Source organism: Cyclopterus lumpus, chromosome 14, assembly GCF_009769545.1.
Source record: "Cyclopterus lumpus isolate fCycLum1 chromosome 14, fCycLum1.pri, whole genome shotgun sequence".
Classification (NCBI taxonomy): domain Eukaryota; kingdom Metazoa; phylum Chordata; class Actinopteri; order Perciformes; family Cyclopteridae; genus Cyclopterus; species Cyclopterus lumpus.
This window is the reverse complement of record NC_046979.1, coordinates 15,410,078-15,480,313: the sequence shown is the minus strand read 5'-3', so window position 1 is coordinate 15,480,313 and position 70,236 is coordinate 15,410,078. Positions and strand designations below refer to the sequence as shown.

General features: G+C 41.7%; 6 protein-coding genes and 1 long non-coding RNA gene across 12 annotated transcripts in view; 3 read left to right on the top strand and 4 right to left on the bottom strand.

Moving 5' to 3' along the window:
* LOC117743160 (dnaJ homolog subfamily B member 13-like) overlaps nt 1-420 on the bottom strand; it is a 2,604-nt gene extending 2,184 nt beyond the window's left edge. Inside the window, exons 1-2 of one of the 2 annotated variants that reach the window (XR_004611076.1) lie at nt 223-329; nt 25-128 (exon numbers count right to left, since the gene is read on the bottom strand). The gene's annotated coding sequence lies outside the window, so the exon portion shown is untranslated. Of the gene's footprint in view, nt 1-24; nt 129-222 lie in introns of both variants that reach the window. The other variant, XM_034550964.1, reaches the window with a different exon arrangement.
* Nucleotides 421-879: 459 nt separating this feature from the next.
* LOC117742449 (ras-related protein Rab-6A-like) lies at nt 880-8,233 on the bottom strand. 4 transcript variants are annotated; one of them, XR_004611037.1, is made up of 9 exons: nt 7,710-8,233; nt 6,085-6,143; nt 5,911-5,964; nt 5,151-5,256; nt 4,739-4,850; nt 4,234-4,327; nt 3,713-3,806; nt 2,823-2,889; nt 2,324-2,373 (listed from the first exon to the last, which is right to left on the bottom strand). XR_004611037.1 is itself a non-coding variant. In XM_034549821.1 (8 exons), the coding sequence occupies exons 1-8, from the start codon at nt 7,777-7,779 to the stop codon at nt 2,309-2,311; spliced, it is 627 nt and encodes a 208-aa protein (XP_034405712.1). In that variant the 5' UTR covers nt 7,780-8,231; the 3' UTR covers nt 880-2,308. The 4 variants fall into 4 exon arrangements, 2 of the variants coding, with proteins under 2 accessions (XP_034405712.1, XP_034405711.1); XM_034549821.1 differs by lacking the exon at nt 3,713-3,806 and having other exon boundaries at nt 880-2,373; nt 7,710-8,231; XM_034549820.1 differs by lacking the exon at nt 4,234-4,327 and having other exon boundaries at nt 880-2,373; nt 7,710-8,231.
* A 3,954-nt stretch (nt 8,234-12,187) lies between these two features.
* On the top strand, nt 12,188-26,806 carry LOC117742808 (gap junction delta-2 protein-like). The gene is made up of 2 exons (XM_034550446.1): nt 12,188-12,590; nt 25,942-26,806. The coding sequence occupies exons 1-2, from the start codon at nt 12,520-12,522 to the stop codon at nt 26,804-26,806; spliced, it is 936 nt and encodes a 311-aa protein (XP_034406337.1). The 5' UTR covers nt 12,188-12,519.
* Nucleotides 26,807-36,509: 9,703 nt separating this feature from the next.
* LOC117742547 lies at nt 36,510-40,220 on the bottom strand. Its single transcript, XR_004611047.1, has 2 exons — nt 40,119-40,220; nt 36,510-37,234 (listed from the first exon to the last, which is right to left on the bottom strand). It is a non-coding gene; the product is annotated as an uncharacterized LOC117742547 (long non-coding RNA).
* LOC117742546 (transgelin-like) lies at nt 37,733-42,232 on the top strand. The gene is made up of 5 exons (XM_034550035.1): nt 37,733-37,943; nt 40,814-41,000; nt 41,090-41,261; nt 41,441-41,543; nt 41,617-42,232. The coding sequence occupies exons 2-5, from the start codon at nt 40,821-40,823 to the stop codon at nt 41,765-41,767; spliced, it is 606 nt and encodes a 201-aa protein (XP_034405926.1). The 5' UTR covers nt 37,733-37,943; nt 40,814-40,820; the 3' UTR covers nt 41,768-42,232.
* Nucleotides 42,233-49,129: 6,897 nt separating this feature from the next.
* pafah1b2 (platelet-activating factor acetylhydrolase 1b, catalytic subunit 2) lies at nt 49,130-54,638 on the bottom strand. The gene is made up of 6 exons (XM_034550183.1): nt 54,208-54,638; nt 53,691-53,772; nt 53,077-53,166; nt 52,690-52,806; nt 52,116-52,238; nt 49,130-51,480 (listed from the first exon to the last, which is right to left on the bottom strand). The coding sequence occupies exons 2-6, from the start codon at nt 53,769-53,771 to the stop codon at nt 51,202-51,204; spliced, it is 690 nt and encodes a 229-aa protein (XP_034406074.1). The 5' UTR covers nt 53,772; nt 54,208-54,638; the 3' UTR covers nt 49,130-51,201.
* Nucleotides 54,639-58,776: 4,138 nt separating this feature from the next.
* On the top strand, nt 58,777-65,815 carry mpzl2b (myelin protein zero-like 2b). Of its 2 annotated transcripts, none has more exons than XM_034550182.1 (5): nt 58,777-59,014; nt 62,173-62,342; nt 62,988-63,162; nt 63,497-63,665; nt 64,503-65,815. In XM_034550182.1, the coding sequence occupies exons 1-5, from the start codon at nt 58,954-58,956 to the stop codon at nt 64,717-64,719; spliced, it is 792 nt and encodes a 263-aa protein (XP_034406073.1). In that variant the 5' UTR covers nt 58,777-58,953; the 3' UTR covers nt 64,720-65,815. The 2 variants fall into 2 exon arrangements, with proteins under 2 accessions (XP_034406073.1, XP_034406072.1); XM_034550181.1 differs by having other exon boundaries at nt 62,952-63,162.
* The last annotated feature ends 4,421 nt before the right edge of the window (nt 65,816-70,236 follow it).

Here is a 70,236-nt window from a genome sequence, read left to right as displayed (position 1 = left end):
CCCTCCCTGTTGGAGGCTACTCACGGTCGCTCAACACGTCGTAGGCTTCACCCAGTTGACAGAATGTCTCGGTGCTTCCGGTTTCTCTGTTGCTGCTCGGATGAAACTTCAATGCAAGACGTCGATATCTAGTTTTGTAAAAGAGGAAAACTGGCAATAAACACAAACGCTTTAAGTGAACCTAACCTATTTTATATCGGTGGTTATTTTTCTAAAACGTACGCCTTTTTTATATCTGCGTCTGTGGCGTTTCTGTTTATTTCCAGCGCCTGGTAGTAATCGCCGACCATGATGGAGGTAAGTGCTCAAAACTAACTTCACAAATCAAAGCAAAGCTCAATGTGTCGCTACGCGACGTCGGTCTTAAGATAGCGAGGCTCGACAAGCAGAGCCGCAGGTGTTTAGCTTGGTTTCCAGGGTAACAGCCTGGGATGCTCTCGCGGGACATGCATTCATCGCTGGAACGCGATTGGTCATATTCTTGCAACTCTCGCGAGATTAGGGATCCAGACCCTTTGACTAAAAACCAAAAAATATATTTGATTTCTGTATTCAAGTTATACAAATACAATGAAGTTCTGGTTGAGCGTCTTGCTGGGTGTTGTTGGGCCGCAGCAGATGAGTAAATACTGCTCAGCCTCTCAGTCACGTTTAAACTTTGTCTTCACACCAGCGTGAACGCTGCTGTACAAAACGTGTTGGATTTATTGATTGCTGTCCCACTACATACATACAAAGTGAACCTTTACTTTCAATTGATAGGCTGAAGATTTAAAGATCAACATCCCTGAAATACTCTGAGTATTTAACCTTTGATTTATAATTTAGATTTTAAAAGATGTAAAGCTTAAAGGTCAATAAGACATTGACGAATTCAAGCAGAAGTGACAAGTGTATTTTTATTTGTTCATTTAAAATCATTCCAGACAGAAACGTTAGGGGCTGCTATGCTATACAAATCAGACTCTCCTCCATATAAGTTCACACAGAAATTGCACTGTATCATCAGTAAAATTGCCCTTTAGAGGTGGTTGAGGGAACACAAGAGGCTCTCTACTCCTTCTGCTAAAGGTGTTCCAGATGAATTCATATTATATTAGCGATTCAGGACTTGCACCCAAAAGTGTAGATATTAACAGCCATAAAACAAAAAATATTAATCCAATTGAAATAAATATTACAAGTCATTGTGGATTAAATACGCATGTAGAATAATCACTAACAAAAGATCAATAGCAACAAATTAACAAACAAAAGAAATAAAAGCCATTAAAGTGTTCATCAAGCATATCAAACTTAACTATATAAACCCAAAGCCGAGGAAGTCCTCTACAATTGAACTCCAACAGCCATATATCTCCATATGTAATGTTTACAGTGGGTTTTATGATTATGACTTAATATATGAGAACATCCTTCTCAATCACTATCTTCAAAGAAATAGTTTTAATCTATGATATCTGTAGTCTTTAGAAAAAAAAAATAATGGAAGAATCTATTCAAATAAAAAAGGTAATAGAAAATGGAAGCCACGGTAAAAATAACCCATCTCAAGCGACAAGTGTGGGAAGAGAGGAAGGACGGTAATGTGGTAGTGATAGTGTTGCTCTTGTAGTAGGTGTCATGTGTTTGTGCTGGTCGGAGACCATGCGGTGATGTGTGACTGTATTCACTTGTCATATCTTGCTGGTGCATGTTGGGAGAACTGTGACTGCTGGTACAGGTACAACAAAGCACACTGCATTTAAAAGAAGCTCCGGCATTGTGGGTGGACAGGCTACGTGTCAACGTGAGCTCCAATTGATTCACCTCAATACAACGTTGCAACCTTGTCTACTAATTATTCCAGACAGTTCAAAGAAAAGAACATATTCATGAATGAATCCTGCAACAGCAGAAAATATGTTTACTGACAAATGCGCACAACTCCCACATTGTGCGCATTAAGCTTAAAGCAATATTTATTTATTTTCTTTCAAGAATATTCTCACATAATTTGATGTCTTAACCAGATTTATTTTCCAGTTTGGTTCAAAGAGTCATCTTTAGACAAACTATAGCACTATGACTTCCGAAATGACAACAGCTGTGAATACAGTTGTATCGTTTGTGTGTTACAGTGCAAATATTCATTGAGAGTGATTTATGACTTCTAGAGAGCGCTTTCAGAGCAAAGTATAACGGCTGTAGTGTCTGAGCTCTTTCAGGCTGGGGAACAGAAATGGGTGCAGTGAAAGGTACAGAAAAAAAAAAACTGGGTTTGATAAAAAGCCAGGAGAGAAATATCAAACAATGACATAAACTGGCATTAGCAAGAACAGCTTGACTCGTTGACAGGTAGCTCTGGTGGCTTCTCCAGTTGTATGGTGATCACTGAAGGTTTAAGAGTTAAGGAACAGAACGGGAAAATGCTCTTAAAACGTGAGAGGTTGTTAGAACTAACCACAACTGCTTTATTGGACGGACAGACGGACGGATAGACACACACACGTTATCAAAACCAAGGTCGTACGGTAGATTAACACTTATCTTAAATCTGAATCGAACTGCTGTGAATCCAAACTAACTGCATTCCAGAGAAGGCGAGGACTTTTCTAAGATTTTACCCACAGTAAAATAGTTAGTGAGCTGGAGCACATTATGTGCCTGGACTAGTCAAATAAATCTAAAAGGACACGTGTTCAACAGCAGCGGCGAGCAGTCCCACTGCTGCAGTAGATTTGACCCCTGGCAGCGACTAACCATATGACACGACGTAAAAGAGCGACGAGACCCCCGACTCCAGTCTGTCATGACGCTGTGTACATGTACACAAAGGATACTGTCCTCTCTACTCTTGTCCTGTGTGGTATCCATGCCAGGGAGGGCTGCTGCGACACGCCGGAAAAGCTGGAGGGAAAGAGAACCAGATGTAGTGTGTCAGAGAAGGAAATATACTCAAAGCATGACAAAAGCACAGGAAGAAATCAAGATAGCATTCTGTGTACATTCCCATGACATGATTTAGCATACGGTTCGTTTGAAGCTCGCAGAGAGGAAGACAGCCACCGGAGCTTTCTCCAAATTTGATTTGAATTTAGCAGCATGTTTATGATCCACTGCACAGCAGAAGTGTCTTAAAAAGAGGGTGAAACTGTGCCTCACTGAGACCTTCCACTGAGGACTTTAAGTGCTTGATGGATTCAAATGATTTCTTAAAGGGACAGTGTTGAATGCATGATGATGCTCAACATGCCGCACTAAGAAGCATAACATGGGACCAGACTTTATACACATGCAACAAAAACTGCTAATGTGTTAATAATCCGTGTAGCAGCGTAGGTCGTTTTCACATTGGCCGCATCGTAGCAGGGTAATAAACACAGGTGTAATTTATCAAATTAATTATTTACCCATTCTTTTTAGCGCCAGCATGCACGATAGGCCCAATTGAATGGAACAGGGCCATAATAAAGATGATCTATTACACTGTGTTGACTCTACAAAGACCTGCCACATGTGAAAGGGGTCCATTGGTTTTCAAACCCTGACCCACCTCGAGGGCTATATGATCAAAGGTTGGCAATACAAATCATTGCTTCTAGCACATCAAACATAGGAAGCCAAAGTTTAAAGCACATCTTTAAGCATGCATGCCTGTGTGAAATGGAAGCCAATCAGAAGAGCGCATGAGCACTATGAACACACACACACAAAGTGGCACACGCTCTACCTGTTTGACATTGTAGCCTGTCTTTGCACTTGTTTCAATAAACAGAACATTCATCTCTTTCGCTCTCTGTTCTCCCTCCTCTGTGGTTATCTGTCTGTGATGAGTCACGAGTCATCGCGCACAACACACAAACACCAACAGGGACACGCACACATCCGCCACAGACATCAACAAAGACAGGGGTAAAGAAAATACAGAGTGTGATTACATTGAAGTGGACCAACAAGCTGTGCCCCTTCCCGATGCTACTGCCATCTGAGCTCGAGACCAAAAGTCGTCCAGTAAAACTTCCGGCTGTTCAATGTCCCACAACAGGGACAGAAGGCTTTATTTATGTCGGAAAGGAAATGGATATTTTAGAAGATCTAAATTATTCTAAGATGACTCTATAAGATCTTCATAAAAAAAAGCAACTCTCCAAACCTTTGACCTCTGATTGTGGCAGCGACCTTTGGAGGTGGAGCACAGGTGGCAGCATTCGCAGCAGGACGACAGAGCACGACTCACACACACACTCTTACCTGCTTTACGTTGTAGCCCGCTTTTGCACTAGTCTCAATAAACATTACATTTAGTTCTTTGGCTTTCCGCTCACCCTCTTCAATAGATACTTGCCTGCGGTAGATAAGGGGGTAAAGAGATTCACAGCGAAAGACATTGTACAACTTACTTCATTAAACGGGTGGATAAAGTGGATCACACCGTAAACACTTTCAGATAAAAAATATCAAACATCACAGCTGGCAACAATCAATATATGTATGCGCTTGATCCGTTAAAGATTAGATAAGCAATATCTTCAGACAATGGGGGTTGAAAGAAAGAGAAAGAGGGTGTATCGTATTTTAAAAAGTCAATGAGAGCGTTGACATCTACAAAAGGGCAGAGATAACTTGCTCTGCCTCAGAAAAGGGCTGAGGAACTCTATATTGATATGCAAGTAGCAACAATCAATGACTTCATTAGTGAGCTCTTAATGGAGAAGACCCACTTACACAGAAGCAGGAGGAAGGAAGGACCTTTTACCTTTTATCTGCAAGGTCTGTCTTGTTTCCCACCAACATGATAATGACATCACTTCCTCTCTCCGTTCTCACATCATCTATCCATTTTGTGGTTTGCTGGAAGGAGTTGACATCTGAAAGAGAGAAGACGGAGAAACAGGAAGCGGGCATCAGTATGCAGGAGGTGAAAAGCCTCAGCTGTGAAAACGAGCAAGTATATGACAGGAAGGAAGTAGAGTTCACATCTTAACCAAGTCTGATGATTTATTACAATTTAAAATAAATGTGTGCTTGCATCACATCTGGCAACAAACATTTACCAACAGAAGCATTCAAGTGGATTTCACCAGATGGATCATGAACGTTAAAGAAAACAGGACACATGACGAGGCAGTCGTGGCATCATCACCAGAGTGCACAGGGGATCCACCTACTTGTGATGTCGTACACTACGACAGCAGCAGCAGAGTCTCTGATGTAGCTTGGGATGAGGCTACGAAACCGCTCTTGCCCTGCCGTGTCCCACAACTGCAACCGGATCTGTGGGGCAGGAAGGGGATGGGAGGAAACACAAAAGAAGAGAAAAACAAAAACAAAATGGATGAAGATAAAACAAGAAAAAAAAATGGGGGTAAGTTACAAAAAGCAAATTGAAAAGAAAAACTGAATAAAGTTAGACGAATGGGAAACGATAAGAGGGAGTTCTAAGAGAACGTAGTGCATGCAGGTAGTGAATGACCACCAGCAAGAGCAAGCTTGGGGGAGGGGAGGGGGGGGGGGATAAATAATCACCCTTCACTTGTCATCAACCCTCCTCTCTTGATCAAGTAAGGTGTTTCATTTCAAAACAGGAATGAAGACAATAGATGGAGGGGTACGAAGGAGAGGAAGAAAACGTGTGTTCAGGGGAGAAACAAACAAAGAAAGGGGCGGTCTTTGTTTGATCCGGGGGCGGTCCATCCACCTCAGACTGGCAGTACAAATGCTGCGTGTGCTTGTCAGAGAGAACATAACTGAACTATTGAAGAAAGAAAATCAGAAATCATGTCAGAAATCAGCATCTAAGTGTCCCTTGATATAACTTGCACCAAAATCCTGCAGCCATGAAGAGAATATCCCCAATCTGGACAAAGACAAGAACATCCAACATCTAATCACTGATTAACCACTCGTTGTCAAAGAAATGTAACTTACTGTTCGGTCTTCAAGGTACATCGTTTTCGACAGGAAATCTATTCCTATTGTGGCCTGAAAATGGGTGAGAAGTAGTTTAATATGAAAAACCGTAAGCAATCCATTAATGTTTGATTTTAGAATAATATGGACATTATCAAATGTGATTAAGTCAGGTGGATATATTCGTCTCACTTGGTAAGTGTTGTCGAAGCTGTCATACATGAACCTGGTGATCAGCGACGTCTTTCCCACTAAAAAACAAACAGAAACAAAAAGTACTGTAAGTGCAATGTTCATACTTTAACTTCAGTTTTGTTTGTTAATAAGTTATTTTCTTATTCAACATAACATAACATGTGTGGCTATCATGAGTATAGGGCTGCAACTAACTCACCGTTCATCCATCTCTTCTATTTTATTCTGATTGATTGTTACCTCTATAAAAGAATAGTAAAGAAATGCCATTTATACTGTGGCAGAGCCCAAAGTGAAGTCTTCTTATTGCTATATTTTTGTGACGATGGAACACAGAAATGCAGCATTCTCACTTATAATGGACTGAGGCTGAAAGCAGCACGTCATGCAACTGCTAATCTTTGAAATTGTTGTCCATTAAAAAACGTGTGGTGCAGTTATCTATAGAAGTTGGAGGATTGAGGAGCGTTAAGAGACACGTATGGTTGGCAACAGGGCTCCCCATACATTTCCCCTCTGACATGTTTTTCCTTGCTGCGCCCAGCCCTGAACCGACACATGCAAATGATTTGTGGTGCTCCACATCTCTGCTCACTCCACATTCTCTAAACATGTTACCTGTAAAATGGTTTATTCCATTTCTTCCAACCGTGATGATATTTAGCCTACTAGTACAACACTACTTTCACTGGCAGAGCTCAAATTGTCAGCATTTTTACACAACCATATCCTGTTTCCACAACAATCAGTATCAGTGCTAATCTATATTTGACAGATTGGATAATGTCTTTCAATTGAAAGGAGGATGTAAACAAGTATTATCCCCTCTGTTATCAAAAAATATTGCAAACTAATGCTACATGCAGTCCTAAATTCAGCTTACACTGTGAGCTTTGTGTTGGCATGCCACACTGACACACACACACACACACACACGGGAAGAGCAGAAAGCCTGCAAGCAAGACGTTGAATTACATAATTAAAAAGCCCACACCTTTACCTTTGAAAACAGACGCACGATTGTTAGGTATGGCTCTACACTCCCTGCCCCCCTTTGTCCTCCAGTACAAACACACCCTGTGTTCGGCTTGGCTGGGACATGAGTAGGGAGAGGGCAGGAATGCTACTGGACAGGTTTGAGAATTGGGATGCAGAAGAGCCCCCAGGACAGATATCTGACTGTTTCCTGTACAGCATTCTTCTGAACACAGCTGTAAATACAGTATGTAACGTGGGCGTAGCTGCAGCCTCCACTTAGGAAGTATTGCGAAGAGAAAACACAACTGGTGTCATTATTTATTCAACTTTCTACTAACGTGAGTTGACTCTCCCTCCGTGATAATAAAGTATCCATCTATCTCATAGAAGTTCGCCAACAAGGGAACACGTCGATTACACAGACATGACTCATCATATCAGGAAGAAGAAGCACTGCGTCTCCATGAAGTGGACACGCATCCAGTTACAGGTCAAAGTGTCGCTACAACAAGTGTGACGTCACGCAGCTAGTGTTAGCTCGGCTAATCACCAAAGCCATCAAACTCTGGTGTTAGCCAGCTCTCTGGACTTAACTCTCCCGCGGAGCATCCAGACAACTTCATCCACGTCCACGCAGGACTTACCGCTCTGTTCCCCGAGAAACACCAATTTAAATTTCCTCAGAGGGTTCCCGAAGTCGCCGGCCGCAGACATGACTGGATGAAACTGACGGTACTTTTCGGGAGCTCCCCGGCTAACCAGCTAATGTCCGATATCAGAGCTCTGGGCTCGGTTCCGGTTCACCGGTTCGACAGCCCTCAACACGCCCCGCCTCGGGTGGTTTCGTGCTCTACAATCCCTCCTATGAGCTCCCAGACACTTCTTGATAACTCCCTAACTACTGCGGACAAGTTAGCATTCCTGTCAGTGCTCTGACATGTCTAGACCTCAGCTAGCCACCCTGGGCTACTCGTTTTCTTCTTCGTCTTCTTCTTCTTCTTCACACGCAAAGTTCACACTGTTAGTTCCTCCGCCATATTGTTATGCTGCCCTCTGCTGGTGCAGGAACCGCATCGTGACAGACAGGGTGTAGCCATGTGGAGGAGCGACGCACTGAGTAATGTAACGCTGATGGACACGGATTGACTCACAAAGCCTCTGTTTCCTCGGTGTCGCGGTCCAACAGAAGGCGAACGGCTGAACCGAAAGAGGCGGCCTGTGGATGGACAGTGTCTTTGTTTGCCCACCAGAGGGCGGACTCACCCCGTCGCCTTATGTCTCAACGAACAAGCAACTTCTTGTGATTAATCTGGCTCATTTATGGTCATACATGAGACGGAAATTACACTCTAAAAATGGCATTTGATTTACTTATAATGTATGTGTAATACTTATGTAGGCTAACAAGTCTATATATAGGCCTAACACTTCAGGAATGCTTAAGGTTAGACACAACCTCACTTAAGAATACAACGCACACATCTTGTAAGTTGTTTTCAGTTTAGGGAAGACTTTTCAGAGTCGTCAGTGCAATGTGCACATGTCTTATATTTGGCAGGTTTTCCCAGTTATGTGTAGCGTCATCGGTTTGAAAGTCACTGACACTTTTTAAAATTGGCATCTGTAATGTTTACAGGACTCAATGCAGTTTCCCATTCAATTACTTATGACCTCCAGCTCACCGGACAGCTGCTGTCTAGAAGGTCGAAGCCCAGTGGCAACTTGCAAGGGGACTTTATTCCCCTGCTTCATCCAAAAGATAGACAAACAAATGGACATCAATGGGTTTATGAGTTTATACAGTTTATTGTCTTCATTTATGGTCATACATGATTCATTTCTGTTTTACTGATCAGTAACAACTTGTTAAATTAATTAACCTTGACATTGTTTAACACATTGTTATTGTAGTGTATAGTTGTTTCATAAGATTAAGACTGAAACAACAATACACTACAATAACAATGTGTTAAATGACAGAAACATCAACCTGTAATAGTGATCAACCTCCCAACCCATCCATCCATCCATTTTCAATACCGCTTATCCTCATTAGGGTCGCGGGGCGCTGGAGCCTATCCCAGCTGACATAGGGCGAAGGCAGGGTACACCCTGGACAGGCCGCCAGTCCATCGAGGGCAACCTCCCAACCCAAAGAGTTTAAAATATCGTAAAGAAATAGTCCACCATGTCCTATTTGTGAATTAAAATAGCAGGAGTCTTGCAGAGGCACTAACTAAGCTGGGGCTTAAACCACGATTCATCATTGTGTTACTCACATTAATTGAAAATCACCTCTGATTTCCCTATGCTATCAAGTGCGCTGGTTGTGAGGACAATGTCACCTTACATATGGAGCATATAAGATCAAGCTGAAAAGAAATTGCATATTTTATGATATTGGATCCCTGCAGAATACAGTAAGAATGACAGATTTCACATTTGCAGTTCTTTGTAACACATGCACTTTAAAAGAAACACACATTTAGGCTTTTCCCTACATTAGGACCTTTACTAAACTGAATTGCATCTGTGTTATCGTCAATGTTATTGTTTATGACGATGCATGTGTGAGTACAGTATGTGTGTCTTGGCGCTGGCTGTTCTAGGTCACTGAAGACCCACCTGCGTCTCTCTGCTCCATCCAGCTCTGAGATCTCTCCTCTGAGCGCAGACCGGCTGATGCCAGCGCTTCAGCTGCTCTGCTTGCGACCAAGCATCGCCAAACTAGAGCCTTTACACTCCACTGCCCGCCTCCCCTCCCTGCACTCCCCGACAGCACTGCTACACCATATGTCCTTGGTGAGGGAAAGACCCCAAGTCACAACCCCCCCCCCCCCCCCCCCCCCACCTCGTCCCCGCTGAAGATGCTGAACTAACAAAAATCCTCTCCCGCACAAACACAAACAGAGGTTTTTTATCACGTCTTCATGCACGTACACAACTAGATCGATTGATCACTGATGCATTGTAGAGGTTGCTGTGTGAGGGCTGTGATTGGGAATTTGCTATTTGCTAGTTGTTGTCTCCCCCCCCCCCCCATAAATACAGCAGCACAGGAGTTGAGGACGTAAAGGTGGTATCACATTTTCCGAAGCGCCCCAAAGCCATATGCACCTTATTCTGCAACAAATAGACTGTCAACTGGAAGCATGTCATCCAAAATCAAAGACGCGTAACTAAATAGAGTTGCAGCTCAAATGAATTGAACTTGTCACCTCAAGCTATGACTTCATTCTCGTGTGCGGGTCTCTTGTCATGCCACTGCATCATTTACTTGACTCAGGCTTCTAGATGGGAAAACCGTGCCATGACTCACAAGGAAAAGCAAACAAACGTGTTGTTCTTTATTGCCTCTGTGGGTATTTATACCCTCTTTTCCGAGGTGAAGATATATGCTTCTGTTCTCTACTGTGTGTGGCCATGTTAATTAAACTCCCCTCATCTGCCTGTATCTGTTGGAGGGAGTCCATCTCATTTCCACACCACCTTAACATAAATCTAATGAATGCAGCTTCCAATGTCACAGCAAAGTATTGTACAGCGCTCATCTCTCCAGAGAGGGAGAGGGATCACCAGGGCTGTAATGGAGGGTGGGGGGAAATGAACAGAATGAGGAACAGAGAAGATGAGGAGAGGAAATACAGGACAGCCATGAGGGTTGGGTCACGGTGAAATAGGTGTGTTGTCATCCACAATACAGTAAGATGGAGAACGGGAGGGGGTAGATGGGGGATGGGGGATGGGGTGGAGCAAAGCCACAAATCCCCTGTAAACCTCCAGCTGAAAGCATGGGCCGGATGATGTATTACAGAGAGGGAGGAAAGAGAGAAAGAGAGCATTTAAAGAGTACGGGAAACACCGACGAGCTCCCAGACTGGAACAAAGGATTGCAGTGGAGACGGTTAGATCTCGAATCCCTTTTTCTGTGCCACATCAGGCAGGAACAGACGCAGCAGTATGGTGGGAGGCATTCTAGCAAGCATAAGTAAAGCACCGATCAGGGTAGCAATCCAAGCACATTTACCATAGGAGCGAGGGAGGGAGGGAGGGAGGGAGGGAGGGAGGGAGAGAGAGGGAGGGAGGAGAGAGAGCAGATCTATGAGAAGAGAAGGAGGGGGGGTGTTGCATGCTCACAGAGTGTGACAGAGATAGAGCGATTCCATGAACGAGAAAGAGGCACAGAGAAAGAGAGGGAGAGCACAAAGCAGAGATGGGGACCGAACACTAGAGATAGTGGTAGTTTGCGAGACTGAGATCTGCACACAAATGTGAGCAAAGGAGGGGAAGGAGGAAGAGAGAGGAGGTTGAAGGAGAGCAGCAGCAGGAGGAGGGGGAGAGAGGGATCCAGGATGATGGAGCCCAGCAATAGGCTTAACAGGACAGCTTTTCATCCCCGCTCTCTGCAGCAGACATGACTCTGGGCACCGGACTGTGCTGAAATTAGCCGGGGGGACAACACAGGACAGCAGGTCTGCAGCACACTGCCTTGGTTCAGCCTCACTAGATGCAGCAAGGCAGCTGATTTATTACTGAGGGGCTCGGTGGCAGTGTGTTTGCGGGTCTGAGTGTGTGAGCGTGTGTGTGTGTCTATGCAGGTTTTTATGGGTCCTTGTGGTGCTCTGAGCTGTGGGAGCGACCATTCCTCCAGCCGTAAAATGACACTCAGCAGGCAGGAGCTTTGTGTGCTGGTGTGGATCTGCGGTCCTCAGTAGGAAGAGGGGGGAGTGGGATTCAGAGCTGTCATCGAGTGCAAGCGTGCACGTTTACGCTGCTGTCCGCTGAGGTGAGCCAAGGAGGATCCGCTACATGCAGTGTGTGTGTTTGTGTGCGTTTAGGTTGTAGCAAGGGTGCAGCAAAGGCAAAGATCCTACACAATGCAAGGAGGAGCGCAGAGCAGCTCTGATGGCAAGGGGTGCAGGTAAAGTACAAGGAGTGCCCTGGGGGTAGGGTGGAGGACGAAGGCAGGGACAGGGGAGGAAGAGGGGGGAAAGAGCGAGGCAAGTGGAAAGGAGAGGGTGATCATGGCTGTCATACAGTGAGCTATAGCATATGCTGTAGCGCAGAACGGAGTGGTGCGGCAGGGGGAGGACAAGCATCACTGCACAGGGGAGGGGGAGAAGGGAAGAGGCTGAGGGAGAGAGGAGGGGGAGGCAATCAGCTCAGCACCTCTCCTCCACCAGGAAGAGAAGCACAGCGGGACAGGCCCGGGAGAAGACGCTCACTCTCATGCACACAGTCAAAGACACGCTGCTGATCGGCCGGGTCAACGTGTAGAGGTCACAAAGGGAGCTGCAGCGGGGACGGGGTTGGGTGTACCCCTGCCGGCTGGTAGGTCTACAAGATCACAGTCCGTCCTTGGAGGAAGTGTAAGGAGAAGGGGTCCGCCGGAGAAAAAGGGGTCGGCTCCCCAAGCCCTGCTTCTTCTGAGAGCCCTGCAACCTTTCCGTCACCATGGGGGAATGGACCATTTTAGAGAGGCTGCTGGAGGCGGCTGTCCAGCAGCACTCTACCATGATTGGAAGGTAAGACTGTAAAGGTTTTAATTTCTGGTTTTGTTTACACTGATGAGCTGGGTTCTTTTGTGTACAGTATGTGTTATTCTGTATCAGTTGATGACCCCCCCCCCCCCCCCCCGCCCCCTCCCCTTCCTCAGGCTTGTCCCAGTGCTCTCCTCTGTTCTACAGTCCCCCACAGTCATCACTGCCTCCCTGCTCTCCTCACCCCTGTCCTCCACAACCCATCATTGGTTAAAGGATAAACTTATTGAGCATAATCAAGCAGGCTTTTCTGGGCGTTATGGTTAATTCAGAGAGGTTCCTGTGTTGATACCTAATAGCCTAGCTATTGATAGATCACGCTTGATGCTTTGGCCACAGAGCAATAGGACAGAAGGAGGAGAGGGGAGTGGGAGTGAGAGGAGAGCAGAGGTGCGGAAGATGAAAGGATGGTGAGCAAGCAGGTGTGGAAAGTAGAATCAAAGGGGGAGTAAATGGCTCTAAACTCTGTGTGAACTTGAGACAACGCCCCCCGTCAAGTTCATTCAATTTGTCCTTATCAGCAGACACTTATTTGCATATAGTGAAAGTCTGATTTGATCTTTTCTCATATTTGGTGTGAGAATGGTTTTGTGGTGGAGGTTGAACAGATGAGCTTTTAGTTTGATTAGCAGTGGAGACATGCCATGGAGACATGCTGTACAATCTGTGTGAAAAGTGTGCTCCACATCATCTCTGTGTGATTAATTAAAAGCAGGAATCTTTCCACCCATTAAGCACAATCCAAATGTCACGCTGGGATGCTCATTTGGGAAAAGTGTGTCAAAGGGAAACCCGGATGTATAGATTTGTCATTTGAAAATTGCTTTTCGGAATGAAAAAAAACCAAAGCCATGAAAGACTAAGAATTTGTCTGCACTGCTGTGCTCATTAACCCAACCTCAGGTAGTCCGCAACAAGGGCATGGCCTAATCTTCTCTCTGCTCCAGGGGTCTGTGTCTGTGTGTGTGTGTGTGTGTGTGTGCCCGTGTGTGTGTGTGTGTGTGTGTGCGTGCGTGCGTGTGTGTCTGTGTGTGTGTGTGTGTGTGTGTGTGTGTGTGTGTGTGTGTGTGTGTGTGTGTGTGTGTGTGCGTGTGTGTGTGTGTGTGTGTGTGTGTGTGTGTGTGTGTGTGTTAAAGGAGTGAAAATTGGCTCATGCCTTTATTGACTACACTAAGCACTGTGTGCACAGAGCCATTAGACTTTATCCTTCAGAATCAGTGACATTGTAACTGCATCCGAGCAACAGAGATGATGTGAGCCGCATTATTGCAAAACTTCTGATGATCAGGGATCTGAAACCATGTGCAATGGAGATTTTCTTTCCAATCAAACACTACACCAAGTCATTTCAGTGAGTTCTTCCTCTGTGGTTGAAAGTGCCTTAAACAATGAAATCACCTGGTCTAGTCCACAGACGGAACGAAAACCTGCATATAATATAGCATGTTGACTTGATTTAAAGATGCATTAAGAACATTTTGTGGCATTAATCATACGACTCCCTCCTGCTTACGGGATTGGTAGTATTGCCGGTATCACTGAGAATCAACAACTCACTACGAAGCTCTACAGAGCTACCAGACATTTTCAGCTCATTGTTTTGGTGTCCAGAGCGACAAAAAACAAAACAATGTCTGTTCATACACGACCGTGGGCCGCCGCTCCCAACCCAGAAGCTAAAATCAGCTAATTGTTTGCTAACTGTACAGCGCAAAATGGCAAAGAGCCGAAGTAATTGGTGAAGATGGTGAACATTTAAGAAGCCAAAAAGAGTCATAATTCATGCGCTGGGAGACCAAACAAGGGCTAAACGCCAGTGAATATTGGAATTACATTCAACAGGTGGCCAGAAAAAGGAGACCAAAGGGATGTCCGTGTTGCTCTGTTTCTGCTGGATTTGTAAGTAGGCAACTGTTTGCTAACATGTTAGCCATAACAACTTCATAAGCTAATTGCTAACGGTTGTGAACTTTTCTGGAGTCTTTCCGCCCCCTAGTGGTCAAAAATTACTTAATGCAGCTTTAAAATCCAGTCCTGGCAGCTGAATCAGCAATACCCTGTGAGCACAGGGTCATCATTGGATGATTCAATGACTGTAAGCCACCTACAGTTTGTTTTCCAGAGGCACAGAGGCAACTCTCAATTTGTCTGCTACCTCTTTCAAAAGTCAAATGAACACTCTGATGATATAATGGCTTCCTCTTATATGCTTAATTTGAGCTATATGGTGATTATGCACTTCACTGGTTGAACATTTAAAAGGGTTCCCTGAATACCTCAAATACATCTAGTTAAATGAGCAGTGGATCAATTTAAAATAGTTCTTTGTGCACCAGTTTTTTGTTCTTCATATGAATCTACTAGATTAAACTGTGAAAACCTCCAAGGTGACATCAGATTGTGTAACGATATTATCAACCAGTAAAATAATTTCTTCATCCAGTGAGTAGTTTGTATCACCAGCTATATTTCCTCCTGTGCTGAACATAGTGAACTGCTCTGTAAATGATCCCTATGTGTTTTGGCTTCCCTCAGACTGTGTGTGTCCTACACGGCTCTCTAGTTGACCCTAGGGCATTAGCTGTAATATTAGCTGCTTTCCAATGAGGTTCCCTCTCTCTACTCTGCTTGTCTATGCTATGCGAGTCAAGAAACATTGTCTTTGGAATCACTTTGTACAGTATTTTGTGAGTATCTCAGGCTGTAGATCCCTTAACTTGTTTTTTTTGTCAAGCAAGATTTTAATGTTGTCCCTTTAGCTAGCTTGTTTGCAAGATATTTCAATAAATGTACTGGAGAGTACTTATGCAGTTTGGTTGACAGAGACCGCAGGTTAGGGTGTAGCAATTATCATTAAGTGGGTTCTGGGTCTTGGCTTTTTACCTGTAGACAGGCATTTTCAGACATTAGATGTTCTTAGACAATCTAAGCAATAACACTAAAACTACTAAAGATAAAGACTTGATTCCTAATCCTAAGCATGTGCCTGCATGGTCAGGAAATCAATTACACTTAACATTTAAATGATCAGAATGATGTCTTTGGATGTACCAGCAAGTTGGAGAATTGTTCACCACTCGCACAGTTTTGTGCTGTGAAGATGCCTCCGAGACTGTTAATGAGCAACTCCACACTAAATCAAGTATGGAGTCAAAATTGTTGCACTGACCTCTATGGGTTGAAAGGTTCAAGTCTGTTGCACCACTGACCACACCCAACAGCCCAGTTGGGTGTGGTCAGGTGTGGTCCGTTGCACTTGTGAACACAATCAACTGTGATGTGTGCACTGTTGTGCATTGTGAAGTCCTGCGCTTCACGGGGTGTGGCCGGAGCATGCAGCAACCGCTAGATGGCATCACGTATAGGATGTTCAGCCTGTCTAGTTTCTTTGAAAGAGTTTGCATGTGTGCGCTTGCAGTTCAGAGGATGCAGTTCCAAAGAGCAGAACAGTGATGTCTCCCCATGGCTGAAAAGTCTCCCCTGCATCAAAACTTTGGAACATGGTTGCATGTCGGTCATCTGTTTGAGTGCCAGCCTTCTCTCTCGCAACGTGAGGACGTAGTTCCACCACGAGACACTGTCAGATAGCATTGTCGGGTGTCTAGACTGTCTTATCCAGCTACAATTAAGCTCCTTCTTAATTGTAGGTCTTAAGCTAACCTATGCCCTGGCATGGGATAGATAATTAGCCGAGGCGACACACCAGTGTTAAAAATAGAAATAGACCATCTCTACGCAGCGGCATAGGTTAGCTTAATTATGGTCTTTGAAAGAGACAGACAAATTGAGAGTTGCTTCTGTGCCTCTAACTAACCACAGGTGGCTTGCATATTGTGACTCATTCGAAGAATAACGTGTTTGTATTGTGTATTGTGATTTCTATATGCCTGACTTCTAACTGGGCAATGTACAGCGTGTGCATGGATAACCAATGACTGTAATCATGATGACACAGTGAGATAAATCATTGTCAAGGCTGCATTAACATCATTCTCTAGCCCAAACTAAATTTACTGTATATTCAGCATTAGATTACTGACAGTTCAGTATGGCTTAAATGTCTAAATGTATTTCACTCAGTGTTAATTAAATAAATGAATGGCATTTCTTCTATTGAAGGGCAGAGGTAAGCTGCCAACCGGTGAGAACACAACCAGGACTAATGATATATTTATGTATATCGTAAAAACCTATTTGATCAGAATTTGTAGGGAAGCATACAGTACTTGTACTTGCATACCTGCAAATATTCCTTTAAATAATTTCTTTGCAGAGACTCTGTGTTGACTGACTTTCAAAGCAGCATGTTGTTACACAGCATACCTCCCAAAGACTTCTACAGAACAGACTTTTGTGACCAAAATTAATAAATTGTTGATATGGTAATATGTTGATATACTGGCGTATTTGTTTGAAATATAACACCAGCAGCCTTGATAATGTTTGCAGTTGTCTAATATGTCTCACAATGTTGTACACATAATGACTAATTGACACTTAGTACGGTAAATATATAGCAACAGGTTTGCAATAAATATTGAACTGAGACAGAGATTTGTTGGTAGGTCTGGTGTAGCACTTTACAATATAATCAAGTCTTCTTTCTACAATTAAAAAATGTTACATTTATTATTAATTTACATACACTTTTGTACCATATATCATTCACTCTTATCAGACCGGTATTCACAACTTGACTACGTTGTCAATCGAGCTTCGTCCACGCAACACTACAAACGATTCACTTTGTCTACTATGAATCCCTTCAGTACATATTTTTATTTAACTTCTCCGTTCTAAATACTGTATGCAAAAAATGATATGTACTATACACATGCGGAATATTAAAATATGACATTCTTTTTCACAAGTGGTGCTCAGGTGTTTTGCAGACCACAGGTGTGCTTGTATGTGTGCTCAACTGTGAGAGCATGAAACCTCTGGGGTTGAGTTATACTACACCTTGCAGGTAGGATGGAAGAAAGGAAGTGAGTTGATGCATCTTCCCCTACACTGCAATGCTGTAGTGAGGTCAGTGCCAAAGACAAGCAGAGTGAAAAAAAGAGAGGTGGAGATAATGGAGGACTGGAGTGAGTGATCAAAAAATGAGAAGGGCTGCCGGATGGAAGAATAGAGAGGAGAGGATGTGAGCCGTAGAACAAAAAGGATACGGGGGGGGGGGGGGGCATCCTTAGAGGGGGGAGGAGTCAGAGAAAGGAAGAGAAGTTCTCCCACTGCAGTGGTTCAATGCTGAGAATCTGTGTCAGAGCTCCTTCCTCTGGAGCTGCTGCTGACTGACCCTGCTGCTGAGGAAACAGTCTGCACACACACACACACACACATACGCACACACACGCACACACACACACACACACACACACACACAATATGTGTCCTCTGCAATAAGGAGGACTTCTAAAAATACACAAGACCTTTGTGTGTTTTAATTTAACATTCATGAATGTAATGCTCTCACTGTAGCTCTCATAAGAGATGAGGACGAGGACATCCTGAGAGAAATTATATGCAATATTAACCATCTATGCAAACACAGCAGTGCAGGTATATCTGAATAAACAACACCTTTAATAAGAGGCGGAAGCTCTCTGTTGTTAAAAATGGAAGGAACTATTTGTGATCAAATTTTGTTCATATATCATTTATGCACTCTGTAAAATAAATCTATCTCCATTTACCTTTTTATTTGATGTTTTTCCTCCGTAAAAGTGACATCTATTATTAAACATCTATCACTCCACACAAGCGTTATAAGTACTTCATAAAATCTTAATAAATGTTACGTGGCCCTTGTTGTAAGTTGCAACTGACTTTCAAGTCATTCATTAAAAATGTATGAAGATTTGTCCAGCCTTTTAATGGAATGGACAAAGTGGTGTATAGCATACCATGTAGCTCTTTGTTTATGTTAACAGCCCGAGAATGGACGGTCTTGAAAGGTTTGATGAAGCCAAATAGCTCTGCGTCCTTGTTTGCTCGCCCTAAAAGCAAAATAAATAGACGGTCTAGAAGTTGTTCCCTCCAGCAGTCTTCGTGTGCTCTCTCCACTTTGCCTAAATAGGTCAGGATATCGACAAGAAGCAGATATCCTAATTTGAGACGGGAACCCTACTTCTTCTCCCAGAATAATTGAGGGCATCATCTTGTCTACTAGTGAACAAGAGTATATTTCATGTATCATTAATGATAAGCTTCCTGTAAAAAAAACATTAATCTATACTGCCCGGGAGGATTGTGTTGCAAAGCCAAACAATGGGAGTGATATTTCAGTGTTGGACAGGATTAGTCATCCATCATCCTTTGGCAAGGAGCGGGACTGTCTTTCAAATGAAACCATTTCTCTGCTCATCTGGAGTTGTCATTAGTTTATTTGTGTAGCAATCCTTGATGTTGAATGTTATTGATTACACTGTTCGACGGGGGGATTTTGCCAGTAAAGCTGAGCTCAGCGTTCATCCAGCGCAGGCTATTATTCATTTCAGCAACATATTGATGGTGTGTGTATGAGCTTCACCGGGCGTGTAATGTTTCCTTATACATAACTGAAACGTTCTTTATTTCAATTACATGTTTGAATTCCCTAACTAGGTTAGGACAGAACTTCATTCATTTTAATGGCTTTTAGATTCCACAACTCTCCTAAACCAGAAGTGCAGTGCAATGTTTTGGGTTATAATTAATGGCTCTATTTTCAAGATCATAAAGGCAGCTAAAAGTAGACTGTACCGAGATGTGATTTTGAACCTTTGTATTTTAGAATAAATATAACAAATATAAATACATCAGTCTTAGACATCTGACTGTATGGTTAAGATACAATATAGTCAAGATTGTTGAACTGCTGTGGGTTTGTTCAAATAAACAATAAATAATGAATGTAGTCCAATGAATAACAATCCATGTATCGGAAAATAAAATGCACTTTTTGATAGAGACATGTTCTTAATTAAGACTAAATAAAAGTTGTTTTGGAAAATAAAGAATGTGAGGCAACAATATCAACTGTACATCTTGTGTCATTTTATAATTTGTTGCATTAGCAGTTAATTGATGCATGTTTTAATTGAGTTATCTCCATGAAGATAGTACAGTTAGCTATTATGTTTGGGAAGTCCACAGATGCCTGAACGTGTTTTTGCATGATCTTTTCTTTATAGTGGGGTTAGTGTACTTTACATTTTCAGAGTAGCTGATCTGAATGAGATTAATGTTAAAACTCTGCTTACTAAAGTTAAGATCGGGGTGTGGCAAACACATTTTTGCTGCCACGTAAAAAGTTATTGTAACAATTATCAGCAACAGCCAGGTGGCATCACACTGGCATATCAATAATCGGTGTCTTAATGTGTTTGCAGTAACGTCACAGCTGACGTTACATCTGTTGAAATCTGCTGTGTTTCATTTAGTCAAGATAACGATCCTGCAAGAAACTTAAAAAAAAAAAAAAAAAAAGTATATTTATGAGTGCCATTTTGTATTACATTCACTCCACACAATATTAACCACAACTCCTAAAAGCCTGCATCACGTGACATGTTAATAAACCATGATAACAACTTTAGCAGACATGTTAATTAACTGTGAGGTTCGCCATGTAATTCCAGTTAACCACAACTGAAAGGGGGGGAAATGCATGATAAAATAACTGTATATGTTTAATTTAAACAGAATAATACTTAAATTTCTCCTGGGAAGCAATTTGTGTTCACATCATCTATAATTGATCGGTTCAGAGGGACTATATATGATTCATATAGGGTCTAGGGAGCTGGATAACATATATCATTTCCCACAAAGTCTTCCATTCACTTGAATCTATATCGAACCTAACATATAATCAGACAAATCTGGGCTCAGTTTGGTTATTTGTCAAAGTGGGATGTTCGCAATTTTTAATGACCAGGTGGAACAATGTTAAAGGCATCAGTGTAAATCTATTTTGACTAAAATTCAGATGAAAGGGATATTTTAGATGCATAAAGACGAATGGGATGGAAGAAGGCTGCATCTGGTATACACTGGCATGCATGGTTGGGCTGTGCAATGAATTATTAGAAATATCTTCAAACACAAAATCCGTCAGCTTTGGCCGATTGTTCATTTATCTATTCGCAAAGTAGTTTAGCTTTAGAAAAAAAACAAAAAGAGATCCTAGCATATGTTCATCGTGAGACATTATCATAACTCAAACCTGAGACCTATGTCTCTCTCAGCCTAGGTTTAATTGAGGCAGTTACCTGAAGCGTCGCCCTCTGTTTCCTCCTTCATTCCTGAAAAGCAGCTGGAAGTCATTTCCTTCAGAGTTGTTGAATGAGCGAGTGAGATAATTACATTTCTGCACATGTTGTGGCACAGAGGATGTTCACAGCTTGACAAGACCTCTGTGATTTGTTTGTAAAATAATAAATATCAGAAAGAGGCTGACAGTATGCTCAAACCATTTATGTAGTACATTCTCGCTGATAAGTATTTAAAAAAGAGGCTTGAAGTGAGTGAACCACCACACAAGTTTAGCTTCATATGAATGTATTTGTCACGCTGGCTCCTAGTGGCCCCTCAGGCGGTCACGCAGCCCGTCTGATACGTTGGCAAGACCTAAAACTATTAAAACAGTTTGAGAGAGGAACAGAGGACGAGGAGCGAGTGGGAAGAAATGCCTGCACTGTGATAATTAAGCTGCCTAATTTCTGTACCTGGTACGGTCTTTATTCATTATGTGCTGCCATCAGCAATCAGTGGAGCTTATTATTGAGAGCATTCGGGAGGAAAGAGTATTTTTACTCAGGGTCTCTCTTCAGATAATACTGCACTTAGCCAGTCCTTCAGAGGACGGCTCACTGTAGGGAGAGTCTGTGTATATGTGCAAATATACTTTGTATGTTTGACTCATATCATTTAAAGGCTAATTTATATTCACAATGTGTGTGTATGTGTGTATGTGTGTGTGTGTGTGTGTGTGTGTGTGTGTGTGTGTTTCCCAATGCATCTGCTGTTGTGCTCGAGGCAATTGTTGTCCCTTAAGGCTGGCGACAGCAGCTGCTGTATGAATGAACGTGTGTGTGTGTGTGTGTGTGTGTGTGTGTGTGTGTGTAAAAGCCTCTGGGAGAGACAGTGCCTGCATGTCCAGCCGACACACCAGCTGAAGAGCAGCTACCATTACCTGTACACACTCTCACAGGTCAATCAGCTGCCTACCCATCAGTTTGTATAGTTACACAGCAGCGAGGCATAACGTCACTGTCTTTACTTCCTCTTCTCGTCGTCCCTTTATCAATGTTAGCTTGTCTGTGAGCTGTTGGTCTTTGCACTTTATGAAAATACCAGCTGTCACTGATGCAGCACAAGGAAATTGTGAACATTTGAAAATAACCGTGAGCCCAATCCAGGAAAACAGACTCCATTCCTTTTATTACAAATCTTATTGGATCCCTGACACAGTGTCAGGGATTTAGAAAGTCTGCAAAAATGAAGTGATTGATCTGAAGGGAGGTCCTCCAGAGAGTTGAAATGAGGTGATAAGGTGACGGATGTGGGAATGTTAAAGGAACCGTGTGATAGAGACAGAATGCACTGTATTAAATCAACTCTGCCTTATTTTGATATTCTCTCCCCTCGGGTTAGCTACAGCATAACATATCTTTCCTCATTTATGGTAGATATTGAATATTCTGCAGGTTCAGGCTGTCCAGTCCCAATCTGCCCCAATGTACAGTATTGGCTCGTTACCCTGCAGCACTTAAAACACTGATGTTTGCAGATAACCTTCGTCCACTACTTTCTGCTAATGCAGCAATCTGCTCCATGCTGATTATCCTGTTATCCAGCAGTAGAGTACACACACACACACACGCACACACACACACACACAAATACACACACACACACACACACACACACAAATACACACACACACACACACACACACACAGCACAACACTCAATACTTGCAATATCTTGGACATTTTAACGACATAAATCTGCCCAACAAACAAGTATAGATGCAATATCTGCAGTACAGTACTTTAGAAAAGTTTACTATCAAAGGAAAGTCCATAAGTACGTCTGAACCTACTAACTGTTAAGGTGAATAAAGCTGCAGTGGTCAAATGGCTTGAAATGGACCTATGGAAGGCGGATACAACGAGAGCTCAAACAACAGCTTGTTGTTAATCCCCACTGCCACAACTTTTTGTTTATGTAAAATTTCGCAATGATTCCACAATGACTCCTGCAGATGGTCTCATTTATGGAGGAGATACAGGTTTACCCTCAATTAAAACGCCACACATCAGTGGGTTGTGTCCAACCCCGTGGAGTCTATCTCTTCCCTGGTGTATGTATAAAGCATGTTTTATTTATAGTCACTGAACTTTATTTATATATGCTGCACCGAGCATTGAAAACCAGTTGAAAGTGCTGATGTGCTGCTTTTATACATTCATAGAAGTTTAATGAAAAAGGCACCAAAATGAGTTGGGATCAATGTAAATAGACTGCATCATAGTTTCATTTCTTAATGAGTAGAGAAACAATTTCTGGTACTTCTGGTTCCTGTCTGAGTATATGCTGAAACAGAGTATGCCATGCATGTGGTGTAAGTTAAAGACCCTAAACAACAACTCAAATGTACACATTGAAAGTCTGCTAAAATTAACCTCAATGGACCTGGATTACAGTACAGCATCTGAGGCTTGATCACAGTACAATGTCCTATGTATCTTTAATCTGCAGAAGTTACTTTACAACATCATAAATAGAAAATTTATTCTAAAAAGCATTTGAAAGAGTGGATGTTTTTATTTTTACTATGAAAGAACTGTCCAGCCTGTGAGCTTGTGTCACTATATAGAGATGTGGACAGCAGGCGGACTTCGTGACATTCAGTTAATGCTATTATGATGTAGTAATTATCACTGACACGATAATTAGGTCTGCTTTAGACCTTGAATAGAACAGTGAATGCAGACGTGCTGTAAGCTGCCTTCTATATATCGTTTTAAATCTGCATCCAGAGCCGCAGATTCTCACACTGACACTGAACATGAGTCGTATTTCCTAAACAAATATTTGCATATAAATGAGCAGTGTCGATCACAGATTTCTATCTCGTTGAGCAGAATGCGTCAAAGGACTCCTCGTGGTACAGAGCACCATCAATATCAGCGTTTTGGTCAAATCCACTGCTGTCAACCCCGCAGTGAAGGCAGACCCTTCGGCTCACAGCAAAGGATCCCAAAGTGACTGAATGTAAATCACATACGCGACTCGCATTTATCACATTTAAAAGACCAAAGGTGCAGAGAAGCTTTTTTCTGTTGTATTGCTGAACATACTGAAAGTCAGTGTAGCATACAGTATATGCTCACAGCTGCTCCGAGCAATGACGACCGAACATGTTTGCCATTTTGCACAAGTCACACACATGGCTGACTTTCCCTCTTTGTCTCTGTGTCCTCGTGTCTGTCTTGCACACACACACACACACACACACACAAACACACACACACACAGGCATGCTCTCGCAGGTGGAGAAGGAACAGTCCTGCAGCGGCGCGCTGCTCTATTTTAGGTCTGTTTCACGCTATCACGTATTTCTCTCCTCTACCTCTGAACTATCCTGAACCGCCTCATTGGAAGACATTTATTTGTTTCCTCCCCAAGGAAACAATTACATTTTCTCTCAATGTAATCCTTGTTTGTGTCTACAAAGTGTCTACAACCTTTGTCTCTCCTATACCTTTCACTAACTTGCTGGTTGCTGTGGTAACTGGACGTGGAAAGCGGTGGTGGGAATGTTTGAGGACTAATTCAATGCTATACTTTAGAGTCTCATTTGACACAGACTTAAAAAAGAATAACTTTTCAAGTACATATACACATGCAAATGAATTGTATTATGTTACATCACTTGAATGATGTCACCATTTACCCCAGTTGTTCTAACCCACCTGGGGCCAACTCCCATCTATCTCCGTCCCTCTGGTTGCCTTGGGTGGCCCCTCTTGGACTTGGAAACAAGTGTGTTCTAAGTAATTGGCTCCGCCACGCAGGGGAGTGTGCACATCCACTGCATTGTGGCATAAATACCAGGGAGCCCCATGATGTGCAGGCTTTCCTCGCTCATTAGAAAGAGCTGACAGTGCAGCACTAAAGCCCCAGTCCTCCTCCGCAGTGCTCCTGCTGGATCGACACCAGAAGATAACAGTACAGCACACCAGTCTCTCAGAGGCCTTGAAAAGCAGCCGCACTGCCCTCGAGATCCTCTCAGCCCCTGGACACAGCTCTCACTAACTGCAGCAATGCACTAATGAGCCTCATCGGGAAGTCCCCCCAGTTTTTAGAACCTGCCACATGTATGTTTCAGCATATATGTTTCAGCACTATGCTGCTAATAATCAGCACTCTTACCGTGACACTGGGAACAGGAGATGCCGTTTAGAGAGGTCAAAAAGAGGTCATTGGTACAACAGTACGGGGCGGCTGTAGCTCATGGGGATGAGGTGGTTGTCCCGTAACCAGAAGGTACCCGGTTCGATCCCCGCTCCCCCCATTAGTTGCATGTCGAAGTGTCCTTGAGCAAGACACTGAACCCCCAGTTGCTCCCCGGGCACTTTCACAGCAGCCCACTGCTCCTTAATAATTAAGGATGGGTTAAATGCAGAGGACAAATTTCATATATATGTAAATATGTAATTTTTACATATATAAATACGGTTTAAGTTAAGTTTAATATGTGTTAAGAGATGTGCGATAGAATACGAGTGAAGGCAGGACATAATATTATCGGACAAATACTCACAACTCATTTGACACTAATCCTTATTTCAATGGATTGGTGAATGGCAATCACTGTTAAAGCATGTATGTGCAGTCCCTCACACTGAGTGTGAAATCACCTTTACCTTCGGACGACCCCTCCTGTTCAGTCTCTTTAGTGAGTGTATATGTGTGCACGTTATTTAGAGTTCACCTCTACCATCCCACCGTGTTGTTTGTAACAGCAGCTGTGAGATAACACAGGCACACACACATTCATGCATGAACATACCCATGAGCACACACAAATAGTTTGGTCCGACATCTTGCCTGAAACCTATTTTCCTTCTGTTGATCTGAAATTGTTTTAGCGTCCAACATGAACAAAGCATCAGCATTTTGATTATGTTAAACCAAAGACCTGCAATCAATTTTAAATGGTCAGAATCATAGCCAGGTATTTCCTGAGCCTGTGCATTTGTTCCTTACTAACTGACATTGCCTGTCTCCCTTTCACCCCCTCCCCATCCTGCCCTTTCCTTCTCCTTCTGTCTCTCTGCAGGATCCTGCTGACAGTGGTGGTGATTTTCCGTATCCTAATAGTAGGCATAGTGGGGGAGAAGGTGTACGAGGACGAGCAAATCATGTTCATCTGTAACACCATGCAGCCCGGCTGCAACCAGGCTTGTTATGACAAGGCCTTCCCCATCTCGCACATCCGCTATTGGGTCTTTCAGATCATCCTGGTGTGCACGCCGAGCCTGTGCTTCATCACGTATTCTGTTCACCAGTCTGCTAAAGCGCGTGACCGAAGCTACTCTCTCCTGCACCCTTACATGGACCACCCCGGTCACGGTCACCACGGCCGCCATCATGACCATCACGCTCGCAAGCTTCACTCTCGCAACATCAACGGCATCCTGGTGCACCCCGACAGCAGTAAGGAGGATCACGACTGCCTGGAGGTCAAGGAGATCCCCAACGGACCCCGGGGACTCCCTCAAACACACAAGAGTGCGAAAGTGCGACGGCAGGAAGGCATCTCCCGTTTCTACGTCATCCAGGTGGTGTTCCGCAATGCACTGGAGATCGGCTTCCTGGCTGGCCAGTACTTCCTGTACGGTTTCAATGTGCCAGGGATGTTTGAGTGTGATCGCTACCCATGCGTGAAGGAGGTGGAGTGTTACGTCTCTCGTCCCACAGAAAAGACTGTGTTTCTGGTCTTTATGTTTGCAGTGAGCGGCATTTGTGTGTTGCTCAACCTGGCTGAGCTCAACCACCTTGGCTGGAGGAAGATAAAGACGGCCATCCGAGGGGCGCAGGCCCGAAGGAAGTCCATCTGTGAAGTCCGTAAGAAGGATGTTTCACACCTGTCCCAGGCCCCCAACCTGGGCAGGACCCAGTCTAGTGAGTCAGCCTACGTCTGACAGAGGCTCCTCTGCCTGGGGGCTCGAGGACCTCTTACATTTTGGAGAAGAGCTTTTCCCTGGCCCAGGACCCCCGATCATTAGGGCACAAAAATCACCACTGCATTATTATTCAGGAGCACAGACGGACTCTGTGTAGTCGGGACGAAGCATCAATTCACAAAGTCTTTGACACTTCAGGAGGGCAGGACCCCCCTCCTAAAAAGGCTACTGTCTTGCTGTAACAAAGGTTACACCCAAGAACTTACATGATGCCTAGGTGACACTAGGTGCCTTCAAAGAACCCAACAGACAACATTGAGCAATTACTAACATATTAAAATACTGTAAAGATAGTCTGAGGTTGACTCATTTGAAGATCTTCATTATTTGCCTTTGCTGTAGGTCAGAAATAATCCCTTCATTTTCCAATTATGTGTGCATATGCAAAAGCTTAAGCGTGTGCATGCATACGCATGTGAGTGGGGGAAAAAAAAGCCAATGTCTGACTTAAGTCAGAGAATTCAATGCTAAGCTAATCTGAGCTTCTGAGAGAAAGATGACGTTGTTTGTCATTGTCCATGATCTTCGAGTAAAGTCACTCGATGGACAAACAAGCACCTTTTTAATCATGTTGTCAGAAATTCCCACAAAGCAAAACACAAAAACCAACAGCACTAAAGCTTTCAGCAGGAACTGGAACACAGTATTTGTGGTCAGTGTACCAGGCTTTTTTCTTAAAAATCATCACTCTTGTTCATATTCGTAGGTGCCAATCATACGGCAGACTGACATTGCCCGGGAGCATTTGTTCTAAGTGAGACACATGGTGCATTGAAGATGAGTTAGATTAACTTTTCAACACTGTGTCACGCACCACAATGCTCTCAATGCCTGCAAGGCACACTGTTTACTCCCAGAACCAACTGAAAGCAGTCAAGACAAGTGTGCCAGTGTTTCCACTTTGGTGATTGCTGTCTAAGGGGCTGAATGGAGTTATATAAAGAGTTTTTCAGCTAAACAGGAGAAAGTATTGTAGTCACAAATATTTTAACGTGTAACCTCAAGCTTTTTTTCACAAGCTGATTTGGTGCCATATTTCAAAGTATGTGTACATAGATAACATGTAAGAACTACACTTAGCCTTTTTCCCTATGCGATGTAGTTGGGCTTCACTTGGATGAGGATCAGGGGTTTGGGTGGTAATGAAGATTAATCATAGATTGCCAGCTTTAACAATATGTATTATTAATGTGCCCTTTGTTCAGCCTTCACCCTCTAATGGAGACTATATGTTCCGAAAAGTCCCCCCCCCCTTCCTTGCCCCCTCCCCCTATGGACTTTGAAAAAGGCATGTTACCGAAGCATTAATAGAATGGATAGATTATGACATGTAACTTAAAAAGAGACTGTTTTATTTATTTGCATCCTGCTCCTGTGAAATGTAATACTCAGCATGCATGAAGATGAAAAATATAAAGAGATATGAACATAGAATCCCGTTGTGGGAATATTGAAAGTGAATACCTGAAAGGCTCCAGAACTGCAGCAATAATAATATAAAGTATGTAAAAAAAGATATGTGAATAAATTATTATGCAAACAGAGATTATGGCTGTGCTGTGTTTAACAAATAGTTGGTATTATTGTGAAATTCTGCTATTATACTTGTATCAGGATGTTGTGATTGTTTACACATACAAAAGACATCTTACTGCTACTACACTAATACCACAGTTTGAAAATACTTAAAAGTTAAAAGTATTAGTACAGAAGTTTTATAAGCAAAAACTATCAATCATCATACAGAAAAAAAGTCTGTTTTACAAGTTTGTCATATTTCACCAGTCTCAACCCTTCAGAAGAGGATTATGATTTGAGTTCTGGCTCAAATATATATTTTTAAGTCCTTTATAATACTCTTCGGTACATTCCCAGGTCATCAAATACCGACGCTTACCGCGTCCCGCCCCTCTGCGTCTAACACAAGGCGCCCTTTAGCGTCTGTATGAGACGCAGAAGGCTTTCAAGTAACTCCAAAGTCAACCCATCAGCTCAGGGGGGGCGGTGGTCCATATCGGCATGTTTAAAACCACAACCACAGCGGATCGTCTTAGTTTGAGACAAAGAGCTGTTTAATGGGTTGCAGCAACAGTTTTGAACTTGAGTAGATCTACTTCTTTACTTTCCACTGGTGGTGGTGTGGACGGCGGTGTAGTATTACAGAAACATAAAACATACAGTCGCTTTTCATGCTGTGCATAATACAGTGGAATACACAACACAGAGTATATAATGCAGTGCTCTCAGCTGCACAGATTCAAAACCTGCTTTAACATTTATTATTCAACGCTGAGAAACGATACTATGAGAGATACATTTGTGCAGTCTGAGTTTCTGTTGATAAATTATAGATTTAACGTGTATTTCCTAGATATAAAACTCCCGACTAAAGTATATTTATCATGCAAAAACTTTCCAACATGTTATTGCTAATTTACACTAATAACTTCAATGTTTTTGCAGTTAAATTGTACATATACATATATACAATATATATATATATATATATATATATATATATGTATATTGTACATATACATATATATATATATATATATATATATATATATATATATACTATATTGTTTCTCAGAATCAGCGTTACTCGTGGGCTCGTAAGCTATTAAAGCGGACCTGATCATTTCAGTAATGAGCGAGGTTACTGAGGGAGAGAGGAGAGGGTGGGGCGGTGGACCTTTTAGTGTTATTAAACCTTCAGGCGTCATGTGACCGTGTCCTGGGGAACACAGAAAGCACAGTGGGACTAGAGGAAGAGGGACAAGGATGATGATGCTGATGATGCTGATGATGAAGAACTGTGTTAATAAAGTCGATTGTCTGATCGGATGTAGAGTAATGAGATTGGTTGTTGTTCATTCACTTAAAGGCCACACAGTGTTCTTATTGACATGTGGGTTGCCATGATTGATTCTTTGATGTGTGCTGATATACATTCACATAAACAAGCACCCAACAACAACAACAACAACAATAACACACACACACACACACAAGTCAATAAATGCCTAAACAAAAGCATTTCTGAGGATGCAGCCAGGTCGGTTGCTGTGGTGACGGGGGCAGAGTAATGATGTTAAGCACCACAGAGACTACAGGAACAACACTGCACCATCTCTCGCTCCGCAGCAGCTTGAGACTCTTTCAACGAGAAAGTTAGACGCCTGCTGTTCTGCGCTTTACCATGCAGCTGCGGAGCAAGTCAAGATACAGGTAAGTACAGTAATTCCCTGCTAAAAATGTCTTTAGTTAACAACTCACAATAATCGTTTGTAAAGTATAGAGCAGAAACTACAAAACCCTATAATAATACCCCCATTATATTGCACATAGTGTTTTAATGAAAAGTGCCCTTTCCGGTGGATGGTTTGATGGAGGAGAGAGGATTTTCAGAGCGGTCAATACACTGTGGTCTTGGTCATGGTTTGATTTCTGCTTCGGTTTTCTGGATTACAAGACTGACGTTTTCAGCCGGAGTTAGCAGAGCAACCATTTTTAGAGTCTAGTTTTCCATATTCAAATGTAAATTATTTTGTGTATAATCATTTTATATTCAACGTTGATCATCTACGGAGCTTTTTTACAACACATACATTGTTCTTCAATCAGATGCGGTACAGCCCAACAGAATTAAAGAGGAAACTTAAATACGGGCTCTCTCCCCTTCTGCTGTATGAGAAGACATTACACACTGGCAGTGCTTTGTACTAGTCTGTGGCATGACCAGAAAAGATTTGCAGGTGTTTCTATATACTCGGATCATATCAACTCCCACATACCTTGACATTTGTTCAGTTAGTACACACAGTTTAGTAACTACAATTTAGGAGTTCATCCTGCCTGCTTACTCATGCATTAAAGCATGCAAATAGACAGTTAACTATCACAGGAAGGGTTAGGGGAGTTATACAAAATGTTACATTGGTAGAGAGATAGCGTGCTAATTGTCAATGACAAAAATAACAAATGCACAAAATGTAACAAGATGGATGGGCGAGCTGGGCCAAACATATTTGGACAGTGACAGTAAGAACCATTGTTTAACCTTTTTTCTTTTCTAAAGTGTTCCTTCCTGCTCTCCAATAAAGTGGCATTATGTGTATAAAGTGAATTTATAGCTCATAACACAGTTACATGTTCTCTCTGTCTCCTTTTTTTTTCTCAAAGCATAAAACACTAAAACATCAGTAAAACCAAAGGAATTATAAACTGTACCAGTTATTATATACCTATCCAATCCATTAGATCTGCAAAAAAATTCCAGGTTGCTAAGCAGGAAGTGACTGGCTTCCTGGATATTACTGGTGTAAGGTGTTCAATGTAAATCTTTTTTTTCTGACCTTTACCCTAAATAAATCCCAGACAAATACAGATATATTCTCTGAAAGGATGAATCTGTGTAAGCAGATTGATTGCCATTGACGGTCCAATCCCAGGCATTCACCGTTGTCTCCTCATCAAATTTTCATCCGCTCTGTGACCTACTCTCCACAACTGATTCATTACTATCCCTGTGATAAGACAGCAATAAGCGAAGAATCATTTCATTATTCCTCTCCCTTGTTCCACATACAGTATTTTCCCTCTCTGCCTCTTCATTCATTCATGAAGATGAAATTGGAGTTGGCTTATTCCTCTCTGGAGCCTGCTCCACTTCTAGCCTCCTAATGTCTCGGCCCATCAATTTGTGTCAGTCTCCATTCTGCTCTCCGCAAGTGACTTGGTCTCCTCGCGTGAAAGCCCTGCTTGGCACAGTCTCTCTGCCCTTCCTCTCTCTCTGTCTCCATCTGGTCCTCTCCTCCTCCACCTGACTCATTGCTCGCTCTTTCCACTGCTTCCTCCACATTTTACTCTGCCCTCCTGCCTTCCTCTGACCTTCTCCGTCCTCTTTCATGTATAGGCCTGCTCAGGCTTTTCCACCTGGGTCTCACATGAATGTCTTCCTTGTTTATGTCTGTCAAAGCTGCTGAAGTACTGCATGAAAAGCCCTTCTTCACCCCCTTCTCTCTCTTAAACTGCCCCTTTCTCTCACCACAAAGGGTTTCTTTGGGTTTTTTTCAAAGAGATTGCTGACAAAAGAAAGAAAACTGAGACATCTTCTCCCAACAGCTCACCAGCTTTCATTATCTTCTTTTATAACTGCTGATGTTGACTCTGTCCCCATTAATCCTGGAAATATGACTGATGGTATTATTCAGAGCTTTCCAGACCTAGTCAAGACTAGTACACCATTTTACTGGATTCATTCATTTTTGTGAACTTGTGTAGGAGACAGATTTAGATGTATCTCTAAAATACCCCTGACAATACACTCTGGCTCTAATGTGGATGTTCTGGTAATTTAGTTTCATGACATGAGGGACAAACTGAGGTCTGTATGACTGATGTTTCTAATTTGGTCTATCAGATCACTTGGTCAAATGGTGCCAACATAAATCCAGCAATAATCTTCCAACAACTACTGATATTACACTTTCGGGGTTCTCTAGTGATCACCAAAAAGACAGGGAACAAAATTAAAATATTATGTCAGTGTAAGGAGTTGAGAAGTTGGTAAGATTGAATTTCTTGTTCTGCTTTAAGAGCTAAAAAGTCATTCCATAGCTGAAGCATGATGTGTGAAAATGCATGTTTGCACATATTTTAAAAGATCCGGCTCAAAAACACATATCATGTACTGGCAGCACCTAAGACATGAAACACACAACGCTCTCGTGTTTTTCCCAGTTGACGATGTGGAAAATTGTGGGTCATTTGATGCTGATTGTATTTTTGTAATCCGGCATGGCTTTGAATACTACTGTCAAACTAATGTCACGGGAACCTTGATATACAAATACAATTTTGCTGTAATGCTGAAATTGTTTTTGTCAGTATGGGCAGCTCTGGAAGTATTGCTGGTCTCATTATATCAGTACGTAAAGACCTGAGCAGAGGACAATTGGGAATCCGTCTCAGATACAAATCTTCTGAGGTTGGGATTTAGAGGAAAAATGCATCCACAAGCAGGTTTAACGCCTTCTGTTATTAGACCAGCTCCACATAAGGCCAGAGAGAACATAATAATAATAATTAATAATAATAATAATGCATTTTATTTGTAAAGCACTTGGATTAAGAACACACAGCTCCTGCTGCATCCGTTCTCTGAAACACAGAGAGCGAGACTTCTACTAAACAGCAACCCAGAGACATTTCATAAACACTCCACCACACAATTTTCTTTCCAGTACAATGTGGGATTAGAAGCAGACTGATGTAGAGCTGGATGCACTCGACAGAAATGCACAAACTGTTTGCACAAACTACATTATACCCCAAAACAATTGGGTGAACTCCTAGCTCCTGTGCAGCATGATCTGTCCATACACACAACAAAATACACAGAATACCCCAAGGACCCATGGCTCAAAAGTCCTCCCTCTGCACCCCCACACATGCACCTTGGCCTCCTGGATCAATAAACAGAGGTCAAATAAATTAAGTGGAATTCTTATTTTGTAATTGCACCAAATAGCATTTAGTTGGCATCAGCTTAGTGCAATGAAGTCAAGTAGCAGAGCATGCAGATGTCTCCAATGCAGGTGTGTCTTCAACATGTGACATTGGCATGTAGTCCCATTTCTTAAGGGCAGAGGCTACAATCATCTGATTTGAGCCGGGATGTAAACAAGTAATTACCTGATTACTGTTGTGAGTAATCACACACACCATCTCCAGCGTGAACATGCGAATTGCACTGTAGACCCTTTTTTCTGGCCAGCTGGTTCCCGTCTCATAGCATTATTAGAGGGGGGATGTGCACAGCAGAAGATTTATATGGACATTTAGGGGTCACAGTTGAGAGGCTGAGTGACAGCAGAGTGAACATTGTGTTTCGTAGTACAGTTCACACGGCGCCTCCAAGAGGACCAAACTGCTCACTACAGTAAACGACACACTTCAGAACATACTAATGCAAATCCCACACTGTTATAATCAGATTGTCAGCATGTCTGAAGTGTGTCTTCGCGACATCTGAAGTCATGCTGTACAGATGTTATTCATCCAACCACTCAAATGGCACAGAGCTATACTGGGTTAAAACTGCTGCAGTACTGAGAGAAAAGAGAGTATGTAATTATATCCAGTGGCCTTCTGGCACAGTTTCACAGACTGAAATTGGAAAGAAGGTTGTGAATAAATGAGGAATTTAAACAGATGTTCCATGTTGTGTCTAACTGGTATTTTGTCCTAAAGGATCAGGCACTGCAGGACCTCCTGTGGTTTTAATTTAGGGTTCTTTATTCATCCATCTAGCCTTCTCCCACAGCTCACTGCTACTGATGATCTGTGGCTGTGTGCATGACATATCGAGTTAAAGAGGTTGTCCTGTCGACTGGTCCAAAACATTGTCTGTTCCTAATACAATGTGCAAGATGCTTTCTTTATCATTTGTCATGATGGTTTGCTTTTGCATCCCACAAGACAAGACTGCAGGTTGTTAAATATGAAATGTTCTATGCTTGAAATGTCCTAAAAAAAAGCAATACTGAAATAATAATAATTCCTTTCAGGTATCCTTTAAGCTGACACACTACTTAGTATGTGGAGACCCAGTTTCAAGGACCAACGGTACACAATCACATTAGGATTTAGTTAGTCAAGCTGGCAGTTAGCCATGGGAGCTTTTACAGAAATATGCTAACAAAACCAGGAACTTAGTCCCATGCCGAATAAAATGAGGCAATACATTATCAAAGGTTTAAAGCATAAGCAGCATCCTTGGCTTGATACCAAACAAATAATATTGAATGATTTTACCCTCTTGATAGCCACTTCAAAGTAAAACATGGCATGTTTTACTTCATAATATTAGGCACATGACAATTTAAACTGAAAGACAAACCAAGTTCCCTTTGTTGTGCAAATCAGATTTTGTCATTTTTTTCCTTTACGATATTTTCATGAGAGCAATACCAGATCGTAATTGTATACAGATAAGCTATCAGCTTCATAGGCTAAATGCTGACATTCTCCCTACAGTCTATTTATTCTCCCAATGACAAAGCTAACATGCTGCTAGCTAGCAGCTATGTTTACTATGCTAGTTAGCACTGACAACAAAGTACAGTTCAGCAGGTATTTACAAAGAAATATTGTTCTTGGGTTGACGTTAAATGAAAAGTTACTACAATTCCTCCTGTGGGGGAACATTAACGTTTCCCAAAAGTTGTTGAGACATTTCAGTCTGGACCAAAGTGGTGGACCAACTGACTGACAGACCATTTTGTCCAGACCCTGCCTGGCATATGTAGAGCCTGAAGGGCTCTCGTGTCTGTGAATTCACTGTGCTGTGTCACACAGAGATGCTGAAATCTCTTGTTGTTTCAACCAAAGACAGCACACTCTACTTTGAGTATTTATAACTTTAAAAGTAAAAAGTCCGCTGGGACAAAATCTTCTGGAGCATCAATATTTATTTTTGTTTTTAGACCCAAAATAGGGTTTGTACTTTAATTATTCAGACTGACAACAACAAAAAACCTGCACCACTTTTCTTTAATGGTTGTCGTCCCTGCTCAGTTATTCTTCTCCATCTGTTTATTTATTTTTCTGCGTAACAGCATACGATTTTACAAGCCAATGACATCACAGTGTTGCGTCCTCCATGCAGTCCCTTTTTCAATCAGCGGCTCTCAGCATCAACACCCTGAAGTGTGGGCCTAAATCTGTTAAATCTGTCACCAGGATGAGGTTAATTCTAGAGGACAATGAGTATGATATCTCAAATTGTCCTCTTTTTGAACACAATCACATTAAAAAGTAGCAGTGTGGGGATATAATGCTTCTTTTCGCTGTTTGCACCCTTGGAGTTAAATCGACACCACAGACAGAGGAAGAAGTTAGCAGTGAGAGGAGGTCTGCTATCTGTCCCCCTGAGCCACCAGATGTTGCTGTAGTGCAGGAACAGCCTGTCGAGATTCACAGGAGGGCCAGTTGGCATCTGGAATTGAAAAGAAGCGTTCCTGCAAAGGCAGCAATTTAGAGATGCAAAGTAAAGACACAATACAATGTCTTTATGTTATAGGTATAGCATCATGTTCAGGACAAGGTATCTGGCTTCAGTGAGAAAAATAATAAACTGTTAACGATTCAGATTGGAAAAAAGGTGAGTGTTTCCCCCTCGCACAGAGCTCAACCACATGTTGAATTTCTCGTCTGTGTGTATTTTTACTTTTAACAAGTTTGCTGGATAATTTTTCCCATGTTCTCTCACACAGACAGCTATCTGTCATTTGGTTGAATATGAACAGTCTGCCAAGAAACACCCCGCGTCTCAACCAGTTCACTGTATATTTAGGTGCTTACCACTAGTGCAGAAAGTACTCAATTCCCTTATTTAAATAAAAGTGTAACAATAGTATCTAAAAGTCAAGTATTCAACAAGTACAACAGTATTATTACAAAAATGTGTATCAAAAGTAAACGTTGTTATGATGCAGAATGGGCCCTTTTTGAGTATTGTCAAACATCACAATTATATTAAATTAGTCAATAATGAAGTGATAATAGGTGAAAACCCATATGAAAGCAAAAATTGGCAAAAGTCTAAAATATGGAAGTTTTAAAATGCTTAAATTAAAACAAATCAACAAAAGAATGAAGTGAAATACAATACATTTATTATTATTAAAAATGTTATATGTATTTACTTGTTATGTATGAATTCAATGTGTCACAGTTAGATTAAACACATATGTTAGAAGGATCTATTCAGCACTAACCAAATTAATTCCACACGCCCCATTGAAACCAAACCGCCACACAGAAAATAAGGCGAGGAGGTGTATTTCACTACAGTGTTGTCCTGTTCTTCTTAATTTTCTGTTCTTTTGGAGTTGACTTGATTGATTAAGCAGTACATAATCCATTTATTATAATTATTCAACTCAAATATTAAATAAAAACAAGGTCAGCTGACTGCTCCTGCACATTAATGCAGTTACAGTTTCTATGCAGGAAACAGGAAATATTCAACCGCAACGAAACCACTTTCAGGTTGTGATAATCATTAACCCTGCAGACGTCCTGCTGGTTGAACATTAGACGTCAGTCCTGTAGTCGAAATGACACAAAGCATAGCTGACATGAACGTTCACACACCCACACATTCATGGCCGTTGGGCTCGGTTGATGACTTCACATGTTGCCGACTCCACACAGTGTTATCACGTCCGATGGCATCGTCATGTCTCAAAAGCCCCCGTCGGGTCCTGACTTGCTTCAGTCGACGAGGCCGACATGGTTGGAATGCCTCTGAGGGAGTGTCTCTCCTTGCTGTCATGGAAACCGCCCGGATGTACAACTGCAGCCTTTGAGCTGAAACTGTACACAAGGACACGACACAGGTCCAGATGTCTGAGTTCACATTGACAGCCATGAGGACAACATGTTGTGAAGTGTTATAATAATCTGTTTCTCTCCTTCCTCGTTATTGTGTCTTGAAGTGAACCCCAACAGAGAGGAAGGGATTTACATTCCAGAGCTGCCTGTTTCACTTTCAGACACAAACATCACCAGTGTGAATTAAGGCAATAAATAATCTCCCACATGTGCTTCACTGCTCTCTAATTACTGTTACTCCCTTCCTGTGCTGCCTCAAACTGCACTGTTCTCCAGGATTTTTTTTATCATCCCTCCCCCCCTCCTTCCTAATCCTGTCTCGTTCTTTAGTGGTGGAGGGAGAAATTTGGAGAATTCTTTTCAGCGACCACACCAAACTATCCAGTCACATGCCCTCTTTTTCCTTCCTGTCCTTCTCCTAAATAAGGAATTACAATCCGAGTGAGGAAAAAGAGAATGAGCAAAGGGGCGGGTCATAGAGTGAAATAAGAAGACAGGAAGGCATTTCTCTCTCTCTCTCTCTCTCTCTCTCTCTCTCTTCTGTTGAATGTGGTGAAGTCATATAATTCAGACAAGGGTGTTTGTGCTGTATTTGTATTGGCAGTCAGCACTGTGTTGCAAAGAAGAAGAGCGGGATCACAGCAACGCACGCCCTAACTCACCTGTATTCACCTGAAAGCCACTACACAAAGTAAGTAAACACCTTTTCTTCTTCTTCTTCTTCTTCTTCTTCTTTTTTTCTCTCTCTCTCCCTCACTCAATCTTAGTTTTCTGATTTCTCGCTGGCAGTCAAAAGATTTCTTTGTTGCTTGAAGCTTGTGGCTAACTCTGTGCAGGAAACGAGTACCATATCATACACCACACCCTCGTACTCTGTGTCCTTCCCTCTTCGCTTCGCTCCTGTTTGATCAGACACAGAACAGAGCTAAACACTGTAAATCATTGTGTTATGTAATCCTGTTTCTTTTCTACCATTGCTCTGAGCACTCTTATCTTAGACCTCATGGCTCCAGAGGCTTCCGCCTTCAACATGAAGCCAATACTGTCTAATAATGTGTAATCTTCAGGTTTAACATGCTCTGAACACCAGGCGGGTGGTTCAGGATAGGGCAGTAAATGTCTTCATGTGTTTGTCACACACCGTGTCACGTTTATGGAGCACAGTAAAGTGTTACGTGCAGGCGAGGGCTTTAGACTGAGAGGCAACTTTCCAGAGGTGTTTGGACTGTTCTCACTATCTTCAGTGATAAGATAGCAATACAGAGTATTGAATGAACAGACTGTGTCAGCAGTAGCAGTGTAGAAATAATCCTGTGACACAGGTAATCCATTGTGTACACATAACAAAGGTTTCAAAAGGACCTTTTAGTCATTTCCTGAGCCAAATGAGTCCCACGTCAAACTGAGTTGAGATGGGGGTGAATTTTACTCAATAACTAGCAATGATATTGTTTTTGCAGCCCTGTTGCAATAGCAAGAGCATTATGAAACATCCTGTCACAGATGACTGTAAATTACAAAACGTGGAAGCCTTCAGGTGGGGGTGAGAGAGTAACAACTGGAGGCTCTTAACCCCCAGATGACACACAGGAGCGGATCAGTTGGCTGAAACAGACGGCTGAGGGTAGCAGTCAAGGTATTAAAGACGGTGTAAAGGTAAAGCAGGGGATTAATGGAAAAGCTCATGAAATAATAGTTTAGTGACACATAATCACATCAGTGTGCAATAGTTTCTTACTTGACTGTTGTTTGAGTACTACTGGACCAAATAAAATATATAAAATAAAAGATGTGCACTGAGGCAGTTTGCTTTGACTTTTGACCTTAAACAAATAATAAACTGGAATTACTGAAATTAAACTGACACTCATTTGTAAATATGTTAATTTGAAATTAAAAGGGACAGTTACCACAGCATGTATGAGCAACGCATAAACATGTTTATGACACACCTTTTCCATATTTAATCACCTCTGCAGCACACACCACTGTTTATGGACATCATGGTATTTGTGGGGTGTTGTAGCTGTGACTATGATTACAAGACGTTCTCAGGAGCTACTTGGCCGCTCCCAGTTAATTTCTAAAGTGTACAGGTCTCCATAATCTTCCAAAACACACATTCAAACACCTGTGCAAACTCTCTGTCTGAATGGCGTTGACCCAAACTTGTGACCTCAAACCACAGCTCCCTGCCTTGTCCAGAGATCAGTGTGCAGGTTACATTTAATCTGAAGTTCATCATCCCTCCTTGTTCACTGCATGCAGAGGTAAATCCTGATGTTTGCAGCTGCTGGATGTTCACTGGGACGCGCCAGAACAAAATAGATTGAACCCCCGAGTTTGAGAAAGAGGTTGCTCTTCAGTTTCTGATGTTTGGATGTTTACTTCACCCTTGTTGTTGTGACAAACTGGTTGAGGAGTCACTAAGCGGACAGGAAGTTGCATCTCCCCCACATGCCGCTGTAACCACTGCGAGCTCAGACAATGAACAGAGCTACGAGTACGATCAATGGCAGCATGGGCTCCAGTTTGGAGCGGCGAGACTCACAAATAATCTGTCAAACGATCAGCACATATTGCGTAAGACTGAGAAACCTTTGTTTTTCAAGATCTAAAAGGTGTGTCTTTCAGTCCTGGCAGACAATACAACAGAGTACGCCTCCAGCCTTTTTAAAATGCGACACAAATGGAAAGTTCCCATATATTTGCAGAACATATACAAACCAGAACGTGTACGTATACTTGGGGAAGGAAGTAAAGAAATGTCAGATCGAAAGATTTTCCTCCAAATGCTATCTGCTTTTCCAGTTTGCGTAACTCAATTATTAAAATTTGTAAAAGGAGGCGCTGTGACTTGGCGTACCGTCTCATACGTTCATGTTTTAACAGACTCAATGGAGGAGTTTTGTTTTGTTGTTGTTGCTGCTGAAAGCTCATCGCTATGGTGAGCAGCGGTGTTGTTCTGTTTAGAGTCCTTTTGAACAGGACATGTCAGGGAGGGAGGAAGGAAGTAACGAATGAGCAAACAGGATGCAGAGAGCAGGGCCGTTCTACTGAAGCCAACAGGAAGCTCGTACTACATTAATAAGTGAGATAGGCCAACCAATTACTTACAGCAGGGTTGTAATCCTTTAAGACATTAGCATTACACTACAGCATGTTCAGCTTCTTGTCTTTGTTCAATAAAGGTCTGGATAATAGAAATAAAAAGCTTCAGTCTGTGGTCGGCAAACGCAGATGAGAGGATCGCAAGCTTTTTCCACCTCTTTTCAGTCTTAAATGCTAAGCTTAGTCTGAAAGTTTGAAATGAATAGGTTCTCCAAAAACAGTTCTCACACACAATAGAAACACATTCAGGCACATATGCACGCATCCGGATGAGAGTGACTCTGATGCTATTTGTTCTGACTGCAGGCCAGGACTGTGGGTGTGAGCAGGGCAGAGATTTAAATGAGAACCTTCTGTCATCTATCAAACATCAATATTGAAAAGAACACAATACGCTGCCGAGGAGGGAAGTTTACGAAGCTATCCAACACTATCTTTCCCTTCCAACAGGATCAGCATGTCAAACATTGGTCCTTGCTTTGGTCTGTCTCGGGAGGTACAGAGTAAGATTGATAAGAAATATGACCCAGAACTGGAGGAAAGGTTGACGGAGTGGATCGTCGCTCAGTGCGGCCCTGAAGTGGGCCGGCCAGAGCCAGCCAAGACCGGATTCCAAAACTGGCTCAAGAACGGATGTGTGAGTGTTGTGTTTTCATGAATGTAAAAACAGCATTGTTGTTTGCATTGTGTCGAGTATAATAAGAGGGATGTGCTTGGTTTGTATAGGTGCTGAGTGAGCTCATCAACAGCCTGTATGCTACCAACAAGCCGATAAAGACCATTAAGACCTCCAGCATGGTGTTCAAGCAGATGGAACAAATATCCATGTTCCTCAAAGCTGCAGAAAACTACGGAGTCACCAAAACTGACATATTTCAGACTGTAGACCTCTTTGAAGGTAAGACAACCAGTAAAACTGATATTATTACAGCAGAATTAAGCATTTTGCAGATTTACAGCAACATAAGTGTGGACATTAAACGGTATTCAGTGGCGAGGAGCGCAGAGCACAGGTCACTGGCCCCTCCCTGTATTTGGTGTGTGCTCTGTTCATGTAAAACTGTTGCATGTCTTCAGGCAAGGACATGGCTGCTGTCCAGAGGACCCTGATGGCTCTGGGTAATTTGGCTGTCACAAAGAACGACGGGTGTTACAAAGGAGACCCCAACTGGTTCCACAGGTGAGTTTAAGGGCTTTCAAACTAGCTTCTCTGTGGACATTGTGTAATACAAAGTGTGCCCGTATGTGTGCAGGAAAGCCCAAGAGAACAGGAGAGATTTCTCAGAGGAACAGCTGACCGAAGGCAAAAATGTCATCGGCCTGCAAATGGGCACAAACAGAGGAGCATCTCAGGCTGGAATGACGGGCTACGGACGACCCAGGCAGATCATCAACAACCCGTGAATCCGTGCAGAGCTGAAACACTCCTTCGTCTGCCCTCTGAAAGGCCAGCGAGGACCATGAGGAGAAGTGTAACCTGACTGTTTTCGAGGCTAAACTGGACCAAAACAGGGACCAATGAGAAGATGTGCACACACTTCATGTTGAGTAGGCCTCCACAAATAGATTCCTTAAATAGTGTAAGTAAAGTTGACAGAGCATTTGACATAGTGAATTGTAAATTATAGTTTTTTCTTAAAGGACAATTCCAGTTGTTTTGCATGTTTTAACCCACTTCCTAAAAATCAAATGTGCTTCACTGCAAAGCACAAGATTTTAGATGTCTTACCTTCCAAACATCCAGAGGTTTCTCCATAACACAATCTGCAGTTAGATTTGTAATCAATGTGTCGGACCTTCTTTTTAGCGTTTAATACGTGATATATAATGAGAATGATTTTTGAAATAAAGTTTGATTTACCTTTTAAAGAAGCCTCTCGTGTGATGAATAGATTAACGATAGAGATTACGAAAGTAGCAGGCGTTGTCCACATGTACTGATAACACTATTGATCACTCAAAATCACAATGCTCTGATTCTTTATTGACTGGTGGCACCATGTAAACAGTAAAAGAGATAGCTAATGTACATAGCAACCCATAATAAACATGTCACAGTCTGCAGGTGACATTACACCAAGCCTTGTTTGCTTTAAACCTGAGCTGTAGTCCACGTAGAGATAAGCAGATGAAAAAGAAAAAGAAAAGTCTGCCCAAATTTGAGAGGAGGGAGAACACGACGGGTGGGAGTGATGACGGGTGGGGATACAGCCTGGATGTTTCCTGGCCGGACTTTGCCTGGTTGGATGGAACGAGGGAAACAAGGGGGATTCAGAGGAGGACTATCGCTAACTCCTGCCAAGGTTTTGTTTATACTGTTTTTCCTTTAGTACAAACTAAGCTGTTCAGCATGAACTGTCTCAGAAAAAAGGCCGGCGATGGAAAAGAAAAGTAGGAAGGAGAAGATGGAGAAAAGAATAAAGATAGGTTTGATGAGAGAGGGAGATTATTAAGAAACAACAGGAAGAAGTGCTACTTTTTTAAAAATAGAAATGTCCAGGTGGACTCGAACCCGGGAGAGAAAGGTGGCCGGGGTCAGAAGGAGAATAGGTCCAGAAAGAACAGAGGACCTAAGAGTATTTCCAAAAAAGGAGGGATTATTGCAGAAGGGGGGGGGGGGGGGGGGGGGGGGCGAACAAAAAGACTCCCTTCCTTCCTTCCTTCTTATTCCTTCTCATTCTTGTTGTGTGAACATGAAACTGTGTGAATAACGTTTCACACAGAGGTGAAAATTTGTTTATTGTAAATTCATGAGAAACAAGTATGAATTTGAAATAAATGCAAAACATGCGGTAACCTGATCTACTGTACAAGTTGTGATGGCATATGGATTCAATTCAGTTTTGGTTTCTATAATCTATTATTATCACAATGAAAGCGTTAGAAAACTGCTCCTCATTACATGCCTGATCGCTGTGCAGTCACACGTGTATTAAACAGTTCATAAATACTTTTTACAGCACCTATTGGCCTCTGATGGAGCGAGGTAATGTCCTGTTTGTAATGTCCTCAGCACTAAAGCTCCCTCCTGCTGCTGCTGATGCTGCAGGACATTAGTCTCTGTGGGACAGAGGCTGGTTCTCTCAGCCATATAGTTTAGATTATTTTAATTGCCAAAAAGGGTTTATTATTTCAACACTAGCACTTTCAACACTAACTAATGTGCTTTGTCGCTGTTCATCACTTCTCCTCAATGGGTCCGTTAACATCACATTCCAGCTTTGTGTCCCTGCAAGTCATTCTTGACACTGGACATTGTTACTGGTTGTGAACATCAGTGCTTAGGTCGAGACACACACATATTGTATTGTATATGTCAGACAAGTATAATTCAATAAAGCAGTAGATTTAAATAAAATCATTACATTTAATTCATATTTTATATTTAATTGCCATTGAGCACTTTGTGGTCATTGGGGGATCGTGATATCGAGAAAACTATTTTCAGAAATGCATCACACTGTCGTTTCATCGCCTTACATGTGTGAGGAGATAGAAGCTGATCCTTTATCATCTATTGTGTCAGGAGCGCCGCTGCATTGATGACTGTTAATTCATCATTTATTGACTGACTTGTTTGTTACACGGGAGTGTAACTTGTTGATGATAAATTAATGAATCGGTTAAGTGATGAGTTAAGAATTAATTTGTCATTAATTGATCATTTGAGACTTGAGAGAAGAAAACTCCTTTAGCAGGGTACTTAATTTACTAAAGCGCTGCACTGGAACTACTGAGTAAAACACGATGTGTGTATAAGTACCTTATTTCTACCTCAAATTAGACACCACATTGACTTTGAGGTTGAGTGTCAGGGTAACAACTTAAAAACTCTTCTGTGAAACTCATCCCTGTCAGTGTGGAAGGAAGCTGAAATTAATGAGACTAAAAAACACGTTTGAAATATTCCCCAAATGAGCTCAAACAAACACGTCACGCTGTATGTATTCTTTCACTTTCACTCACTGTCTAGATGTTTAAAACGTTTCCACAGCTAATCTTTCACAGATCAGTGCCGTCTGGTCTTTTTTACACATGAGCTTGTATTTTTCATTCCTTGAGGGTTTTAATGAATGCGTGGAAACACCAACACACCAGCGGGCTCACTGCAGAGGAATGCACTTTGCTGCCATAAAGGGGCATAACAGAGGCGCCGATTAGCCCCAAGGTTAAAGAAGTTGCCTTATGACTGGAGAGATGCCAGTTGAAATCCTCAGACTGTCTGTAAAAATATGAATGGGGAAGTTAACACTTTGTTCTCCCATCATTGAGCAAAGCCAGCTGGTGGAGGCCTCACTGGTCCAGTGGCTCCAGTACACGGACGTAAAATAAGAACTGGAGACGGCACCGCCGCTCAACCTTGCTCTCCCTTGCTCTCCCTTGCTCTCCCTGCAGCCCAAAAAACTGTTTCTCAATAATTAACAAGGCACCTCGAATTGCAAACATCCCATTTTACTTTCTGTGAGGAATTTGTGATCCATGGAAATGTTATATTTGTAAAAGTTATCCCATTGTATATATACATGGCTTAGGTGGGGCCAGCGGGAGAAACACTAATGTACATATTCAGTGGGCCGCGTACCCAGAAACTAGAAATGTTTGTTTACATATGCGCCCAAGTGAGCAATTGTCATTTGACTGAATAGGCGCCATCTTTGGGTTCGCCATCGAGTTCTTACAATACATCCATGCTTCAGGAGAGAGCGGGCTCCATTAACACCAGAAGGTCATTTAGAAGTTCTTAAAATTAGTTTTCAGTCTCAAGAGGAAGGATGCAATGTTGCACAACTGAAAAAAAGAGGTACAAGAGAAGTACATTTTTCTTATCATTGTATCTTATCATTATATATCATTGCACCATAACCTTTTGAGCAACCATACAAAATAATGCAAAATTGTTAAGTCCCAGATCTGATCCAGTCGGGGTGAACTAAAGTAGCCTGGTCCAGATCTCAAGACTCAAGTCAATGAAAAGGACTTTCAGTCTGATTATGAGCAAGAACTGAAGCGGCGGACAGTGAAGACGTGAGGTGAGGTCACTGATTAGGACATCCGAGTGAAAGGTTGGTGAAAGGTGAAACATAACCGGCGAGACTCCCCCCCCTGCAAGAACAATAGCATCACAATAATTTTCCAACAAGAGCTCTAGTCTACATCAAGGGACAAAAATGGCGTCAAATCAGAAAGCGCGTCACTGTGTCGTTCTCGGCTGATTTAGTTCAGCCGTCAGGTGTTTCCCACTGGAGAGCTGACAACAATCTGGCTCCAAACTGAAAGCAGAGGCGTATACGTACACTGCAGCGCTGATGAGCTGACTGGCCACCGGTGTGCTGATTGCTGATTGCAGACAGAGAGCAGGGTGAAGCTGGAAGCTGGAAGCCAAGGAAAACTCCAGAAAAACTTGAGTTATGGCGTGACCATAACAAGTTCAGCCTCATTCGTATCACCTTCTCAGGCACAAAGAGCTTTTCCCTGATTTACACCTTTACACCTTTCACCAAGAGCGGGCCAATTGTTCTATTATAGAGATTGTTTGTAGGTTTAAATGTCACACATCTTAACATCAATCTCTATTTTTATTTCATTTCGACAAAACTAATCTTGTCCTGCAGTAGAAGTCTTTCTACAGATGGGAATTTATTACAGATTACAATTATCTTTGTTGATATGTATGGTTTCTATGAAAGAGGCCACCCCCTTTTCAAAAGTCACAATGCATGTACATATATACCTTAAACATGAAGTGGGAGGACAAGGGAGAATATGAGAAAAACAGATTTTTAGCAGTTTAAATAGTGCTGAGAAAACCAGCCTGATTAGGACACGGTGATTGGCTGTGGACCTCCGATAGGCAGCATGTCTAACTGAGCATTTGGCTCTGAACTACATTGAAACGCCAAACATTGGAGCAATACTGCAACGTTAGCCTGCTTTGGTTTGTATGCAGCAGGGCGATGTCACTGCGAGGTCATTAAGGGACGTCACAAAAGGCAGCAGTCAAGAAATGATTGCCCTGAGGGTGAAAGACTGGGGAAGTAAAAAGGACGGCCTGACGCTGACCCGAGATCTGCTGTATATTTAGCTTCAGGACCAAAGTCAACTCTGGAGAAGTGCAGCGCAAAAATCAATGGGCATGAATGGATTTGGATGGCCAGTTCACAGAGTCGACCCTCTGGAATTCTTCTGCCCCGTTGCAGTGAGGTATAGAGATGGTGCTACACAAGCCACCATGGAGCTAAACAGCTGCAGTGGCAGATTATGAACCACATTGGTTGTAATGTGCACCGCCTTCCAATGTGGTTTCATTGAGTTGTGATTGGCGGCGGAGATCCTCTCTGCCCGAGTGTGGTTTTCAAGATGGAGACGAGCAACTGTGTTTATGAAATAGAGAGACTGCAGGTTTGGAGACTCATTATGGTTAAGCATCACATCATATACGATAACCATTGCCTCCAGGCTGAGGTTAACGTGCAGACTGACTCATTGGCATGGATATTTTTGATGCGGGAACCACAGAGGAAGATGCAGTGTTGTGTGACCTACATGTGTCAGCTCTCTCAGCGGCTGCATTGAAGGATAAATGGGTGAGAAAGGTAGGTCACAGGAGTATCAGGTGTAAATGTTGGGTAATCGGGCCCCGAAACTTTTGGTTTGAGGCCAAATATTGAGATGTGAACCTGCCATTCAAAGTGCCACGAGGAGGGCAAAGCTGTTGAGTCTGCGTAACAAGTTAAAAGCTCAATATTCTCCACGTTTTCCCTTCAATCCTCAAAGCTCACTTGGCCTGGTGCCAAAAACCCACATTTTCGCTTGACTGAGCTGCAATTTAGCTGCTGCAGCGAGGCTGTAAAGTGCTTTGAGTTCCTCAGTGAACGACACGAGGACTTTTGTCTGTGGACGAATCCTGGAGTCAGTCATGAAATATCATGGGCAGGATAACCTTTTTGCTGTTAATGTATCAAAATGTCTATGACACGATTTACACTCAATAGAAACTGAATTATTCATAAAATGATTTATTTGAAATACTAATGACTTCAATATATTACCGGTAGTGTCTGAGTGTGCTGCACATTCTCATGTTGTATTGTGACATTCATCTTACAATGGTTAACTTGTACTTACTGTATTTATTCAAATCAAATCAAATAACAAAATTAAGTACTTTACTGCATTACTGCATTACAAATTGCACAGCCCCTCGGTGAGGGGCAGCAAATGCAGCTTTCTGATGTCAAATAATTGCTCTGCTTCTGTATTTCATTTCCCTTTAAATTACATCATGCGATTGTGATGTTAAAACACGTGGACTCGGTTTAACTTTTGACGAGGTAAAGCCGCAGCACAAGGTTCACAGCACATGGCACTGGCACAAATATGCACTTACATCGCTCATCATCTATAAAATCATGACATCTGAGAGAAATCATACAATGGATCACAAAGAAAGTCAACACACAATGTGTGACATTTATTACTAAGTAGTACATTTGATACGCCTCTTTCCACAGAGGACGTCAAGTCAAAGAACATCACCAGGAAAGTTATTGTGCTTTATTATTAAGTATTAAGTATTTGTAAAGCTTTATGTGACCCCTTGATAGGTGAGAACGTGTATCTATATTCTTGTTCATAGGCCCTTAAGATGTTGGGGCACAGATGCCCAACGATGCCCGACTCGTGAGTCCTGAACAAAAGACACTTTCAACAGGTCAATAGAGCAGGAACAGCACACAAGGCCAGATATAGATTTTATTGGGGCGTTGCCAACATGCTGATGACTCATCTGTAAATGTTTATTGCTGTTGGGATTAGAAAGTTATCCTTTCCCATTCAAAATGTGTGGTGATAGACGAGGCTGTCATATAGTTATACTTTGAAATCGACATGGCCAGTTTTAAGACTTTTAAAAACATTATTCCATGTGGATCCCTGGCAGTCTAAACATATGTGGTTCAGATGGAAAGGCGCGAGCTGTGGGCAGAGTGTTTGTTTCTTATCTCGCGGACGTTCAAAGTGCCTTTCAACGTCGTGCCATTTCAGTAACGCAAATTTATGTGACACACGGATCACGTTGCGCCAGTTTTACAGCATCACAACTCTGTGAGATGGAAACAACTATTTAAAAAAAAAAAAAATACCAGCTTTCACTTCGCAGTCATTCCTGTGTCAGACACGTGAGCTCGTAATGGTTCTGGGCTCGAGCTCGATGTGTTAACAGTGCATCAAACTTCACACTCAGTCGACAGCCTGCGGTGCCGCCCTCCAAATGGACCAACGATTTTTGCCACTCTGGGACAGTTTTGGGTCACAGTTAAAATGAACTAGAGCGGCATTAAAAGTTAGCAAATGGTTTATTAACTAGGTATTATACAACTTGCCAACAATCACACACTACAGCACGCCTAACTACATCTTTAATGAGGGCGTTTTAAAACAAGCCTCAAGGTTCTGTCGGGCAATTATTATATTAGAGAGTTGCACTTGGGGAAAGCAAATTATTTAGGCAGTAAGGAACTCTGGCTGAAGGAGAGGAGGCGTGGATGGATGCAGCAGTGAGGCTTGTTGGGCGAGTTGTCTGATAATGTGGTTCCCTCTGCTGGCGAGTGTGTAACGTACAGTGCTGACAAGTTACAATCCTTGATTTCAGATCCACAACAGAGATGTGCGCACCCTCTCCTTTTCTTGAGAAAAATGTAAATACGAGCACTCATCACAAGTAACAGATTTGAAATAAATAAATTGAAAGAAATCCCCAACACGTGCTTAGATCCTTCTTTGTTTTATTGGAATGATTTAACTCAATAACGTGACGAGGTAAAACAGTGCAAATGGCGTATCACACTGAACACACACCAACAATCTGAACCCCCTTCAAGCGTCACTTCCTCGAGCTTCACACGTTTTATATACAGCCGGGGTCACTTCTCCACTCATTCGTCCAACTGACACGATCCAGTACCAGACACACAGTCCCCATCAACACTTAAGGCACGCACACACACACACACACACACATAAACAATTTATATACAGCACGCAAACGTGCAGAGCTTAAGACAGCAATAACGTCGGAGGCTGTCGACGCTCCAGAGACTCTCAGCCGCGGTTTGAACAGAAGAAATAACTAAGCTACAGTAGAAGCTCACAGACAAACACTTTTCTTGACATGACCTGTGTTTGCTTTTTAGCATTTAGCGTGACAATATTCAGTATAACCGTCATCAGTAGCTTAACCGTGTGACTACTTTTTATTCTGAAATATATTCAGTAACTCCACCACAGAGATGCCAGGGCCCAGGCAGGGCTGGGTGAGAGGCGACAACAAACAGGGAGAAACAGAATAAAGATGTGCTTTTAAGAGAAAATACTGTATATGCATGTATTTAGGGAAGGAGAGGGAGGAATAACCTGGAGCTACTGGAGTACTTGAGCTGAAGGCTCTACTTTTGTTTTTGTATGTTGTGAAAAAATAAAATCAACTGCTTTACTATAAGTGCATCACGACTGAAAAACAGTGCACACACAATGTCATTGACATCTTTGTTTCTATTCAACAATGTCCTTCAACAGATAATCGGTTAACAGTTAACAAGTTGTTCGGAGCAACGTTTTAAAAGCTGGCAGGTCTTAGTTTGGCAAAACAAAACGTATGAAAAGTCACAGTAAATGTATCTGCACACAAAGAGTTAAATGTAATTCTACAAGTAAATGTAAATACACCAGTCGGGTGTGAGCGACGTGTTTGCACAGCGGGGTCGGGAGTGTTTGGAAGACAAGTAGCTGCAACAGTCTCACTGATGACGACTATGTACGAATACGTGATTTTTGAGCATGCAGCCTATAACATCAAGTTTCAGGTGAACATTTAGTTCAGTGACACAAGGATGAAGTAGTGATCCGCAGTGTGTGTAGTTTGTGGGAAAGTGGTTAACTCTCCAGATATACATTGATCTATTTATGTTGATTATCCGTTAAAAAAAGACAACCAATTAGTTCAAAAGTGAACATTTAGCGGTATAAGTGCTCCTGGTTTTGCAGAGTATATGATATAGCACGCATAAACAACTGGACAGCCAGAATACATTTCTGTAATTATTTTACATGACATTTGCTTCATTGGATTATGTTTTCAGCAAAATCGTCTTAATACTGAGAGCTGTTTTTGTTGTTGTTTGTTGTTTAAATACTGCTCACTACAATAAATCTCAGCAGTGGTTCTCAACCTTTTTACAGGAAACAATGCCACCAAATATTGTTTAAATTTAGTCTTAAGAGATAGAAGTATTCTTGTTTTATAAGTAAGAAAAAAAGCAACATAATTTATTTTTTTACCCCTTTTATCCCATTAAAGTTATAATTTGTCATGTGACAGCTGAGGGGCGACTGACTCCGGGTTGAGAACCACTGCTCGATGTTAGATAATGTTCTGCCTGCTGTGAGTATGCCGTGCACTGGACTTCTCAAGTGTTAATATTTGTATCATGTTTCCGTGGCACCGATGACTGAGGTAAACAGTCATTTTATCCACAGGCCAAAATTAATCTGTGTGTGTGTGTATGTGTGTGCCACTGGAGTCCCACTTGATCTCAGTATATCTGTCTGTAATTCAGAGAAGTCTGACTTTGTAAATTATCACAGTGTCTACATCTGTAGTGAGGTCTCTCCCCATCTTCAGCACCCTCTACTCATGAATGTGATCCCACTCACATCGGGGCGCCTCTCACCCCCACGAGTGAGCCATTCCTCCTCCAGATAGCAGGGACATGTCTCACCCCGTCTCCCATAGCAGCGGGTGAGACATGCCTCTGGATAGACGTGCTGCTCGGCCACGGCCCTCAAACCAGGGGTGCGCGCCTGTCCTCTGGCGCCTCGTTCAGTATCTGCCGCAGCAGGTCACTGAGGGGCTTTGCCATGGTGCGGTAACCTGTCGATGTCAGGTGGAGGAAGTCAAACATGTCCTGTGGGCTGATGGCTCCATCAGAGTGAACGAACCCCCCGCTCACATCCAGGAGCAGAGCCTGGCCCAGGCGGGGCAGCCAGGAGCGCAGGAAGTCGTTAACCGCCGCGTTCTTCTGCCTCAGTGGGTTGGGTTGCTCCCCTCGAGGCAACAAACCCTGAGGGACACAAACATAGTTTATTTAAATTAATGTGTTGAGAGTTAGACCTTGATCTTTTTCATTTGTCAGTTGTTTTTCCTTTAAAAAAAGGTTAAGAAAGCATAAATTTGACTCTAAAACGTGAGCATTTCCCATTGAAAGCCAGAAGCAAGGACAGCCTGCAAGGCCGCTGAGTCACCTGATGCATACACTTATATTTTAACATATGTAGTACACATCTTTGCATTTTTTTACCATAACATTTTCATCATTTATATTATATTTGTATTTGTACTAATGTACATTAGCCTTTTAGCATAGCCTCAAAGGTATGCCACCATATTTCACTGCACATTTTGAACAACACCTTGGACTAATTATCCAGATAGAAAGACAGTTTGTTCCACCTTATATTCTTATTTGACAGGTATCTGCATACTCCTTAACAGAGCAGAAATAACACAAAGCTGGCAACTTGTGAGGATCACCAACATCAACTGGGTTTTTACATTAAGTTTGGTTATTTTGTATCTAAATCATGCAATGTCAATCACATTTAAAAAAGGTACTTGACCAATCTTAACATGTCAGTGTTTCACGTCAACATACTAAAAACAAACCAGTTGATACAAGGGACAAGACATACAACTTACCAGTACAACTACCTTTGCATTGGGGAGGCGGGAGGTGAGCAGCTGCGCAATAGCAAGAATTCCTCCTGCAACTTGCTCTGCTGTGTGTTCGTAATTGTTGGTTCCCACCCACAACACCACCACCTGGACAAGACCACAGCTCTGTTCACTTTCACTGAACTCCTTTTAATCTCCAGAGGTGTGATCAAAGCAGTTCTCATGGATTGATATCTGGGTGATGGGTGAGCAATGCAAGCCGTTCCCAATGTCAATATCATTAGCAGAGTCAATAAGCACATTTAGCAACAGACCGTCGCTGCTACAACGTTTTCCAAACTTAACAACAAGGCTGTGTGGGGTCATTAAAAGCTGTTCTGCTCAAATTCTCCTCTCTGAGGTCAGGGACAGCTACATGCAATAATTATACAAACAATTCTGTCTGTTTGTTCAGTTTGTGTCAGAGAGGGGAAAAAGTTGCATGCAGCCGGTGTTTTGATAACGGAAGTAAAAAAAATAAAAACAATATGCGAGACTTAAATAAAATAGTTTTGCCCAAAACTGTCTTCCTCTGAAGATCTTAGTGGGCTCAGCTCACCTTGGGATGGATGTTTTGCAGCTCTCCATTCTGTAGCCTCCACAGCACATTACAGGTGGTGTCTCCTCCAATGCCAAAGTTGAGCGCATGAAGAGGGGAGAACACTTCCCTCCAGACCTGTGGAAAGGAAACCAGGAATTTGTATTTCATACGCGAATTTCTGACATTGGTGACTAATATAAAATAACTCATAGATGCTAAGCAAAGCATGCCGATCAGCACATTACAACAACATGTGTACCAATATAAGAACAGTATTGAAGCGACATAAGCATATGTACATTTAAACTGTGTATCTTGAGTATTATAGTAGTATAATATTCTTGCAATTTAGAAAAAAAAATAAATGAAGATGCTAGTGCCATTTGGATATTAATGTTGACTCACCTCATACTGCTGCATTAGTTGTATCATAGAATCTCCCACAAAAAGCACGTCTGGTTCAGCATCCTTGCACTCCTGCACAAATCTGGTGTGCTGTAAAAAAATTTTTTTTTAATAATTTACAAAAGGAAACAACAGAGCTTGTGTTAGAGTTAAAACCCTTGTGTTAGGAGTTTTCTAAATCTTAGGAACAAATACTATCAAAATACAAAATCGTGCAAGCTCATCACACGTCTGGTGCCCATCTGACAGAGAGCTTGGAGTGAAGTAGATAGTCTCAGTCCTATTAGCTTTGGAGGATTCACCTTGCATGCACCTATCAGTGGTGCTCTGAAAGAAATACAGGTCTTGGGAATAGATTCATCAACCTTTACCTCATACTTGTAACTAATATTATGGAGAGTACCATCAAAACATCACCTCACAGACCAATCCTCCAGCCACAATTATGACCGTTAATGGTAGGATGCTGTATACAATTTTCATAATTAAGGGAAGCTGACATGATGACATATATATATATATATATATATATATATATATATATATATATATATATATATATATATATATGTGCTAAAATGCTTTTTGCCTACAGTTATAATAAAAACACATACCTGTGACATCCACCGGTCATCTCCTCGTACATCCTCTCCTGGCTGAGCCACTGCAGCTGGGTTCATACCATCACCACTCATCCTACAGGAGACGCCACCTCTTATTCATGCATACATAAAACAGCCATACAGCTACATAGACACATTACACATGGCATGTCGCTTGAAACGATGAAGGCTTCGTGTTGTTTTAGTTCGGTGCTACGGTGAAAAGAGGAAAGCCTCAGGACCAGTTAGCAGAAACCATCGCTGTGATGCAGCAGCAGACAGACTGACCCAACAATACGGATAAAGGCTACTTTCGCTTTCAATGCGGGTGCTTATGGATCACAAAGCAGATTGCATTAATCCCGATATGTGACTGTTTGTCTGACGTTAGCTCGTTAGCTAGCTAGCCAGCTAAACACTGGAGGCTGTTATGGCTGCATCTCCCGTCAATACGTCACATTGTGCACGCCCGTCTTTAATATGAAGATTTACAGCAATTACGTCCTTTTTTATTTACAAGGGAAACTACCTGGCAGGGTGTCGGCCGTCACTTCGTGGCTCCCACGGCTTCGGAGTTACTCTTTTGCCTCAACTTCACGTAACGTTAGTTGAGGCTGGTGATGCTCGCTAGCAACCGTTGGCCGACTCTAGCTGGACGAGACAACAAAAGGTGTGTCAAGAAGGCACACTGCAGAGCGTCTGTTAGGGGGAGAGAGCCGAAGTGACGCCATTGGCAATAACACCGTTGGAGGGCACTGCAGTCAGTGAGCTACAAATGAGAGGGCATTTTTACCCTGAGATTTGTCTGTCGGGCAGCCATTCCTTTATGGCTGCGTACATACCAAACTTTCATTATAACGACCATAACTAAACCCCTGCTAATCGTCTGCACCATACACCCACATTCTGGCTACATTGTGTAATGTGTGGAGGTTGTTCAGACTGACAGCTTATAGGTGTTATTTCCTGAAAGATAAACCACAGGGCAACATAAACAATAATTACTGGTCCCGCAATGAATCATGGGTGGTTTGAAAGTGCGACAAAAAACTTTACAGTCTAAAATATTTTAATTTCCTATTCAAAAACGACTTTTTTTTCTCCATTATTTGAGAAACGTGAAGTGGGTGTCAGACACCAGCGATGGAGAACATAAGTCTTAGTGGGAGGGCACTATTTGGTTTTGACTACGTATAGCTCTGCCGACATCTTTAATGTATGACTGTGAACTCTCACTCCTATTCAGTCTATGGGCCCATCTTAATTCACCCATCATGGTCATCTCAGGCCGCCATGCCAGCTGACCGCAATGCATCTTGGTCATTTTAGGTCAAACGCTGCATTCCCTTACTGTAGGAAAACAAACCTTTTACATTCCTATGGTACATCCATGTAGGAAACACAGGAAATACCGATCGGAACTATTGGAAATGTTAACAGATGTAGGGAATTATTTAAATATACATATAACTTGTACAGAATTATTTAATATGATACCATATTATAATTGTTATCATGTATACCTAAAGATAAGGATTGCCTGATCATAATTTGTGCAGTGCAAGTGCATGATTTGTTAATCCCAGCATATTTACAGAAGAGGATTATAACCGTGTGCAGGCCCTGAAAGCCCAGTGCAGTACAAAGTAAGTATAATGTCCTCCTTGGCCTAATGCCACTCCGCCCATCAGGAACTACAAAACATATTTTCAGCACCAATATTTAATTCCCCCAGTCTGCAGTGAAGAGCTTTTACAATGAATTAACTTCCAATGAAGCGACTTTTAGGCATCATGTTTAATTCCATCTATCAGAGAATTCTGCTTCTTGATGCCTGGTGAGTTACAACCTACATATTTCCAAAATAGGCAAGGCAAGTTTATTTATAGAGCACAATTCGTACACAAGGCCATTCAAAGTACTTTACAGCTACATAAAATTACAAAAAGGCAAATAAAATCATTCCATAAAAACATAAAAATAATAATATATTAATTATATTAAAAGCGAAGAGTGCATATAAAATACTTTCACTTGTCAAATAGAACCGTTTTCAGCCTGGATTTAAACATTGTCAGAGTTGAGGCCTGTCTCACATCTTCTGGAAGACTGTTCCAGATTAAATACAATAACAGATAAACATATTGATATTATACAGACATTGAAAGAAACTGGGCTGCATGAAAACAAGAAGGACATACATTTTTTGATATGTTGTAAGGAGGATATAACTGCACATTGTACTTGTATGAATGAGTCTGGAACAAATAAAGTTTGAATATGTAGCCCAGTCTGTGTTTTAGGTCTTTTTAGGTTTTGGCATATGACAGTTCCTGGTACCATAACATCTAAGCATGCTTTATACATGAAGTGTCAGTTTGGCACAGTTAGTGACAGACCACTTACAGCTGCAAATACAGATATGGTATGTTATACATGGGTGTGCAAATAAATAAATAAAAGAGTGACCCAGGTGTTATTTGACCCTCAGAACTCTCCACACTCACACAATCATTAACCAAGTACAAATAGAGGTGACTGACCAAAATTCAGGCAACCTAAAATGTCCCTGGTCTTGTTGCTTTATTCTAAAACAAATGTGGATTCATGTGGATGTAAAACTGCAGACCAAGGATTACAAGCAACACGAGACATGTGGGTCTCCTTGTGCCATTTTCTCTGTGTTTCTTTAGCACAGTAAATTCCCAAACATTTCAAAGACAAGTTAGTACTTGTTGTAGATTAGAGAACACGGGGTGCCTTTCAAAGCTATTTGGCCTCAACATATTTTCCTGTTTGGATACTTATAATTACAATGAATTGCTTCAAACCAAAGTAAAAATTGGGCCAACTCATTAAAGGGTGATATGAAATGTTCATCACCGCAGGTCTGTGTGTATAAGCCTACATATTAATCCAGTGTTTTGGTTTCTCTAGGGGTGCGACAAGTTAGTGGGGCTCAGATTTACACTGCGGGTGAGGTGGCAGCTGTCAGTTTCACAGGATGTTTTGTGATGATGTTGTAAAGATAGTTTTATTGTTATTTATTGTTGAAATCTTCAGTATACATAGTGCAAGTGTGACTGTGGATTGTGATCTATGATCTGTGATCTGTTGCAGTTTGTATTTCATAATATGTCTGCTTTATACTCTTGCTCTGTCTTAGGGTCACCAAATGGAGTTGACTCTTCAGGCCGCAATTGAAACCAGGTGGGAGAGTCTGCTTGAAGTTGCCACTCTCATTAATAAAAGGAAGTTATATGACTTTGTCGAAGTCTGACATCTTAAAGACTGTGAAAAATCACCTGCATCTTATTGTCCCAGAAACAATTAGGTGAATTTACCACAAAGGACTTTACGATGCAATGCATTGTGTGGAACAAAGTGCTTAAATTAAAGTCCCATCCACACAAACATGGGTTTTGCTCATTGTTCCCTCACTTGGATGTTGAAGCTCCCCTGTGCAGAATCATGGATGTCTTTACTATGACGCAGTTTTCACATGTATCTGCTGAAGATGGAAAGTTTATCATCTCAGTTCAAGTCATCACAACGACTTTCCAAACCAATCATGGTTCAATATGCAAATACTTAAAATATATATAAATATATATATATATTGTGGCATCACAAGGGGACAGGTAGTGGAGGGACGCTACAGAGTGGCCACCAGTGCAAAAACTACATCTCCCAGCCTGCCTCACCGCTCACCCAGCTGCAGCTGCTTAAGGCACCTGATTGAGGCAGGGCTGGGAGACTTAAGGGAGAGCACCTGGGAAGGAGAAAGGAGAGCGGAAGGTGAACCCACGAGCACCTGGAAGAGGACAACAAGGGAGAGGACCTCGTAGCCTGGATTCACCAGGATTGAGTTTTTGTTTGGTTAATTAACCACTTTCTCCTCCAGGATGTTTTGTGTTATCTAACTGGACCTTTTTTTTGATACTTTGTTGTTTTTGGATGTTACCTTGCTGGTGGGATGGGAAATAAACCTGGACTTTTTGTTAAATACTCTTGGACGTGCCTGTGTTCATCTCTCTCTTTGCACCGCCCCAGGCTAGCCTGTCCTAGCGACAGCCCGTGACACTACAATATATATATATATATATATATATATATATATATATATATATAATATACTTAAATAATACACGTCACTTTTACTAAAACTGTAACATTACATACACTTAACAATTGCACTTATCTTACACTGTACATGTTATTCTATGTCTTGTCTGCACTTTGTTGATTGTTTATTTGTTGTCTACTGTTGTTGCTTGTTGTTGTTTGTTATGTTTAACATCCTATGTTGCACCACCCACCATGCTAAGTTCCTTGTAGGTGTAAACCTACTTGGCTAATAAAAAAATTCTGATTCTGATTAACTTGTTTCCACATTGTGATGTTGAACTTGAAACCTTCAGTAGTCAGTACACATACACTGAAGTGAAGTAGGAGACATTGTTTCCAGCAGATCAACTTTTTATATATTTTTATATTTATAGATTCAACAAGGAAAATCAAACACGTTCTGTTGAACATCCATATCATACACAATTTGTTGTTGCAACACATTTCGTATCTGTCTTGAACTTATCTGGTGGGGAAGTACATCATTGTGCATTTTAGAGACATATCATAGAGAATGAAGCGTTCAGACATCACTGTAGGTCAAACACAGGTCAGTAACTCTTGGTGTTTTTTAGAGTAGCCTACGCCTATCAAGTTAAATAATTCAGAGTAGGCTATTTGTCTTCTCTTCAGAGGCATTCAGAGGGAAATCAGCCGACTCCGTGTTTTGGGGTGCAACCGACAGTTTTACATAACAGCATTTGAATATATCGCTGTGCTTGGCTTCTTTTGTGTTGCGACACCGTGGCCGCAAGATGGTACCAGTCAGCAGGAACATTAACTTAACAATTAAAGATTAACCGGAGCCCCGGTTTGTTATCAGTTCTCAGTTATCAACCAAAGGCCGAGCGCTCGCGCCTGTAAACCCACACCTTAAATCTCCGTGGGGCGCTGACAGCCGCACAGGCTTGAGTGACAGGTTGCGTCGGTAGGCAGGCTAACAGGTTGTGCAAGAGGTGAGGGAGTAAACACCTCCCATCAGGTGTGTATGCGCGCGCGGAGTGACTCACGTCTCCAGCAGAGAAATTCTCCCGAAAGCCTCATTAAACCCCGACGGTCTGCGGCGACACTCGCGTTCATGACTTAATAAAAGTGCATGAAGGAACTTTGACGGAGGAATTAACCCGCCGGAGTTGAGGCAGTACCAATGTTTTATCCCATGTATCGGATATGGCCTCTGCTTCTTCTGGGAGGATTCGTGGGGCCAGGTGAGTTGGAACAACTTCCTGGAGTGACTCGTACTGAGTAGCTAAAGGCCTGTCATGTCCCCTCAAGCTAAAGCAGCTGGAGTTGAAGAGAGATTGTTTTGGGGGTGCTGGTAATTATGACCCAGCACTGCTCACTCCAGGACACCAAGAAGCATAACTAATGACAGGGAGCTTGTTTAGTTTCAGTTGTCCCAGGCAGACTTTTACTGAGTATTGGCTATGACCTACTGGTAAAAAAAAGTGTCATTGTTATAGAGTATTGGTATATGTCACTTACAAGTATGTGTTCACAAATACAACATACATGTGACACGTGTGACGTGTGTGTGTGTGTGTGTGTGGGGGGGGGGGGGGGGGGGGGGGGGGGGGGTGTTATACCTTTATACCATTGTGTTACAACTCTTTGTAATTGTATTGTATTTTATTCACAATATATCATAAATCCATAATAATTGAACATCACTGACAGCAGTCTCATGTTTGAGTAAAGACTGCTGTTGGGATCCAGGTGTGAGGCAGAGCAAAAAGGTTCAATAATTGGATGTTTCTCTCTTTAAATAAAGTACTCCCTATAACATATATGTATGTAACATTTAACTATATGTCAAAGAAAGGGGGGGGGGGGTCTGCTTTACTATATTAATATTTAATAATCACCATTCAAAATAGTGTTAAGCAGGACTTGATATGTGCTTGAAAACATAAACAAGTGGTCTATGTCTCCCAGTTAGTAATGAAATATATACCCTTCCTTTTGTGAGAGAACGGATGATCAATCCCTTGTAATTTAGCACATTACAACAAGTCAACAATATGTTTGTACTGCGTATTGAGCGTCATAATTAGTAGTTTGAGTAAAATGCTGTATGACTTGAGGGGATGAATTATAATTCAAGATAACAATTCATGCCAAAACATCCCCTGATTTATACAACAAACCCAGATGTACTATCGGAGTCCATTGATTGGACTGGAGGTGCTTTAACAAGGGTTAGAATTCAGTGCCAATGTTAATGTTATTGTGTGCGTTTTCAATAGTTAAAAAAAAAAATATTCTAATAAATTAAGAGGAGACACTCCAGGTGAGTTGGCTAAAACACTTAACTAGTAAATACCATTAAACTTACCGAGTTGATTAATTACATTAAGACAATTATTTTTGGTATTACAAGTTCTCAGAAGATACCTTATAAGATATATGCTAATTTTCATACATTTACAGAACAGAACAGTTATCTAATGCTACATTTTGGAGAATTTAAGAGAAATCTACAGATGCAAATAGAAACAGTAATAAAATAAACACTTCTGTACCACTAGTCTGAGAGAAGACATCTTATCAAAGCAAAATTGACCAAACTTATAACATGCAGGAAAGAACTATGTTTTTTGCACTGGGTGTTTCGTCTTTAAAAAGATCTAGCAGTTAAAGCCAGTCAGTCGTAGAACATCTACCATGAGAACGTTCCTCTGGATATCTGAACATAGTTCCATTCTGTCTGATAAGCACTCGTATAGCGTCACAATGGATAGATAACGTGGAGCTTTGTAACACAACAAATCATCATGTTCCCAGGCACTTTCCAATGAGGGAGGTACCATGGAAGACTAGACTATAACTTCTAGCAAGTAGCACAGACTTGTTTTTATTGGCATCATTCACAAGCAAAGCCTTGGAAAGCTTTTCATAAGCCATTGCTGCTATAATTAATATTCAATTGTTGGGCAATAGCAACTGTTAATAATAAAAATAACGGGCGCTAAATGTATTTTATATATCCCACTTGTTGGCTGTTAAACAAGTTAATGCACATTTTCTTTGGTCAATTCGGTTTCAATTCAATTTAACTGCTCAATCTAATAAATATGATTGAAAATAAATGAACTGAAAGAATATTTGCTTTAAGTTTAGCAAAACATCTGTTTGTCATTTAGGTTTTTCGTATTCAAGGATTAATTTCATTTGTGGTGGATGTGCTTGTACTTGCACTGGCCTCGAAAATATTCACAAAATACATACCCCTCTGATGTAACTATGGGTTCCAATTAAAGCTTGCCAGTCCAGGTTAAATGTCATTCAAATGTAGCATTTGATCTTCGTCGCCGAGTTTATTAAAATGCACCCACATATTAAAAAATCAGTTTCCTTTGATCTGGTATATCCTGGCGTAAAGGCGTGGTCCGCTCCATAGGAGGACGCGATATATGTGGGACCCCTCTGTTATTATGATCTCTTAGTTGGATATCATTTACAGAATTGTCCCTGTGGGTTCACCATATAAAGACCCTAACCATGTCCCACTAAATACTTTCATCCTGTTAAGTTTAATGTTCTTCTACAGTCATACTCATTTGATTTCATCCCTCCCTGTCCAGGATTACAGAACATTCCTCTCCTCTTCTTCTCTGTGGTTCACTAGAAGGAATGCTTTAATCCCCAGAAGGGGTCTGCAGGTCTGCTCATCACTGTGGCTGACGGTGTGATGCAGATTTAGCTCAAATATTTAGTTTCGCCAAACCCCTTGAAGGAGATGAACAGTTGCCAAATTGAACTTATTGTAGCATGCTTTGTTTCAAGTCAGAAATGACAGAACATTGTGGTTTTTAGATCACTAATAAGATGTATTATTGAACAGATGTTGAATAAATAACAAATGTCCAAACCCATTCTTTTCAGATAACCTAATATTCCCTGTGTTTTCAAGGCATCTGCAAAGGCGGTGCACATCTAAATGTCTGTACTTGCACACGCATGCAATTATTGACCCACAGCAGGCTTAGCTATTATATTATGTGCTCTCTCGTTTGCTGTACTGAAGTGAAGTACTTTAGAAAGTAGTGGCTTTCCATTAGATTGTGGGCAGTTGTCATCACAAGAAACTGACTCACAGTTTATACTGGAGCCACGAAGAGTAAACACCAGACATCTGAGTTTTTCTCATTGCTCTCAACTGTCAAGGACGTTTCTGTGTTAAAGAAGCAGTGATAACTATGCTTGGTGCAAACAGTCCTGCTCTTGTTTTCGTGGTTTAATGAAATCGGAGGCCTGGGCAGTTTAAACTATCACTTGTGTGGCATGAATGAGTCAGGCGTTGAGGTTTGCAAGGTTACGGTAATGTCGATGGGTTTTTGTTCTCACTTGTTTGTCATTGTTACAGGTGTGCGACATGTCAGCGGAATAGAAATTTACACGGCGAAAGAGGTGGAAGCAGTCAACGGGACAAATGTGAAGCTGAAGTGCACCTTCAGTTCCACTCAGCCGTTGTCGGCTAAGTCCGTCACGGTGTCCTGGAATTTCAGGTCCATAAATTCAGCAACGGATGAGTCGGTGTGTAGAAATATTTTGTTTATGAAAATGCTCTAAATGTGTTTTTATTGTATTTTAATTTAATTATGAAATAAGTCCACTTGTGATTTTAATAAGGCCTTAAAAGTGTTGATTCTCACAGTTGGTTACTTTCTCATCTAATTATTGTAACAAAAGCCATTCAATATATTTGCACTCTTTTAACAGCTCTCGGTGTACAATCTTAAATTGGTAATAGATAAATGGATGGATAGATAGATACTTTATTCATCCCAAGGGGGAAATGTGTTACATTTGTTAATGGCTTGCTCCTCCACACTTAACAGAAGTATAGAAGTACAGAAATATAGAATAGAAGAGCCAGTGGCTCATCTGCTGCTAATGGTTACACATGCATATAATACATTACTTTATGTCATACAACATGATATGCGAATCTCCTGGTAGCCACTGCACAGAAAACAAGAGGTCACTGCCACTCCAAAAGCTGGCTATTGTAGATGCGATGTTATCTTTGCCAGCTAAAAGCTGATGTCGCCTCAGCAGCTGTGTTTTATTAGCAATTATTTCTCATACTTGTTAATGTGTACACTCTTTGCAAGTTTGCTGTATTGTGTGTGTTTGTGTCAGGTGTTTTACTACCATGAGGCACCATACCCTCCACAGACTGGGCGTTTTAAAGACCGCGCGGTGTGGTCAGGAGATATTATGAGACGGGACGTTTCCATCACGCTGCATGATGTGCCTCCGACCTTTAATGGCACCTACATCTGCCAGGTGCGCAACCCTCCAGATGTTCATGGCAGCAATGGAGAGATCATCCTCAAAGTTGTCAAAAAAGGTTAGATTGGCAGCACTGCACGCTTGGAAGAAAACATTGAATCAGCATCACATTTACTACAGCAAAAGAAAATTATTTGAGAAAATTGTTAGGCTTTTATCTCATTTTTGCTATTCAGTCATTACTATTAATGTTTTCGAGATGTATTTAGTACTTTATTTGTTCTGCTGTAGTACTCAGGCCTTTCCACAGTAAGGTCAGAGGTCACGGTCTTCTCTGGAACAGGTAGGGGTTCAGTGTCTGGCTAAAGAGCACCTTGGCATATGGAATGCATGCAGGAAGCATTAAGATTTCACCCACGGTTATCACTACTTTTGGTTCTTATTGCTTCCAGCTACCATCTCTGAGATTGGCATCCTGGCAGCGGCAGTTGGAGGCGCCTGTGGCGTCATCCTGATCCTCCTCGGTATCTTCGTGGCGGTGAAGTATTACAGGAGAAAGCACATGAGCACGGACATTGAGATGCGCCCGCGGGAACACGTGTGGAAGGACCCGACCGTGTGGTGAGGGCCAGAGAGCCAGAGCTCCTCTTCTTCTCGGGACTGGTGTGAAGTCTGATTGGATATTTGGGTCCGATCTGCCGGACAAGACCAATTAAACGTTATGGTGGGGAGGCATCTTTTTCTTCCATCTTTGCTCCTCCAATGTGAACCTCTCGGATATTATTGTGTCCTTCAATGTTAGATTAATGTACCACCCTTCCCATTTGTTTTTACGAGAAATATTTATACACTTTTATATGTTTTACCAAAAGTTGCCAGTGATTGTGATTACTAACTTAATTTTATAGTGATTCTTTTTTTTTAAACTGTTAAGTAAGAAATGTAAATATGGAGAGATTTACATGCTGTTCTTGGAGCCTGTTCATTGACCTTAATTCACAGCAGCAGTGCTGACCAATTGCTTTTTAAGCGTGATGTGAATTAAGCTTCAACTAAATCATCACATGAAATTGATTATATTCAGAAAAGGCACAGAGCATTTCATACATGATACTGCTGCGGTGAATTATGACGTACCCTCTCTATTGCCTGCTGTTGGCAACCCCTTCCCTTTCCTCTGTGAGCAGCAGCTGCAATAACAACTGCTGCATCATAGCTTGTGCCACTTTAACTTGTGAATACAGGTGAACTGGTTTTGGTGGAGAAATATTCATGAACTGATGTTTTGGTCATCTTCGTCCACGGAAGGAAGCAGTACATCAATTCTCTGTGGCTGGGTTTGTTTCAAAATACGGCTTCTGGGTATAAACTATGCATGTATTCAAGAGTAGAATGCTTCATTGTTGTGTGTGTGTGTGTGTGTGTGTGATTGAATTTGTTTTGTGGGGATTGGGTCAGTTCCCCTGAAGAGGCCGCTCATCTGACAGTTATGACGAACAAGAAAGACTCTGTAAGTTCAGATGATGAAGCGTCTGAACCCAGCAGTGGAGATGATGAGGAAGAGGAAGGCCTTGAGGAGGATGATGACGACGATGACGATGATGATGATGATGACGACGACGATGACGATGATGGCGGTGGTGGTGATGAGAATGGTGGTGGTGGTGATGATTAAATGGACACACTCGATTGATTAGAATTGCCTTTCCCATTTTTATATTCGTCTTTTTGCTATTCACATACGGGATTTTGATATTTTGATGACGTGTAATTTATAGTACTTTTAGAGGACTCCGTTTTTTATGGTCACTGAATTACAGCGTGCATTTCTGTACATATAGTCTGTTTTTCTTTGTCACAATCTGGAGCCTACATTACCCCCAATGCAACTGGCCGGCCAGTAGTTTGGTCAGAGATGGGTATGCTGTAGCTAATGTAGCCTCAAGGAGGAGCGGGCTACTGAGAACTCGTGGTTCTGGTCTTTACTCTCTAACTCTGCACTTCCAGATTTTGATTTCAAACTTGTCGTCTTCAGACCCAAGCTATACTGACTCGAGTGACATCATGTGAGGCATATATCAGACTTAACACTGCTCCCTCTGGGGCCACAAAAGGCTTCATAGAACCTTTTTTTAGACATATGCGGTGGTTCTCCCCAACACCTGTAAACAGACTTGTCTTATCCAGTGGTGTTCCCCTTTAATTTATGTGTGTTTTATAGATGTGTGTTGATGGAGAGTTTGTTGTACATGACTCTTTGCTTCTTCTGAAAATCTATTGCCTTAGATCAATGTTGTGCAATCACATGAATGTTCATGTCAAATAGATAGACTAGATTTCTTTAAGAGAGGAGCCAGTTTAATTTGTCTCATTGATACAAACACCCCGCACTAGTGCGGGTAGTGTTTGTTCAAGGCGTTGCCAGATGTTTCTCCTATTCATTTTTAAAAGCATCAGCCGAGAGCACACAAACCAACATTTTAGAAAGAAGTGCGATTTTGCAGAGGGTTTTGAATGCTGCTGGAATAAAACAGAATAATCGGTGCCATCATTTAATATTCGCTACCAGAAAGTCTACTACAAGATTTATGAGGGATCAACAAAGCACTGTGTTTACTACATTGGCAACATTGCACAATTTATTTTGTATTTAGTTGTTGTACATAGTGTCAAGTAAGCAGGAATTATCAACTTTTTTAAAAGTCCTGAAATGTTGTTATATATTTCTCTGTTGAGCAACTGTGGAATAAAGACCTGTTTTTGAAATGATTAAATTGCATGAGTTTTGATAGAAAATGTTCGGTGTGTGGAAACCGAAACACGTCATAAGGAGAAGAAACTGGGTGAGTGAGTGTGAAATACCAACCAGCAGCCACTCCTGTTTGGGACAATGAGTTACAGTCACACGTCCTGTTCTTAAAACAGCTTAGAGTTACGCTCATAGTTTGTTAAATCTTGTGTTATTTTGTATAATAATCTCACCAAGACATTGTTTTTGTGAGTTGTACCGTTCACACCTAGCGAACAAGCATTCACATAACAACTCATTGGAAAATCTGAGAGTGCTCCTCCATTGCTGTGATAGAGCAAACGTTCATCAGAACAGCAGAAGAGGCATGAAGGACACATCACCCCCTGGTGGTACTCTCTTTTTTACATTGTCCAGAAATGGTATTTTAGTGAGTAATTTTTCTGTTCACTTAAACACAATCCATACTTTTATATCCATTCTCTTAAACAAGATCAAACTCAAGTGTGCAGTCAACGTAGAAGAGTTATTGAAGTCACGGTGGAGAGAGACTAACCTCAGACATGTGGGAACCTGTGGACACAATGACTCTTTTGCTCATTATACATTGTGCTTCTTGAGTGCCCCGTTGAACAGGTTCTTTCTCCGATTGGGTTAAGTGTTGTTAATAAATACATTTCATTAAATTTAAAACCTCTTATGGCCAATTCACTTGTTTTTTTAGAGACAGTTAATGATGGGTAAGAAATACAACACTTTGGGTCACAGGAAATGTAATGCTTTGTTGCATTTATCCACACTTTTTTTTCTTTGGCATACTGTATCAACTGCATAACATACATGTTTAGTTTTGTGTGTATGTTTGAGCACAGTGAAATGCACTGGAATTAATTAACATATTGTACCTCGAAAAAAAGTTAAATATAATTTAATCTGGACCTTGAGTCTGAAATAAAAGTTTAAATAAAAATATTTACTCATTTCTGTCTTGGTGTGGCAAAACAGTACATGTGCACAATACAGTACTTACATGTAATGTCAAGGGTATTTGTATCATACTACTTTATTATTTTTATTCCACTATGTTTATCTCACAGCAGTAGTTTTAGTTAGAGTTTAGATTTGTTGATTTATTATAAGCTTATTAAATATATCAATGAATACGTATTCATTGATATATTCTATAGAATACGTATTCATTGATATATTTATATATAAGCTTGATACGCTTAAATAGAACGTATTGTTACACATTAAACCGGTGGTATCCAATCTTTTTTGCATTTGACAAAAATGTGCAATGTCTAGTTAGGGCCTCTTGTTTGATTTCAGATGTTTATCAGTTATTTGTACTTCCACCACGCAGTGTTTTTCCCTTTAAGCTTATTATAAGTGTTCTTATAAACTTGCAATAACTGTCTTTTTTGACCAGGGAGCAGCAAGAATTAGTTAAAAAGAGACAATGTTAATTTCCTGCGCATGATGGTGCTGTATCGCGTATCCTGCATCTGTCTGAAGTGTTGGTTGTGTTGTGTACAAAAAATAATATAGTATAAAAAACAAGGATATCTTCGGCCTGAGTTGATATGTTGAAGTTGCTCATTTATACATCTAGCAGGTACAGAACAACCTTCTCATGACATCTATGTACATCTATCATCTACTCTCCTTTAGCTCTGTTCTGGGCTCTACCAACTCCTCAGGGAAATCTCTGTTTCTTTAGTCACTCCAGCTTGTGCCTCTCATGTATTTGACATTCTGTTGCTTTCAAGCATCGCTGGTTCTTATTCATTCAGGGAAAATGATAGTAATGCTACCAGAATGTATTCATTCATTCATTAATTGGGGCTAGCTATATAGCTGCTAAATGCTCACCAGATAGCCCCAACACTACAGAGCTGAAAACATCTTAGCTACCAAAAACAATGCGGTGAGTTACATTAAATTGTTGATTAAATCAATGTAGCATTCTAGAGAGAGAGAGAAAGAGATTTATCTTGTGACTCCTTTGCTACCATTGAACTAAATAACTAAATTTAAACTGAACTAAAATACTGCAGTAGTTACTCTAAAATGCTACTTAAGTATTGTTACAGCTGATAATGTAATACATATAATATGCAAGTCATAACACAAGTACATTGTGGTACTTACATGGTTTTGAATGCAGGGCTTTAACTCGTAATGGAGTATTTCACCGTATTGTAACTTACTCCTTCTTTTCACTGAAGTAAAACGCTAAATACTTCTTCCACCACTGATGTGTATGTGTATATTGTGGAGGTACTTGTGTTCCTCTAACTCACTCCAGTGATCGCTGAGGCGTGTGTCCTAGTCTCTTTCCTTTGGAGCCTCGCACGTTTTGCTGCAGTAAGAGCAAATGACACCTACGTGACTTTAAACGCTGAGGGTGCACCTTCATGGCGTCTGTGAATGATGATACGGGACACGTCACTATTCACATAGTACAGAGCATGTGGTTTTGTGTTTGTGTGAGCCCTCTCTGCCGTTGCAGTTGTGCTGCACAGGTCTGCAGCAGCAGCCTGACCTTCTGCAGCAAAATGCTGTTGTTTTTCTCCTTTGCAGTTCTGGAAGAGTTCCCACTGCTGCTGCATTGACACCCAGTGGAGGGGCCTAGAGAGGAGAGCGGTGAGCCTGCAGCCTGCAGCCTGGCCACATGATCTCTCAGTTTAGAGCTCCACATCCGTCAAAGCAACCCCCCGCTCCACCTACTGTCACCTCTCGCCACACTTCATGGACCACATTGGTCTTTGTTAGTGTTTGTTTGTCATCTTGATGGCTATTTATTTATTTATATACGTCCATTCCCCTCACTATTGTATATTGCCTATACTATATATTCTATATGTATATTGAATGCAAATAACAGCTGACATTTGACTTGAACACATTTCACATCATTTTAACACAAAAGAAGACGCATGCATATATATCGTAATCTTTGGTATGAGCTAGTAAAAAAAAAAAGATGCCTTCCCATAGTCTGCTTATGTGCATAATAACCTCAATAATGAATGGCAGATACCTGCATCTGTCTTCATAACTGAATCTGCTGATACAAGTTACAGCCCTTCAGAGTCGCAAACTTTACCTTTTCTTCTAATGTGAAAGAAATAGTTGTGTAAGCAGAAGAAAAAAACAACCATGATGTTAAGTCCAAAAGGAATGTGTAGCTGTCCTCTTGTCCTCTGCTTGTGTAACTGTACCTTGACTCAGATAGCACACTCTGTCACATGGTCACAGTTGCATCCAGTTAACACTTTCCAATATTAACCTTTTACCGTACTCCTTTTCTAATGAACAATAAATCATAATAACTGCGTAGTCACCTTCTATTTCCAGTAATAGATGGATTTTAACAGGCAGGCATATAACCTTAAGCGTATGAATACCATGTTAACAGGGTCTAAAATGCACTAATCAAATATGGAAACTCTGAGCTAAGCACTTCTTTAGTCATGTCCTGCAGTGAATAATGCAGCCGCATGCTATTGGTCGGCAGCTGATGACAGATGTGTGCACATTTATGGGAAAGGAGCTGTCCTGTTGTGAAACATGACTGCACACACGCCTCATATCATAATGCACTTGCAGCCGCATTGCACTGATCACAAGAGAGTGTTATCTGCCTCATGATGTACAAGATAGCTTGACCTTCTAGGCATTGCACACATGCACACATCACCGGTGGCTGAGGAAGCTGATTATTCAGAGCCAGGGGAATACAAGTCCCGGCAAGAGCTTGCCTTTTAGGACAAGAGGGAAGAATGTCGCTCTGTCCATACAATACAGGAAAAGCTTGGAAAGTCACATTGCAGTTTAAAATCAAACTTTTTCCATTGTATAAGTAGAATAGAGAGTAACTCTGATGCTGTTATTCTGTAGTGCTGAGTTTGGAATCCTTGACGGTGACGTTGTCAGTGAAAGAACATGTCTATTTATGAATGGAGAGTTTTGATATGGGACCGTGTTTCTGGCCCGGCCCTGGGGCTGCATTACACAGCCTCCTCCCTAACCTGCACTGCAGAACTTTTCTCTGATCTTCACAAACACTCTGAGAAAAGTGCCTGAGTCTGCATACACGCCCTGAGTCGGGAGATGGGGAGGAGGGTGAGGCAGGGAGGAAAGCAGAGAGGGGAGGAGTGAATGGGGTTGATGGAGGAGGGAAGGAAACAGGGGCAGGTGAGGGAGGGGAGACAGAGAGATGAGGAGAGAGAGCGAGAGAAAGAGAGAGAGAGAGAGAGAGAGAGAGGTGGCATGCAGCCAACGGAGAGGACAGGGAAAAGTTGCGAGGTAGCCGGAGGGACGGGCAGGGAGAAGAGTCAGCGTCATTGGTGCTGTGCTGAGGGGGAATGAGAACAGCAGCTTTCCGTCCTGTCCGTCTGTCTCTCCACATTTCTCCGTGTGCCTCCACCTCTCCTC

What these genes read in the sequence shown, in the direction of transcription:
- LOC117742449 (XM_034549821.1), bottom strand. Translation starts at nt 7,779, where the DNA reads ATGTCTGCGGCCGGCGACTTCGGGAACCCTCTGAGGAAATTTAAATTG. An exon ending in GTTTCTCGGGGAACAGAGCG is followed by an intron (nt 6,144 to 7,709) that starts GTAAGTCCTGCG and finishes TTTGTTTTTTAG; the next exon opens with TGGGAAAGACGTCGCTGATC. An exon ending in TGTACCTTGAAGACCGAACA is followed by an intron (nt 5,257 to 5,910) that starts GTAAGTTACATT and finishes CCTGCCCCACAG; the next exon opens with ATCCGGTTGCAGTTGTGGGA.
- pafah1b2 (XM_034550183.1), bottom strand. Translation starts at nt 53,771, where the DNA reads ATGAGTGGTGATGGTATGAACCCAGCTGCAGTGGCTCAGCCAGGAGAG. An exon ending in ATGACCGGTGGATGTCACAG is followed by an intron (nt 53,167 to 53,690) that starts GTATGTGTTTTT and finishes ATTTTTTTACAG; the next exon opens with CACACCAGATTTGTGCAGGA. An exon ending in TGCAAAACATCCATCCCAAG is followed by an intron (nt 52,239 to 52,689) that starts GTGAGCTGAGCC and finishes GGTCTTGTCCAG; the next exon opens with GTGGTGGTGTTGTGGGTGGG.
- LOC117742546 (XM_034550035.1), top strand. Translation starts at nt 40,821, where the DNA reads ATGTCAAACATTGGTCCTTGCTTTGGTCTGTCTCGGGAGGTACAGAGT. An exon ending in GACTGTAGACCTCTTTGAAG is followed by an intron (nt 41,262 to 41,440) that starts GTAAGACAACCA and finishes GCATGTCTTCAG; the next exon opens with GCAAGGACATGGCTGCTGTC. An exon ending in GACCCCAACTGGTTCCACAG is followed by an intron (nt 41,544 to 41,616) that starts GTGAGTTTAAGG and finishes GTATGTGTGCAG; the next exon opens with GAAAGCCCAAGAGAACAGGA.
- mpzl2b (XM_034550181.1), top strand. Translation starts at nt 58,954, where the DNA reads ATGTTTTATCCCATGTATCGGATATGGCCTCTGCTTCTTCTGGGAGGA. An exon ending in GGGAGGATTCGTGGGGCCAG is followed by an intron (nt 59,015 to 62,172) that starts GTGAGTTGGAAC and finishes TCATTGTTACAG; the next exon opens with GTGTGCGACATGTCAGCGGA. An exon ending in TGGAAGGACCCGACCGTGTG is followed by an intron (nt 63,666 to 64,502) that starts GTGAGGGCCAGA and finishes GGATTGGGTCAG; the next exon opens with TTCCCCTGAAGAGGCCGCTC.
- LOC117742808 (XM_034550446.1), top strand. Translation starts at nt 12,520, where the DNA reads ATGGGGGAATGGACCATTTTAGAGAGGCTGCTGGAGGCGGCTGTCCAG. An exon ending in CACTCTACCATGATTGGAAG is followed by an intron (nt 12,591 to 25,941) that starts GTAAGACTGTAA and finishes GTCTCTCTGCAG; the next exon opens with GATCCTGCTGACAGTGGTGG.